The following is a 72,089-nucleotide window of genomic DNA, read 5'->3' as shown; positions in this document are numbered from 1 at the left end:
AGCCCTCTTATTCAAATAAAATCCAATTTTCCACCATTACAATTGTATAAGCTTAATTGTTGAAGGTAGCTGTAGGACAGAATCCTTATGAATCACATGTAATTAAAGTCTGTAAGAAATGATGCAGGACTAGTGAGTATTGTATTTATTGGCATGTTGCTTGACTTCTGAACTGTGCATCCTTGAGCACCCCTTCGCTTTTGCCTTTGCTATAACTTGTCTGTTAAACAAGTTTATAATCCGTAAAACTTGTTTAACAAACAAGTTTCATACTTTTTTTTTTTATGTCAATATCATATTTTTCGATGACTTATTCATGTCATAAATTGTAGTTTCATGAAAGAAGCAATACAAATTTTTTGGTTGAGCCATAGTTCAATATGATCTAATAACTAAAACAATTGGACTGTAACTCAAAATTATCATCACCTATAGATCCCAATTGAGCTGGGTATTTCCTTTATTGAATATAATTATATTCCCAATTTCATTGATGAAACTAAATTATGCTTGCTATTCTACACGAGTAGCCTGTGTTTGAGTTTACACGTCTTGTATTTATATTTTAATTACATTAATAACTAATAGTCTAATTTTGATATGACATCAAAAAAAGTAGAACAATCCGAAGCTAGTTGAGCTTTGTCTCAAGCATCAACAACTAGCAGTATGGCTCTTTCATCGCATACATTTATGAAAGGAAAGTCAGTGTAAATGGAAGCACCTTTACCTAGTCAAAGGGTTGCAATTGATGATGTGGAGGTTGATATGAAAGTTATGGAAGATTTTGATGCTTCATCTTCAGCTGAGAAAGATGAAACATATGTCTGTTCTCAAGTAACTATAGAAGCACCACTTGTTGTACTATCAATTAAAAGGAGAAAACCATCTATTATTTGAGAGTGCATTTTTGAGAAGTTGTTCGTTACTATTGGGGATGTTACATATATAGTATGCAAGTATTGCCAAAAAAAAAAAAAATTGAAATTGCAAAAGACAAGGGCAACTACCCATTGGACATGACATATGACTTAATGAGTCGATAGGAAAAAAGCAATGGGCAAGGATTTAGTCATGAGGCGACAAACTATATTAGGTTTTCAACCTTCAACTTAGGATTACTTGATGTTTTCCTACCCCAATAGTGGTTAAGACAAACATGAACTATGAGCATAACACGATAAATATGAGTTTACTTAATAACTTTATTGCAATTACAAAATGGTTATGGAATTAATTGTATTATCTAATGCAATGATTATGGTATTGTTGTTTCAAGTTTGAAAGACCTTGGCTCACTTGGTTATGATTTCTTAATTGCCATTTAATTTAGTTGAACATTCTGATTTCATTAATTTTTGTCACGTTCTTCAACCTCTTTATGAAAAGGTTGGAAGAAAGCAACTAAAAGATTATTGCATTTGAGTTTATCAAGCATAATATATGAGGTTGAAGAAGACTTTTGAGGAGATTAGAAAGATCAGTATTACTACTAATCTTTGGAAGTTAGATGTTGAAAATACTAAGTATATGATAATCATGACACATTTGATGGACCAGACGTGGTCATTACATAAACAAATTATAAATTTTGTGCATCTATCTTTGCCAATGAGAGGAATTGACATTGCAATAGTAATATTTGAGTGTTTAAAAGGTTGAAGGATTGAGAATAAGGTAAATTCAACTTTTAGAATTGCTTATGAGACTATATTTATAATTTTATTGTATGTAATATCATTAATATTTACTAATTTTGTTGGTAAGTGTAAATGAACATTTTTGACAATGTTAGCGCAAATAACAGAAGATTGAATGAAAATTTAGAAATTTAGAGACCATTAATGTGTGGTGAAAACTGCTCTATGTTAGATGCACTATCCATATTGTTAATTCGTTGGTCCAAGATGGGGTGGCTATGACAAAACCAATTATAGACAATGTTCGAGAGATTGTGAAGTTTATAAAAACTAGCAAGACAAGACAAAAAATAGAGGAAATAAATATTCAATTGTCTTAATTGATGGAACAATATATGCAAATGTTGACAATGACAATGCAATTCAGAGAAGTGTTTCCTTGCTATATATTTGTTGAGTCAAGCTATACTTATTATCCAATAGGGGAAGAGTGGGACGGGTTGTAGGTTTTTTGTGACTTTTTATGCATCTTTGATGTTATAACAAAATTAATATCTAGGTTGCAATATAAAACTTTAAATAGATATTTCATTGAAGTGTTTAGGATAAAAGACATTCTGAAAGAGCGAGAATTCGATGAAGATCTTGTTATATCAAGGATGGTGAGTGCAATGCTAGAAAATTTTAATAAGTACTAGAGGGAGGTGAATTTACTTATGACAATTGTTAGCATCACATATTCCTAATAATGAAGTTAAAATTGGTTGTGTTTATTATAATATATATGTATACAAAGAAAATGTTTCTAACTTGTTATTTATTTATTAATTTTTTGTGTGTGATTATTTTAGCATAAAGTTTCTTATAACTACTTTGACATTTCCTATTCTATATAGGGCAAAAAATACCCCTGTGGAGATAGAAAATATCAAAAGAACTTTAGAGAAGTTATACTATAAGTACGTTGTCATGATGTCATCTGAAAATCCATCTATTGCATTTGCACTGCCATAATCTCATCCAAGTACCCAATAAGCACCATCAAGTACGTAAAATCAATGTCCTTAATTTAAACTTTATAACAGATCCTTAGTTTTAATATGAAATGTGTATTCATTTGTGGCATTTGAAATTTGTAGGAAAATCATCAAGCTTTCGATCTTAACGGAGTAGACATTATGTGTCTGAATATAGTTCACTGTAATTGAGAGGTCATAAAGAAAGAACACTATCAGACAATACTATGAAGTTTAAGTTGTAAATATATTTTGAAGAATGTGGTGCTGAGAAACCTGAAACTATCAACTCAGGAGACTTTAATGTAGTTCCTTGGTGAAGGGACAACGAATACAAATATAGAGTGCTTTCTCAAGTAACGACTAATACCTTGGAATTCCTATTCAACAGTGGCTTTTGAAAGTGCATTTAGTGTCGGTAGTAGAGTGATTAACACTTACAAGTCATCCTTATCACTAGAAATAGTCAATATGATTATGTGTGGAGCTGATTGGATAAGAGTACTTTATAATATTAAAAATCAATTACATAATATTAAAAATAGTCAATTACTCACTACAATTACATAACATACTCTTTAAATTGATTTTTCACTTAATTTTTTGGTAGTGTGAGTAATATTTTTCATTTCTTTTAATATCATGAAGGTAGGAGATGAAGGTGAGGCTAGTGAGCTTATCTTATCAGATAAATAAAGATATCAAGTTAAATATATTTATTGATGAAATTGTTTCTTTTTTTCTTCAAGTATTGTTACTTTCTTGTTCCTATATTTATAATATCTAATAGTGTTTGATTATTAATTATGGTGTAACTTTGAGTGAGTAACCTTGTTCTTAATAGAATTAGTATTGGCTTTTCAATTTGGATTTTGTTATGGTTATTTGGTTTTTAATCTTCTTTTCTCTGAAAAAATAGTTTAAACTTAAGTAATATTGGTTAAATGCAAGTTATTGAGGATTAATGAAGTAATAGTGATGTTCCATGTTGAAGTAATAAAGAAGAGTGATGAAAATTTTAATTTTGATAAATTACATATATGTTAACATGTTTGAATCTTAAGATTGAGGCTCCTACCTCTTTATATAGTGTTTGGTATATGTATATCTTGTAAGGAATACTATATTTCTTTGTTTGTTGTACCTAGTAGAATTGAGGTTTTCTTTTTTCTTTTTTTTGCTTGTTCTTTATATAGTGTTATTGTTAATTTGTTATGTGCTAGTTTTTTAGTTCTTAAGATTTTTTTTTGGATAGAATTAGATTTATTCTTTATATATTTCCTAATTAGGGTTGATCTGTTGTTGTATTTACCGTAATTAGGGTTGATATATTGTTGTTGAGTTTGTTATGTGTTGGAGAAGATAGTAGTTTGTGTTTACAAGTTGGTGTCGAATTTTGTTTCTTTTGAAGATTGTTTTGTGCTAAAGAAGATAGTAATTTGTGTAAATAGTTCTGTGTTGGAGAATATAATAGTCTATGTTAACAATGTGATGTTGAATTTTTTTAGATATTGCTTTGTGTTGAAAAATAGATTAGGATGTGTTGTGGGAGGAATGAATTTCTTGGATGCCTTGTTATTATAATTTGTTGCTTGAAAAATAAACTTTGTGCTAGGAAAATAGTAATTTTATTATGGCAATGGTAGAAATATGTTGAAAAAGATAGTCTGTATTATGGGGGAATAAGTTTCTCTATTGACTTGTTGATTATTATTATTATTTTTCTTGGTTTTGTTGATTATGGTTTTGTTGTGTTGTGTTTGAGTTATTATAGTTTAATTTAGATCCAAATTATTGAAAAGAAGGTATAAGCATATAGGCTCTGAATAAACTTATTTAAGCTCGTCAAGCTCAGCTCATGATTAAACTCATTGAGCTTACCTGAGCCAAGGTCGTGAGCTGTTTGACTTATGAGCAAGCTGAGTTTGAGTATTGATTTCTTTGGCTCGTTAAGCCCAGGCTTGGGCTTGTTTCAATAGTAATAGAGTTGAGTTCGAGCTTGGTTGAGCTCGAGCTTAGCTTGACTTGGCTCAAATCTGGCCTTTCTTGACACCCTCATATTTCTTTTAAAAACCCTTGTGAAGTGAGCATGTGGCTTTATGTTAATCAATTAAAATCTACACTAATGCAATCTCTTATATGGAAAACTTAACATGTTTCCATTTATTGGCTACATGCTTCTTCATTTTCTTGGTTGCCTTGTTCAAATACAACCTTATTATATAACTTTGCTCATGTTAAGTCTTGGGAACTTTGAATTCAACAAGACGCTTACCATTGTAAGTCTTCTTAACAGTGTGTCGTACAAAATGTTAATGTCTTATAACCATCTCAAATGGACTCCAATAGTGATTTCACTTCGTTTTAAGTTGTACAAGAACTGCATAATATCTAACAATTTACTTGATGTTGTTGGTCACAAAATGTCGTAAGTATAACTCTAGAAATATGTTAACCTTCTAGATTTTTCCTGTAATTTGTGGATTAAAACAAGTGGAAAAATATAGTTTGAATCTCATGAGTTTGAACAAATTTATCAAAAACTTCCTTGTAAATTGCAAGTCTTGGTCGCTAGTGATGGATTACAATAATCCCCAGTACTTCATTATGTCTTTGAAAAAAAAAACCAAGGTGCATCTTTGACATTGTATAGCTTCAAAGCCACCATGAATGTTTCAACTTGGAATATTGGTCAGCCACTACAATGATCAAACCATGCCTTTTTTAAATTAGAAATATAATGATGAAATCCATGCTAATACTCACCCAATATCTTGGTTGTCTCCAATGACTAGCAATCCTTTTCAATGTTTGTTCTTTGCCTTATTTTATTAACACATAAGACACGTATTCATGAACTACTCCACATTGTCTTCCATTTATTGCCTCTAGTAGGTTGCCTTTAGTAAAGTTCTCATGCTTCTTTACATTAGGTGACTTTCGTAGTTTTTTTTGTGTGTGACAATTTAGTTGAGTTCTTCAAAAGAATCTCGTATCTTGGAACATAAGCTCACTGACGCTTGGTGTAGAGAAAATCATCATCAAACCAAAACTATTTTGTGTTCTCTCATTTTTTAGCTTGACAAGTTGTTTAGCTATGACACTTCATCTCGACTTTGATAGCTCAATAATCCCTTCATGTGACATGTTCTTAGCTACTAACTTAGCTTTTGCCCTCCTTAGTAGCTGAGTGAGTAGGATAGCTCTCACTGAGTAACTCTTAATGAATGGATGATTATAATTAACAAATAACTATGACATTATGACCACCCAATTAACGGAGAGTCAGTGAAAGATATAAACACGTCAACAGTATAATTATCATATAATCAAATTCTTTTTTCATTCAATATCTTATCAAGGTTGAAGCACAAAAATTGTTTCAATCTTTGAAAATTTCTCGATCTACAAATATTTGATTATTGAAACGATGACCTAAGAGAATTGGATTGGGTAAAAACTCAATTCCACTATGACTATTTATTTCATTAGTCATCACCATCCATCAAAGTGCTCATCGAGATATCTTTTCCTTTACTCGAGAGTGATAAATTCTATGTTAATTCAAACATAGCCTTAGCAAACTTTTGAACACAACCAATAATTATCACTCTAATACAGCTAGATTAAGGACAACATTAAGTAGTATCAAATTACATTGGTTTATATACAATGCAATCTAGTGATTTCAAGTTTAATGATCATATGCATCATCATCTGTTAAAGAATTTGTTGTATAGACATTATATTACCATTTAATTGAAATCCTCTAGCAAGTTAATTAAGTGAAATTGCATAAAACAAACACTCTTGTCTTGTATTAGACTGTTAATAAATAATCTTGAGATGTCAGATATGTCTCTATTTTTCAGTAGTTATATAACACTGTGACAACTTTACCGTATTATTTATGTCTATAGTCAGAATAATATTGTAAGTATGAATGTCTCTTTTCAGTGGAACTTTTACCATCAACAAACATCCTCCTATGTTTTGAATTAGTTTTTGATGGTAAATTTTACTCAAACTCTAACTTTCACAAATATACAACTTAAATTTTATTATCTCTAGTGTGAAATTGCAAAAAATGAGCTCAAATATTCAATTATTGTGTCGCCAAATTGATACATCTAATTTTGAATTCCTAAATGCATGTAAATGTAGTTCATATAATACTAAATTTTATTGAATAAGAAAAAGGCAGTTGCATATATCTATAAGCTAGCCCTCCTCTCTCCCTATATATTAATATAGTGACAAGTTGATAATTACGAACTATAATACTCATAATTAATTTAATAAAGCTCATTTTAAATTTACGAAATCTTAATCAAATATATAAACAAAGGTATCAATCTTTGAATTATCGGATCACGGACTTTAGTAATTGGATTTCAACAAAATTTGGCTTGTCGGTTGTGCTCTTGTGATCATAGATTAGTTTCATCGATCTTATCTATATGTGTAGATGATAACTTGGCAGCATTATGTCAACTTACTGATTTTTATGAATAAAAAAGGAAAATATAATTATTTTTCAAAACCATATCAACACCTTTAATTCTACTTCCCTCTATCTCCATCGTGCACTCATGTTCCTTTAAGCACGTAAGAATTGACTACATGCATGAAACAAAGATGACTACTGACTACGCCCACATGCTTTGCATCTGGGCCGTCCACGTCGCACTGAACGATTCGGAGTGTCCATTTGAGATTTTGTGCATTGACTTCTACACGTCATAGTTTTGTATTATCTGGTGATTGTCAATATAAATGACTTTAAAACCGGAGCATATCGATTAGTTGAATTAATTGAATCAAAAATTGATTTTAAATTTGATTGGATTAACGTTAAAAAAATAGTTTTTTTTTATTGATTTAATCAAACTAAGTCAAAAGTAGATTTATTTAGATAAATGGGTTAAACTAATAGAATTGAATTTAACCAAAATTTAAAGTATTTTTTTACATTTTAATTATTTTTATTAGATTAGATAAATTTTTAAAAGTTTGTAAAAAAGTAAATTAAAAAAAAATTATCTCATATCTGTTCAAAGATAATAACTTATAAAATTATATTTTTTTCTGTATCATAAGATTGAAATTTTTTTTATTTTAATTGTTTCATTAAAATCAAATGAATAATTGTTATTCCTTAAAAAAAATATGTTTTAATCTCTATAAGTATAGGTATCTTAAGTAATTTTATTTTTTATAAATTTTTAAATAAAATCTATTTATTATAATTTGATAGTAAGTAAACCGATCGATGTTCGATTGAATTAATCAAATTATAAGCCAATGAGACAACTAATTTGATCAACGCTCTAATTTTAAAAACATTGTGAGATTTATATATTCACCTGCTGTCACTTTAAGTCCTTCATTGCTCGCTAACTCAACCAATCAATACAGCTAGAGAAAATGGGAAACAAGTGCTCCTTTCTTCTCTTGCTCTTCATTCTTTTTCCACTTGCATTGGCGCAATTGAAGGTTGGTTTTTACAGCTCTACTTGTCCAAGAGCTGAATCAATCATTCGCCAAATAGTTACCAAGCGATTCAGCACAACTCCTTCAGTAACGGCTGCCCTCCTTCGCATGCATTTTCATGATTGCTTTGTTAGAGTAAGTAATTAATTTTTTTCTCAATATAGAGAATGCATGTCTTTCACATTATCTATTGAATTTACTTCATTTTTCTCCGTGTAATCGCTTAGATTAAACTCAATTGCTTTGCAAAGAAAATATAAAAACGGCCTCTATTTCTTTGCATGCATTTTTACTAACCCCTGCATAATGCATATTGGATCCTTTTTTAGGCATTTATATGAACTAATTTATCCATATATTATTCATTCTTAGGGTTGCGACGCATCAATTCTTATAGACTCAACTAATACCACGAAATCAGAAAAAGATGCAGGTGCCAACCAGACTGTTCGAGATTACGAGCTCATTGACGAGGCCAAGCTGGCCCTAGAGAAGGAATGCCCTTCGACCGTCTCTTGTGCAGATATTATAACTCTCGCCACCCGCGAAGCAGTGGCTCTCTCCAAAGGGCCCTTTTACGCAGTGCCTACTGGAAGGCGCGACGGTCTTATATAAAATCCTGATGAAGTTTTCTTACCAGGCCCAACTATAAGTGTTTCTGATGCAATCAATGTTTTTGCTGCCAAAAACTTAACTGTAAATGATATGGTAACCCTTTTGGGAGGTCACACTGTTGGTGTTACTCATTGTAGCTTCTTCGAAGATCGGCTTTCAAATTTTCAGGGAACCAATGCTCCTGATCCAACCATGGATCCTGCTTTGATGGCCCAGCTCAAGAGGATTTGCAGCGGAAATAATGACCCGACTGCATTTTTGGACCAAGGCACACCGTTTGTGTTAGATAATCAATTCTACAATCAGACCCTTTTCAAGAGAGGAGTTATGCAGATTGACCAGCGACTTGCTTCAGATAAATATACTTCTGGAATTGTTACTAGCTTTGCATCAAATAATGCTGCATTTAGGCTGAGATTTGCCAAGGCCATGATTAAAATGGGGAGCATCGAAGTTCTTGTTGGAAATGCTGGACAAATTAGGCAAAATTGTAGAGTTGTCGACCAGGGCAAACCAAGTTCGGGAAAGCAGGAACAAGGGAAACCGAAGAAACAAGTCGATCAGCCCAAACCCAAGAAACAAAAATCAAAGACGAAACAGCAGAAGTCCAAGTCTAAGAAGAATCCGAAAAATGGGGAAATTTTAAAGTGAACCAGGGGCATTTAAAATATTGAAGAAGAAGTGGCGGTATTATTTTTAATGAAAAATATTACTACGGTGTAATTGTAACATAAGCAAGAAATCAATCAAGAAGAGAACCTCCATCAGGGAGAAAAAAAAGTTCACCACTATTAATTGTTGTTAGAAAGCATAAGCGATAATGGTAACATGGAGAAAATTGCAAAATAAAATTAATCATACGTGTTATTGTTCATTGAAAGAGCTTAAGAATACAAAACAAGTCCTGATGGATGATTCTTGGATTTCTGCTATGCAAGAAGAACTTAAGCAGTTTAAGAAAAATAATGTATGAAACCTAGTACCACATTTAACTAATGAAATATTATTGGCAAGAAATGGATATCTAAGAACAAGTTTGATGAGTTCAACAATATAGTAAGTAAGAAAACCCGTTATGTTTCACAAGGGTATACTCAAACGGACAAAATCAACTTTGATGAAACTTTTGCTCCTATTGCTTGACTTTGAGTCCATACAATCGATGCTTCCACTTCCATGTTATTTGAAATTTAAACTACAACATATGGATTTAAAAAGTGCATTTTTGAATGATTTCTTATTGGAAGAAGTACATGTAAAACAACCATTTGGGATTGAGGATCTTCACCTGTCTTATCATGTTTGTAAGCTTAAAAAGGTGCTATATGATTTGGAATAAGCTCCACAAGCATGGTATAAAAGACTAACCACCTTTCTTATAGATCATCGCCACAAAATAAGTATTGTTGATAATACTTTTTTCATTAATAAAAAAATGATGTTTTGTGTACAAAAATTATGTAGATGCTTTTTTATTTTGTTCCATATAATGTGCTCAAACTCAAAAATTCATCAACTTACTGTAAAAAGAGTTTCAAATGAGTAGGGGTGTCAACAGGTCATGTTAAACTGAAATTCACATATCCTACTATGCCATGAGTTATGTCAAGTTAAGGCTCGCAAAAATGTAGCCCTGACAATGCATGGCCCATAGTATGTTATGTCATGCATTCATGGGCTTTTTGGCGGGCTAACTTGCCAAAAATACATTGTTATATTATTATTATTTACATTTTTTTTTTAATTTCCTAATTTTTTTGGCTTATGTCTGATTGACCCGTAAGCCTTCTTACAATACCCTAGCACGACTCATTATGTTTGTGAGCCTTGGTTTGACATGCAAATTTGCAAATAATTTCATCGTTGGATCATTTCAAAATTTTATGGAATGTGCTAGCCCACAGGTTGACATGACCCATTGCTACATTTACAAATGAGCACAGTAAGTGAATTAAGTATATTCTTAGGATTAAAAATCAAGCTAACTATAAAATTATATTTTTATAACACAATCCAAATATGTTAAAAAAATGTTAATGAAATTTTGGTTAGATGCCTCAAAACATGCTAAGACACCAATGAGAACCTCGCAAAACTAACAAAAAATGAAACTAGAAGAAAAGCAGATACAGAAATATATAAAAGCACAATAGGAAGCTTGTTGTATCTTACAACTAGCAAGCTTAATATATGCTATTGTGCTGGTGTGTGCATTCCAAACCAAGCTTATCCAAGGGAATGTCAATTGGCAAAAGTGCAAAGACTCATTAAATATGTGGTCGGAACATATGGGTTTGGATTGTAGTATTCTAATTAGCATTAACTCTACTCTTGTTAGTTACTGTGATGTCAATTGAGCAAGAAGCATGGAAGATAGGAAAAGCAAAATGTTATTTGATTATGGGCTTTATCAAGATTATGGAACCATACAATGTTGTACTATCAGTGCTATAAAAATATCTAAAAATCTTGTTCAATACTAAAAAACGAAGCACATTGATATTAGACATGACATCATTAGGGAATTTATTAAAGAAAAAACTATATCTTTAGATTATATCCATACAAATGCACAATTGGTTGACTTATTTAAAAGGGCTACTGATTTTGAAACCTTTGTAAGCATAAGAAAGTCAATCAGTTTGGTTCAATTAGTATAAATAAATAAAATGATTAGTAGATATATAATCCAATATAACATAGTCATATAAATGTTTGAACTATGTTTCTCCATATCTTAGTATATCTCATTGAGTCAAAGTATTATTAAGTTTTTATTTTTTGGTGATGCAAAGACAGAATGTATAAAAATCATGTTAACAATCATAGCACATCTAAGAGAATTACCTTGCTTTCAAGTGTGAAAGTTATTTTGACTAATATTTTTATTTATATAGAGGCCTCTATCTTTTGAAAGATTTACCAATAAGAGGGCTATCTTATTGCAAGTGTGAAAGCTACATATAGTTACATGAATGGAAAAAATAATGTCAAAAAATGTTAAGAGTACATGAAATCGGTTGTTAAGGAAGAGAAAGTTTGTTCAAAAGACAAGGTTTTCCCTATAAAGACACTTCATGCTGGGTTTCTGTAATTAAAATTGTATGATATGACAAGTGGAATAAATTGAAAAATAATTTTTCTAGACTACTAAACCTTATCTCTGAGATCAACGGGTTGTTATAAATATAAAAAAAAAGAGTTTCATAATGCAAACTTATGTTTGACGACTCTTTCAAACTGGAATATGCTCTAAATTAATTATGAACAGTTTCACTACTCCTTACATTATAGTAGAGCTTATACTCTTCCACATGAAGGTAGCCATAAACATATGATAATATTAAGGCTCATTTGAGGCACAGGTGATTGCTAGATCACCATGGATTGATGAATGAGGAATGGAAGTTTTTGAGAGAATTTCTTCTCTCCAAATCATAATGTTCAGATTTGATCTACTCTATGTGTAATAAATCTTTAACCTTTCACCCATAGCTATTTGTCATTATTATGTGTGACATATATGTTCCTTATATATTGATAATGAATAAATTCATGATTAATTCACAATTAATCATCTATTTATTCAAACCATGAGTAGTTTCTAGCAAAACGTCATTGCTACCCAATCGATAAAGAATCAATAAAAAACTAATGTCTAACCTTTTTAATGGTACAATTACCATGCATTCAAATTCTATTATCAACCAATCTCTTATAAGGTTGAGGTATAGTAGTGTCTACATTAATTCATCATTGACATAAATGTTTGGTTAATTAAGCAACAACCGCATTAACAATGGATTTGGCACAAACCCATTCCTATTATGGTCATATATTTTAGTTTATTGTCATAACCAAATAGCATGTTGAGATATTCTAGCCTTGCATTCAACAATGATAAATCCTTCGTTGATCTATCATAATGTCATTATACATCCCAACATATCCAATAACTACCATTCTAATAGCCCTAAAAAATGGTTATGCTGGGCAAGTGTCAAACTAGACCAATTGGTGCATAAGACATTCCAATGTTCTTAAGTATACGAATCATATGCACCACTGTCAATTAAGAAAATATGTTCCACACATAGTGGAGTTATCATCTATATGAAATTCTCTTGATAGGTCAATTTAGTAGACATACTCCTAATATATACCTATGTGTTATACTAGGTTGACATCCACAATCTCGATACGTTAGATTTATTGCTATCTTTTAGTAAAGTCATTCAACATTATGATAGTCTTATTATACTATTTGTGCCTATACACATTTTTAAATTGGCTGACATATATGCTCATAAAGTCCTCACAATCAGAGATCTTATTGATAAACATTGCCACTTGAAAGTTCAAATATGATTCGTTATGAATTTATATCATCAAGAAGATTGACTCTAAAACATCTATTCCAACACTTAACACACATGAAAGATAATGTTATAAGTGGACAAAATATTTAAAACTTTCTAAAAGCTTATACTCCTTCTCTAGTAAAAAATATTTTTAAGTAATATGAAAATTGTTTTTCATAATGACTTTGATGATATTTCATGATACATTTGTATGTATATCAATTTATACCGTTAATTTTTTTTATTCATTAGCCATTTTAGAATTCTTTTAATTTATAATGTCTTTGACTAAAAAATGCCTAAAACATAAAAAGGTATGACAATTTATGACTAAGATGTGCTTAGAGCTAAAAAAAGATATGTCATTTTGTGCTCCTATAAGAATATTAGGTGATCACTATCTTTTCTAAATAAATGTCATTATTTGTGATCATACATGCCATCATGTATGAACACAATTTAAACTAGTTTCTTCTTCTACTCAAAACTAATATTTAGATGGGTTGGGGCTTGTGTCATTTTCATTCTTTTTACCCTAAACATGTCTCTTTGTTTATGATAACTCCATTTTAAATTTTCTCATTTCAAATGGCTCCAAAAATATCTTACTTTGAAAACTCTAAAAGACAATTTCTTGAAAGGAATAAAAAATGAGTTGAATTAACCTATTACAATGGTTGTTTCCAATTATGAAAAGGAATCAAACTATGGCATTTCAACTCCATCTAAGACAACAAAATCATCAAGATTCATGTCCTTAGACTCTTGCCTAAGGACATTAGATGATGAAGCTACCAATAAGGTTTATAATTCTCAACCTAAGGAAGTGTCATTGCCTAGTAGTACTACTAATGTAAATCAATCATTGTCTTTATCTTTACCGTTACCGAGTGGGGCAAATCTTTTTTTAAAGAAGAGAAAAGTTGATGATTCTCCTATTGCTAAATCTTTTGACATACAAACTAGAGCTCAATTAGATGAGAAAATTGCTAGAATGTTTTACACTGGTGGTCTCCCTTTTAATTTTGCTAGGAATCCAAACTATATTAGTGCCTTTTCATTTGCAGCTAATCATTCATTGGGTGGTTATGTGCCTCCTGGGTACAATAAATTAAGAACTACACTACTTCAGCAAGAGAAAACAAATGTGGAAAGGTTATTGGAACCTATTAAAAGCACTTGGATGGAAAAAGGGGTTAGTATTGTTAGTGATGGATGGAGTGACCCACAAAGGAGACCTTTAATTAACTTCATGGTAGTTTGTGAATCAGGCCCGATGTTTATTAAAGCTGTTAATTGTGCAGGTGAAGTTAAAGATAAATATTTCATTGCTAATTTATTGAAGGAGATAATTGATGAGGTTGGTCATCAAAAAGTAGTTCAAGTAATAACTGATAATGCTAAAAATTGTAAAGGTGCTGGGGAAATCATTGAAGGTATGTTTCCACATATTTATTGGACTCCATGTGTTGTGCATACTTTGAATCTAGCTTTGAAAAATATATGTGCAGCTAAAAATGTGGAATCTAATCAAGAGACATATGATGAATGTCATTGGATAACTGATGTTTATGGTGATGTTATGGTAATTAAAAACTTCATAATGAACCATTCAATGCGATTGGCTATGTTTAATCGATTTAGTCCTTTGAAATTACTTTCAGTTGCGGACACTCGTTTTGCTTCTGTTGTTGTTATGCTCAAAAGGTTTAAATTAATTAAGGGTGCTCTAGAATCAATGATTGTAAGTGAACAATGGGGACAATATAGAGAAGATGATCAAGGCAAAACAAGATTTGTTCGTGATAAGGTGTTGGATGAGAATTGGTGGGCGAAGGTCAATTACATTCTTGCTTTTACTGCACCGATTTATGATATGATTCGAATGTGTGATACAAATAAGTCATGTCTTCATTTAATTTATGAGAATTGGGATTCTATGATTGAAAAAGTTAAATCAGTTATTTATGAACATGAAGGAAAGTTTTCTACCCAAGATTCTCCTTTCTATTCAGTGATCTATAGTATTCTTTATGATCGTTGGGCAAAAAGTAATACTCCACTCCATTGTCTAGCTCATTCATTGAATCCAAGGTAAATATCTAATTGAATTATATATTTCTTTCATACTTATTTGATATATTTATTTATTAAATTGGGTATTAATTTGTTAACTATTTGATATATCTATTATTTGTGAAGGTTTTATAGTGAACAGTGGCTTGAAGAAGGTGAAGGTAGAGTGCCTCCTCATATGGATGGGGAAGTATCTATTGAGAGGAACAAATGTTTTAGAAGGATCTTTTCTGAAGATGAGCGTTTTAAAGCATTGGATGAGTATGCTAACTTCTCCCTCAAAAGTGGACCGTTCGAAGATCCTGATTCAATTGGTGCTAGATTTAATACAGAACCGATGAAGTGGTGGGCATGTTTTGGTTCAAATGCTCCATTGCTTCAAAAGTTAGCATTCAGAGTACTTGGACAACCTAGTTCCTCCTCTTGTTGTGAAAGAAATTGGAGTACTTATTCCTTCATTCATTCAATTAGAAGGAATAAATTAATTCCAAAACGTGCAGAAGATTTGGTTTTTGTTCATAACAATCTTCGTTTATTGTCAAGGGTTAACTCTAAGTATTATGATGGTAAGGAGAAGATGTGGGATGTTGGTGGAGATGACTTTGGGAGTATGGAAGATGTGGGAGTTCTTCAATTAGCCAACCTGTCATTAGATGAACCAGAATTGGAGTCTGTTTTTTTCGATGAAGATGCAAATGACATAATGGATAAGGAGAATGATCAAATAGAGAAAATACAATAAATATTTTACTATTTTTAAAATTTTTTTCTTATATTTTATTTGATGACTTTGATATTGAACCTTGGAAATTATTATTTTGATGAAATAATATTGAGTTTGTAGGTTGATTTATTTACATTGTGATAAAATATATTGATTTATATACATGTATATTTTCTATTTTAAAAGATGAATATATAAGTATTGATTTAATTTATACATACATGTTTCAAGAACTTGAATTTGTAATTTATTTTTGGTACAAAATTATTTTGTTATATGTTATTTTAAATTGGTTTGAAAAAATCAATTGTTGTATTTTTTTAATTAAAATATAGGTTATTGTATTTTTTATAAAAATTTCATATTTATAAAAAAAACCCTGTATTTTTTATATTTACACGTTTCCCCACGTTTCCGTTTCCTACTTTTTTAAGAAAATACGTTTCCACGTTTCCGTTTCCACGTTTCCACGTTTCCACGTTTCCGTTTCCGTGCTACCTAGTTGAAAACTCATGAGGCAAGGCAAAACAGGACATAAGAAAAGAATGATTAGAAGGCATTTCAAAGGAAGAAAGAAACTAGAAAGGATATGTCCGCTGGTAGAGGTTGTGGAAGAGGTGGCTTTGTGGTAAAGGAATAGGTTATTTTAATAAACAAGAAAGACAATCTTTTAATACTCAAAAGGGGAACAAAAACAATGTTCAGTGTTATAATTACAGGCAATTTGGGCATGTAAAGGCAAATTGTTGGAACCAAGCCAGTTTCATGAAGGAAGAAAGTCAAGAAAGTAAGTTATTTATGACCCATATTTATGCTAATAAAGTTTCAAATGATGTTTGGTTTGCGGATAGCGGGTGCTCGGATCATACAATCAACTACAAATCATTATTTAAGGAGCTTGATGAGTCACAAAAGTTACAAGTTAGACTTGAAGATAACAAGCAAATGCAAGTTGATGGAAAAGGCATTATTGTAGTGAAGACAAGCAACGGTAAAGTAAAATTACTTTCTAATGTCTTTTTTGTTCCTAATTTCTCACAATCTATTGAGTGTAGGTCAATTAAGGGTCAGTGGTTATGCAGTCGCATTTGACAATGGAGTATGTGTGATTAAAGATAAATTTGGGAAACCTATGATGAACTTATGACATAAAACAAGATGGTTCCACTCAAAATTTCTAACATGGAAAAACAATCTCTTGTTGTTAGTTAGAAGGAAGAGTTGAAGTTATGACATTTGCTATATGGAGATCTCAATATCAAGGGCTTACAATTGTTAACTAAGATAGGTATGGTTTTTGGATTGCCTTAAATTGGATCTCTTCATTTATGTGAGGGGGGAAACAAGCAAGAAAGTCCTTTCTAAGTGGACAGTCATGGAAAGCCTCTAAATACCTTGAATTGATACATGCTGATTTTTGTGGGCTTATGAGAATTACATCACTTGGTAAGAGTAAGTATTTCTTGCTCTTCACTGATGATTACAGTCAAATGAATTTGGTTTTTTTTTCTAACCAACAAGTTAGGGATTTTTCAACATTTCAAAAAATTCAAGGCTCTTGCAGAAAAGCAAAGTGACACTTACATAAAGACTCTACACATAGATCAAGGTAAAAAGTTTTTATCTAACAAATTTAATTTGTTTTGCAAGGAAAACGACATTCATAGGGAATTGACTGCACCTTACAATTTAGAGGGTAGCTAAGCAAAAGAATCACACTATTGTGAAAATGGCTTGAAGCTTGTTGCAAGATAGAGGACTTCTGAATTTGTTTTAGACCGAAACGGTGGTAGCTTTAGTTTTCTTGCTCAATATTTCTTCTACGAAGGCTATTTTGGATTAAACACCATATAAAGCATAGAAAGGCACAAAGCCATTGGTAAGCCACTTAAGAATTTTTGATTATATTTCCTATGCTTTGTTAAATTCTGGGAACTTTGTTGCATCTTGGAGGTGATTTGCCATATCTCTACAGCATCATATAACTAGTGGGGACAAATATCACTTTAAAGAAAAGAGATCTACATGACTCAAAGCCTTCCAATGTTTATTTGTTCAAGCACATTTCTCTAACATTAGTAGCATTGTATTTGCAACACAAATGAGGCACAAAATTTTTTGAAGTTGATTGGATATTGTTTAGAAACTCAATTTCTTATTCTAGTATTTGAAAGTGTGGAGTATATGGGACTCTAGATGATCGAATTTATTTTTCACACCAGCCAAATTTCAAGCCTTTGTTATTGACACATAGTTTAATGATTGCAATGGAGATAGCTAATGCAATTGCATATCTCCGTTGAGGGTTCCCTCAACCCATTGCTTTTAGATCGATCAAATCATCGAATATTATGTTCCATTCTAGAAGGTGAAACTCACATAACAGATGAAGTGAAAGGAACATACGGATTTTTTAAACCAGAATATGTTATGACAGGTAAATTCAATGAAAAGTTGGATGCATATAGCTTTGGTGCATTGCTACTTGAGCTTTTGACTGGACAAAAATTGATTGATAATTCTTGTGATGAGACAAATTTATGCTTCATGTGAAGAAATACATTCGGCAGAATAGGTTTACTGAGAGAGCAGATCCCTTAATTGTTGGTACGGAATTGTGTCAACAAAGAGAACAATCATTGCAAGCTCTTACAGAACTTTCTTTCAATTGTCTCTCCAACTTCACTGAAGACAGACCCACAGTGATTGATGTGGCAAAACAACTCAGGAAAATATATAAATCTACTGGTTAAAGTTACGAATTTTAATTTATTTATGGAGGGTGCGGCAATGCCTTTTTGATAGTGTTGGAATTTCTTACGTGAGTACATATTGATTACACTTTTTGTTTGATTAAAATGAGACTGGCTAAATGTATTGTCTAAAATCAGTTTATTGGGTAATATTTTATCATACTGTAAATGTTCATTACCCTTTATATTAGACTTTTAAATTTAATTGATAAGTGTGGACAGTGGTTTATTAGGCTTTTTATGGCAGGTCTAATAAACTTAAAAGAAGATTGGTTCACAGATTGAGAATCAACCTGATTCGAAATTAATTCATCATCAACTATGGCGTATTAGGTTTGAGAAATTCTATAACTGTATGTACGAGAATTTATTGTGATGGGTATGGATTGGTGTAATTACTTCTACAGATAGACCTTTCATTCATATATTCTGTTCTGACATTCATATTGTTTCTATTTCAAGAGACGGGTCTCCAGTTTTTTAAAGAATAACAAGTGTTTATCTATTTGTAGAACATTATAGTCTGATTCCGTTGCTATATTGTCAAATGTTAACAAAGCAGCAGAGGCAAAGGCCACCGCACCTGGCTTATAGATTAGGCATACTTAACTCGGTAAGGATCTATTCATCATGCTACTCTTAGAACATTGAAGGAATAATATTATATTATTCTCACTAATTTATTCATTCAAAGTGATGTTTATTAACATGATAAGATAATCTAGTGGTAAATTTTATTTATAATTTAAAATTATTTAATCAAATTAATATAGATAAGTTAGTTCTATAAGTTTACAATAGTATTTTAAATTTCGGATTAGATCAACTAATGTGACTGAAAAAGAGTCACAAATTTAGTTAGAGTTACGACTAAAACCAGTTTTAACCATTAAATTGAACTGATTTAGCATTAAATTGATTGTATCATGTCCTATGGCAGAGTCGCACATGTTTGAAATTTATAAAAATTGTGTTTTCATCCATGACATCTGTATTAAACATTTCTTTTGTCAAGGATGAGGATTTCTTGGTTCATACTTTCTTTAATGTTACATTACAAGAAGAACCAAAAAATTTCATAATTTACATTATTTTTGTTGCTGCTTTTTCGCCGTAGTACTTTTCCTGCATATCCACATTTTGCCTCCTTTCTTGACTTTTTGAACTTTGGTCATTTGACAATTGTTAAATCATAGGAAACTTCCAAGGTCGGTGTTGCAAAGAATTTGTCATTTACCTTAGTTAGGGGAGATTTATAATTATGAAGTTGAAGTAGTTAATTGTATTTTGTTCGTGGAGGGCATAGAGTTCTCAAATTTGACAATTATAAACAAAGGAAGCTTCCTGGCCTTGGTGATTGAAATTTCAAACTCCCAGTGGGTCAACTTTTCTCAGTCAATAAATGAACTGCTGAATCTATACGTTGAGGAAGAAGATAGAACACATTTTATTTGTCAGGAACTAAAGCAAGCCCTGTTGGAGTTGCCCTTTGTCTTGCATGATACCTGATTATTTCATCAGTCACGCAGATGCATATCCAGCTTTTAAACCCTTTCTCCGTCTATCCCTAAGTGGATTCTTTTTATTATTATTATTTGTTCTTTGATAATTTTAATTTATGCATTTTCAAAAATAGTGACAGCTTTTTAAAGAATAATAAATTTTGGTATGATTAGAGAACGATCAAATTCTGAGTCTACCTTTTTTGCATCATATGAGGGGAGGGAAGAAATCAAGAGCCTGAGTGTTCAAGTTTGAATTTATATTCAATTTGAATGAGTTAAATTTGAATTAAAATTTTAATTTATCTTAATTTAGAGATATTATTTATTCTATCAATAATAATATACACCTTTTTAATAATATTGTACACTAATTCAAATAAATTCAAATTAGATATTATAAATACAAATTGAATTCAAGCCAACTATTGTTTGTGCTTGATTCAAATGTAAAGTGCTTATTAGATATAATTAAATCAAGATTTTACATACATAGGGGGCGTTTGGTTTGGGTAATGTTTTATTACCAAAATAGAAATATTACCTTAAAAATAGATTACTTAAAAGATTACTGGGTATAAATGATTATTATATTTGATAAAATTTGATAAGTATAAATAATTATTATGTTTGGTTAAAGGTAATAAAAGATTATTAATAAATTATTTTACTTAAATGCCTTTGAATATAATTATTTTTAAATATTTTTTATATTATTTGTCATATTAATTAAAAATAAATTTATTTTTATCTCAAAAATTAATAAATAATAATATAATTATAATAAAATCAAGATTAGCTTGGTAACTTTTAAATCCCTAAAGTGAAGTTGGTAATCAGATTATCACATATATTACCTGCTACGTTAGCAATGGTAATAGAATATTACTGACAAACTAAATAAGAGAATAAAAGATAGATTATCAAGGTAATCTTCAAAAACTGGAACCAAACGGCCCCTTAGGGTCATAATTAACTGTATTTATAGATATAGTAGTAAATTATTTAACAAGTTTTATAAAACCTATGATTCCCACCCTTTTAATAGTTAAATTAGAAATTCACGGTAAAAATGCAACTTGGTTAAGAAACTCTATGCAGGAGGTTAGTTAACATAAAACTCTTAACAATTTCACTTTTATAAAATTACCGTATCCTTAAAAGGTGCATTTGGTTTTGATAATCACAAAGATACATTACTTAAAAATTATTATATATAAATTGTTATTATATGTGATAAAAGTTGATAAATATAAAAAATTATTGTATTTAATTGAAGATACTAAAATAATACTAAATATTATTTTACTTAAATGTTATTAAGTATAATTATTCTAAAATATCATTTTTTCTACTTGTTATATTAATTGAAAATGAAAATATTATTTAAGTTCTAAAAAAATAATAAAGATAGAGATGTAACAAAATTAAAATTATTTGGTAACATTTTAATATTTAAAGTGAATGTGATAATAAGATTTTCCTTATATTACTTGTCACATTATCATTGATAATAGATTATTATTATAATCTTTTATTAATTGATAAACTAAATAAGGTAATATTAATAATATAATATATATTACCAAGGTAATACTCCAAACCAAATGTCCCCTGAAGGGGTTTGGTTGAAGAAATAAAAATATTATTTTAGTAATTTATCTCGGTGATGTTCTATTATCAGTTGTGATATAACATGTAATATAAGAGATAATCTGATTACTAATTTTATCATATATATTAAAATATTATTAAGAGTATCTTGATTTTGTTACATTTTTATCTTTACTTATTATTTTTTTAAGATAAAAATGTCTTCATTTTCAATTAATATAATAAGTAGCATGTAAAATATTTTTGAATAATTATGCACAAGAATATTTAGTAAAATAACATCTTACTATTATATGATTGCATCCAACCAAATACAATAATTATTTATACCTATCATTTTTTATAAAAAAAATAATAATACTTTATACTAACTAATTTTTAAAATAATTTACCTTTGTAATAATTTTTTTTAATAAAATATTTCATTAGCCAAATACGCCCTAAAAGTAATTGTCAACTATCTCACCGCATCTCTGCTAAATCCCACCGATCAAGATCGTCTCAAACTCAATCGCTGCAACAAACAAACTATGATCCACATAATTTTATATTAGAAGACGACTACTATTTATCGTGTACGGGTTTTCTGCAGGTCCGACCAGTTTCTACTTGGAAGTTTTTTTCATTGGGTTACTGAGACACAGACCAACGTGGTTTTATGTGAAGAATGTGAATTTGTGTTAGCTGTAATGGGGTGTTACAATGGTGTTTGAGGAAGTTTAAGTAAATGGTGCGTTTTGAGAGTGGAAAAAAATGCAACTGTTTAGTCTTGCAAAATAGCGCAGAGAACCAAATTTTGCATTAAGTTTCTTTCTTCCTTCATTCGAAGATGCTCCAAAATCTTCCATTGTCTTCCTTCCTTCTCCGACCAATGATCAAGTTGGTGTTCCCAGAGATATGTTCCGGTGCCGACGGTCAAGATTAGTCTTTTATATATGGATCCAACTATCAGATAAGTTTTCTTTTTGGTATAAAAACTTAGGTCCTTATCATTTTTCATTTGAATACAAAAAATTTCAAAGGTTATTTAGAAATTGTTCTCTCACATAAAAACTAAATAAATATTATTGATTGAATGTTGTATAATTTATATTATTATAAGATAATCTGAATATGAATATGAATCTGAATTCTAGTATAAATAAAAAGAATCTGAATTCTATAAGGATCCATAATCCTATGAAATAAACAAAAATAATAAAATAAATAAATAAACTATATATTTTGTTTAACACTTCCTCGCCATTGCAACGATAGCTCATGGGGGTGCAATTGATGACACAAGGAGGTAAAGCGCTCACAAGACAATTCCTTATTAAATATATCAACAAGTCGAGATACAGTAGGAATATGTCAGAGTCAAATAGCCCTACAAGCAATCAACTCACGAATGAAGTACAAATCAATGTTAATATGTCAAGTGCGAGCATGAAACACTGGATTGGTAGCCATGTGCAGAATGGACTGATTGTCACACAACAAAAGAGAAGACGAATACAGTAGAATACCAAGCTCACGTAAAAGATAGCAAAACCACCAAACATCATCAATCACATATGTGAGCGTATGATACTCCGACTCAGCACTAGAGCGAGACACAATAGCTTGTTTATTTATAGTCCAACAAACAAGGTTACGTCTAAGGAAAACATAACCACAAGTGACAGAGTGACATGTGAAAACATCAGTAGCCCAATCAACAATAGAATAGACAATAAGATAAAGACTAGAGTCACGATGAAAGGTGAAGTCATGAAACAGAGAGCCTTTAATATACTGAAAAATATGCTTGACTACACATATCTTTATGCATAGGTGCAAACAGTCACTTAACTATCTAATTGACAACAAAAGTGATATTAGGCCGAGTGAGAATAAGATACTATAGGCCATCAACCATGTTACAATAGAGTGTAGCGTCTAGAAATAAATCATCATCAATAGTCGGTGATGTTCTAGAATTACCAAAGGTGAAGCATAGGGATCACACGAGTCAAGTTGGAATTAACAAAGCAAATCCACTATGTAGTATCGGTGAAAAAGATGCAAAATGGTGGACTAAAGAACAACCTCTATACAAGAAGAAAAAACTAAGGGTCCCCTAGTCCTAATAAGGAAAGGCGAAACATAAGTAGAGACATAATTTGTAACAATTGATGCATTAGAACTAATAACAACTAAATCATCCACATAAATAAGTATAATCACAACTGATATAAAGGTACAATGAATAAACAGTGAGAGATCAGACCGATTGTTGACAAACCTATAATTAAGTAAAAAGGGATATAACAATGACATCATGCTCAAGGTGTCTCTCAAGGTGAACATGAGAGGCTACTCTGTAAATGCATCTTCAGTGAGATACCCCTAAAGAAATGTATTCTTAACATCAAGTTAGCGTAACGACCAGTCATACATAGTGGTGAAAGAAAGAATTATGGAAAAAATAATCGATTTGACAACAGGACTGAATGTATTAGTAAAGTCCACACCTGTCTACTGGTGAAAAGCTTTGGCAACCAAATGAGCTCTATACCTCTCAACAGATCCATCTGTACCATGTTTAACCTTGTAAACCTAGCAACAACTAACCAAATTCTATCGAGGAGACGACGATATAAGAACCCAAGTGTTGTTCCTTATAAAAGCATTATATTATTCACTTATCGCCTAACACCAATAAGGAAATGACTTAGCTTGCTTAAAGGTGGTTGGTTCATGGAATACCAAATCAGTAGGTTTAATAATAAGAGCCCAAGGAAGCACATGAGGAGAGGAAGCCATGATCTCATTGATGCTCCAAAACTTAGGTTGAATTGGTGATGTCTCAAACTGATTAGACAAGGAAATCTTTATAAAGGTTGAAGCAACTGAAGGTGAAACAAGAGAACTAGCAAAAATTTAAAGTGGTGGAAAGCTACTATCAAACTGCATAAGAATAGATGGCATTGTAAAAACACTAGAGAGAGGTGGGTCTATCACATCTAAGAGTTATACAATTGTAGACAAAATTGACAATGAGTAAAACCTTGAAGGAAGCTTCGAGAAAGGAGAACTAATATCATAGCCAAGAAAGATGGTCTCATGAAATAGTACATGACAAGAGATGTAGACATAATCAGTTGTCAAATAAAGGTAATGATACCCAAGATACGAAGCATCATACCCTAACAATAAGCATAGAGTGAACTGAAGAGTCAATTTTTGTAGAGCAATCGGGGTGAACAGAGGACAATACGCACAATCAAAGGTACGCAATGATCTATAGTCTAAAAGACACCAAAATAAAACTTCAAAGGGACTCTTATTCTTGAGCAATGGTGTAGGCAACCTTTTAATAAAAACACAACAGTAGATAAAGCCTCCAACTAATGGGTAGGGACTAAGTTAGTTGGTAATAAATGACAACATCATTTTTTCCACTATATCACAATGTTTCCTCTCAACAACACCATTAGGCAAGAGTATAAGAACAAGATAATTAATGTGTAATACCATATGACTCAACAAAGGAATGAAATAATTTGTTATCAAATTCACCACTACCATCTGAGCAAATAATTTGAATATGACAAGAAAGATAGTTCTTTATCATTAATTTAAATTTAGTAAATACAACAGTAACATCATACTTTCTAAATAAAGGAAATGCCCATGTATACTGATTAAAATCATTAACAATAGACAATTAATAATGAAAGGATGACAATGACAGGACTGGAGCAGGACCCTAAACATTAAGGTGAAGAAGCTTAAGAAGGTTGTGAGCAGTATAAGTATATTTGGTAAAAAGAGATGATGACTTTTACCAAGAGGACATACTTGATAGATAGATAAGGGATATTGTGAAGGACAAACTTAATCAAAGACGGAGACAAGAACAGTCTTGAGCACTGTAAAAGATGGATGATAAAGGTAGTAATGCTAGACATTAAACGAGACATGAATAGGCAAATAAGCAATAATGATAGAATGAGTTAATTGATATAAACTGTTACTGTTGCGATTAGAAAGAAAATTTTAACCTATCAATTTTTCCTTAAACATAAAACTAGATGAGTCAAAAAGACAAACAAAATTAGTGTCAAAGGTAAACTTATAAATGAACAACAAATTTTTACATAAAGATGGAACACATAAAACATCATATAAAATAATTAGAGAATGAGAAGATTTAGACAAACAAATAGACCCTTGATGTGATATTAGCAATGAATGACCATTACCAATAATCATAGAAAACATACCAATAGGAAGGTGAAGAGAAGATAGAATCAAAACATTAAGTGTCATATGATGTGTTGCACCAGAATCTAAGACCCAATTAGAATCAGATGCATCATACACAAACATAGTGATAAGAGAAGTAGTCATGAAATCGATTGTATAGGCAAAGTTTCTTCGTTGTGGACAAACATAAGCAAAATGCTTATGTTTATTTCAAATTTGACATGCACCTTGAGAAAGAACACTCGTCAGAGTCTGCATCAAAGGAGGTTGAGGTTGAGATTGCTAGTAAGGAGTACACTAACCACGATTAGCATGACCATAACCACGTTTTTTAGAACCATAGAAGTTAAATTTGCTAGTAGACTTTGACAGACTTGATAATTGAAAGGAGAATTAAGTAGCAACCATAGCAATAGATGGAAAAGACATACTAATAGTCTCTTCTGAAGATACTCTTCATGAAGGAGAAGATCATATAGTTCATCAAATATAGTGGAGGACTAAAAATGTAGGAAAGTGATGAAAGATTGGTACTTGAGATTTAAACCCTCAACAACGTACTCAACAAAATCAACATTTAGAATAGGAAAGTCGATGATAGTAAGAGAGTCAAAGAACGATTTGACATTAATAAGATAATTAGTCATTAACTGATTTGACACTTTCCAAAGAGTATGTAGATTGTCATGAACAAACCAAAGGTGGATCCTTAAAACCAAATTCAGACAATGAACAAGCAGGGACCATGCTTCAAAATAATAGAACAAGGTAGTAATAAAGATTAAACAATTGCGTCGATACTGTGGATTTGATCCAAGTCAAAATCAATCTATCAGTGTGTAAATAATAAGAATATGTTGGATTATAAGTGCCATTGAGGAGTGGCAGTGGTGTTCATGTGTCAACGATAATCAAATGTTACAAATCATAAATAGTAAGCATATCAAGAAACTATGACTTTCACGCATGATGTATCACGAACCATGAGGAAAGAAAAATTAGTCTTGATGTTGACTATTGTAGGTAGCAAAGACACCAGGAAAATAGATCTCAAATTAGTAAAGGTAATAGCAACTGACAGGGAAGGCAATGGGAACAAAGATGAAAATCCAATAGCAATTGTAGAATCGTGATACATGGTAGGAAAACAGGCTACTAGAGAGAAAAAATTGAAAGGTGGGCTACTAAGAGGGAAGGTGATCAAAGTTATCCTAGAGGTTGCCATGGGGAGGTCATCAATTGGTCAGAGGTACGTTGGCTCCAATGGAGACAACAAATAGCAGAAAATCACACAAAGGTAGAAGTTGAACACATGAAAGTGGTTGGAACAGATAATAGTGATGGGTGAAGAAGCTGTCATAATTTCGGTGAAGGAGAACACCAAAGGATCTACTCAATCTTGATGGAAATCATAACCAATTGATGTTAAGAGGAAAAGACTTGTTATAAGATGCCAGAAAGTGGGTGGTGAACTCATAGGAAATGGTTACTAGGTTAACGACAGCTTAACCTTTGTCAGATAGATGGCTAAAGATGAGGAAAACGATACCAAAAAAAGTAACAGCAACTGGGAAGAAGAGATTGGGTTTGCGCCAATGAGATTTCAATATCCTGGGGTGGTGATAAACAAAGTGAAAATATATAGGGTGAAAGGGAAATTTGCCAAGGAGAAACCCTAAATCCTAAAAGGAAATAGTAGGTTTTCAAACCTTGAAATAAAAGGTAATTTATGGGGAAATAGCTATTTTTTAAAGCTAAAAAAAATTTAAAAAATAGGAAGATCTAAGATTGTTCTGATACAATGAAAGAATTATGAATTGGGTTGTAAAATTGACAAAAATATTATTGATTAAATGTTATACAATTTATAGTATTACAGGACAATCTAAATATAAATCTGAATTCTAGGGTAAACAAGAATCTGAATCCTATAAAATAAGCAAAAATAAATAAATAAACTAAATATTTTATTTAACAATATAAATATTTTGTTCTTTTTCTACATGTAATGCAATTTATCTTATGTTGGTATTAGAGCCATAAATTTGGCATTAATGGCTTCACCTTTGATCTATGCAACAAACCTGGTTTCTCTAGAAAGATCTAGGGCTTCTATACTTACTTTTGATGCACAAAAAAACAATGTTCATGGCTTATTAACCTCAACTCTATAGCTAAACAATCCAAAGTTAACACAGATCAATTACCATTACTGGAGTTCTCAAACATTGTACTTTATTAGAGCATTTGATCTTAAAGATCATCTAATAGGTCTTGTGTCATGTCCCTCTCTTTTTATCTTAGTAAAAAGTGATGATAGTTTGAATATTTAAATACCTAATCCATATGGAAGTTGGAAAAGAACTAATAAATTTCGAAAGATTTGGTTGTTTGGTTTTATTTCAAAATTTATTCTCAGTCTAATAAGTAAGTGTGAAACTACTTTTGATGTTTGGTATACTTTGCAAAAACTATTTCATTGTTGAATATAAAGTAAGAATAAGGTAAGTTAGGAATACTTTACAAACATTAAAGAAAGACAGTATAAGTACTCATAAGTTTGTCAAGAAAATGCAAGAAATTGTTGATTCATTAGTGACTAATGCTCAGGCTATAACAAAAACAGAATTGGTTAATCATGTTATAGATGGCTTAGGATATGAGTTTGATCTTACCATAATTCATATTACATCTACAATAGATTTTACCACTGAATCTATTACATTGGCAAATGCAAAATTTGTATTACAAAATATGAGTAGAGGCTTTAAAAGTTCTCTAACTATTATTATGATTTTTACTGGTAGTTATATGAATTTAGTAAATAGAACTATAGGTGTTGGGGTTGATTTGACAAGAAATTATTTACTATTCCTTTAGCAAAAAAGCAATGAGTAGTACTCTAATCAATTAAAGTATACAAAAAAGGTATCTAGTAAGAGTAATTAAACAATTATTGTTTGTTAGATTGGCCTCTGCCTGGCTATGAGCAATAATATAGACTCGAGATGTAGCACCTTGAGTTGGGGCTATAATGAAATTCCTCACAAATTGTTTAGGTTGTCGATACTTGAAGCATACTTTAGTCATGCACTTCCTTTTATGTTGTTTTCCATATTTCTAATAAGTGGGTACATCAGTCTTCTTTTGTTTCTTGCCTTCATTTCATTTCTTCTTGTCTTTCTATTGGAAAGGTTATTTGCCCGTATCAAAGCTCTTGGGTTGGGGCTGACTCAACTAAACACTATTACTATTGTTAGGGTTGGTATTAGGTCTTTAATCATCCTTCTCATGAATATCTTAGATCTTAAAGCTCGATCTAGGCTCGGAAGGTGGTCTCCTATTATTACATCTCTAGTTATGGTAAGATTAAGTCTAAGGATGAATTTCTCCATTTGTCCCTGTGCAAAAACTTGTTAGACTAAAAACATATCTTGCTAGAGAGTTGAACTAAGTGGTGTAATCTATAACTTAGCTCGACCCTTGCTGAATATAAAGGAACTATTATGCTCTCATGAAAGTCACAACAATTGCCTTATACTTAGTGTCAAATATCTCTTGGAACTCTGTCCAAGTCAATCTTTTCACATCGGCCAATTTTAAGGTTATTTTATGCCATAATTTTGTATCAACTTTAAAAGGTAGGTGGTATATGAAATCGTTTTTTGCATCAGTCATGGTGATAAGGGACATGACAATCTCTATGACCTTTATCCATTCCTCAACCAGGGTAGGATCATTAGTTCCAAAAAGTTTTTATGACTACTATGGTCTTGAAAGTCTATAGATTGGGTGTAATTATGTTTGTCTTTCAACTGGTTCCTATTTTCTATGCTCAGATAGCCCTTTAGTCTTACCATGGGTCGATGGTGCCTAAATCAACTTACTTGCATCTCTCGGAGCACTTCTTGGATAATGTTTACAATGTTCCTAACACTTAATGTAGGCATGACTATCCTTGAATTTTGTACCTCAGGTAGGTTAACCTCATAAGGGTTTTGAGTAATTCTTCTTACCTTTCTCATTTCTTAATTTGTAAGACCCACAACTCAAGAATCATAAAATTAGTCTATTTTTGCAAGAATTTAAAACCTTACTTACAATGGCAAGTGGACAAGGGTTATAAGTGTGATGTGCAAGACTCATTTCTATTTCTTGTACACAAGGGTTCATAAAATCTACTACTCTGATACCAATTATAGCACCCCACCTCGAAAGTTTGATCCCTTGGGGTAAAGTGCTACTAAATATAAGTCATGCATATTAAAATTCGACAAAAGTAACTCATGCACACATAACAACATATATTGAATCAAATATTATTAATCATAACAATAATATAAGATCCAAAATAAATCACTAGTATCAAATTTAATCCTAATAATAATGTGTGTTAATTAAAAATCCATAATAATATCTCAATTCATATCATAATCATAATGTCAATAGAAGCCCTAATGATTCCATATGTTGCATATTGCTCCATCATTGACCAATTGTCTCGTCATCATCATATCTATGTCTCTTACCTATAAAATTAAAAGGAGGGGAATGGTGAAAACATTTAGTAAGTATGAGTAATCTATCATATGATCAATTAATCAAATCTATCCTTTTCCTTTTCTAACCCATGTTTTATTCTTTATTCAACTTTAAGGCTGATTGAATCTCAACCGAAGGAGGATAAACCTTAACACCCACTCTAATGACCAGTCAATAGACTTGTGATCCTAGCGTTTAAATTTATGAACCTCAATCGTTAGACTATCTATGTCGTGTTAAGTTATAAGCCAATTGATAAATATGTGGTCTTGACAATTCTCTCTCTATTTAAGGACATCAATCGACGGGCCATACCCTATCTAAGGGTGTGTTTGGGTCATGGGTACTCCTTTAAGTTATCTTATAATTATATAAGATATAGGTATTGGTTTATCTCAATTCTTTAGAGATTTTTTAATCTCTATTGATACCCAATCATTCGAAACTATCTCAATCATATATCTAATTTTCTTTATCTTTATCTGGGTTTACCCATGCACTATATGTGGCTAATTTGTATTTATATCTTTAGGGCTCTTCTCGACATATCAACAAGCCTTAGTTCTTGTTAACAATGATTTAAAATAAATTATTGTATGGTTATACATAACTAAATCATGAACATGAATGATCTTGTTTATGTACGGTCATGCATTTGTCTATGTATGGGTACTTCATCAAAACACATGTAGGCTCACATTTAAGACTTCAGAGGTGTACAGGTTACATTCTTCTATGTACGAGCGTGACTATTTGAGTGTAAACCCGTGCATCCTAAGGTTACCTTTCATCTTTTTCTTCAGAGACTTTAAGGCACTATCATAATTTCCAGCCATACATGATCATATGTATTTGTATGGTTGGGCATACATGACACTAATGGGTTGATTTTAATACCTAAACAATCGCACTTTCATTCATCAGTAATTCAATTTCTTGAGAAATGATGTACGCGCATGCATACCTTCAAATCTTACTATTTGTATGTCTATGTATAGACATGGCTTTCTCCATCACGATTGTATTTGATATTTTGGAGCTTAAAATCAGGCCATTATTGGCCCGATTTTTTCTTGTTCACCTATATTCTAGTTGTTCCTCAAGCATTCACAAGATCAAAAGAACATCAACAAGCCTTAAACATCTTACAACAATAAACTACCATTGCAAGCTCTACAACTAGCATAACTCTATCCAACGTACAACAATACAGTGACAAATTCTATATTCCGAGCCAAGATTTATATTGATTGCACTATCAATCAAAGATTATCAAAGAGCAGGACCATGATTTCCCTTATTTACCTAAACTCTAGCACCACTCTTTGTCTTTTATTAGTGCTCACCCTTGCTAGGATCCATCACTGTCAATTCTAGACATCTTACCTTGCTCTAGACTACTTGGTTCCCTAGTGTTTTCTAAGGAGAGACGAGATCATATAATATATTAACCAAAAACCTTATATCATCTAGAATTAATCCTTATATAAGACTCTTATAAAAACTTGACCTATGATTGAGCATCACAATGATGCATTGGTGTATATCCTTTATTTCTAACTAATATGCTGGTCACATGGTGCCTAATTTATAGATATACACCTTATCATGCTCGATCGTAAGTTAAACTAAAATCTCAATTTTAATCTCAAATTTATCCCTAGTCAATCCAAATTTGTAAATCAATTTAGGATAAAAAACTAAAATATCTTTAAAACATATTCGAGGGGGGTGCATTTCTCTTCAAGTAATTTTCCATCATTTTGCTTTTGGCCTCTAATGATTCTCATTTAAAAGCGAAAAGCATATAGCCAAACAATATAGTACCTTTTGAGGCCTAGCTTGCAAGCAGGGAATTTCTTTAAGTCAACTTTGAGTCAAGTCAATTCCACTCATAAGAAATTTCCTCGCAATTTCCATGCCTTGCAAATGTGGACTCCATGCATTTCCATAGGACACTCTGACTGGTTATATAAGTTAAAATCAATCGTAGCAAGTAAAAAACGAAAATATAATAATAATAATAATAATAATGAAAAATAGGTTTATGGAAAAATAATTATAAAATTTAAATATAAAAATTACAAAATTTATATCTACGAATTTAATATAATATATTATTAAAATATATTTATAAAATATAAAAATATTAAATATAATTTTAACACTTTTCACATATATTTTGATTAACAATTTAATCTAAATGTAAAGTCTCTAATTAACTATTAAATCTAATATAATATAATATATAATTAATATTTAATCACCATAAAAACTTATTAGAGGATTAGAGATATAACTGATAAAAAATTAAGTTTTTTATTTTATATAATTATAATATTATAATAATTAATTCAAAATATATATGATACTTTTATATTTTAAAAAATTCATAAAAAATGAAAAGTATAAAAAAATAAAAATACATATTTAATATGAAAAAATATAAAATACATGATTAATATATTTTAGATTTAAAAATTTAAAATAACATGTCTAAAACATAAATAATATACATTTTTACTGATTAGGATATCAGTTTCAGAGTTAATTATTTTTTCATATATAAGTGTCAATTTTGGAGGTCTATCCAATTAAGAAGAATAAAGGGTGTGTGTGATGTGTAAACCAATGGAGGAAAGGGAGGTCTGCGAAGCGGTGCGTTTTCGGAATATGGCGTGTAAAAGAAGCTTCATTGAACGGTGGAGATCTATTGCTGATGTGTTTTCTTTTGTATTAATCGGACAATCGTTATTGATTAATACATGGATTGCCAACTTGGCACTTTGAACAAAGATAAAATCTTGATTTTTGTTTCTCTTTTCAATTGTAAACGAAATATTTCAATAAAATCAGTCTCTGTTTTTCTCTCTTTCTTTGTCTCTTTGGTTGGGTTCAGGGTTTCGATTCTTGATGAATCTTGGGATCTGTTTACAAATCATTCCTCTGTTCAGTTTATCTCAACACTAGGATTAATCGGCTATTTACAGGTAGGTAAAACTTTTCCCTTGCTTGACGTAAAAATTTCCTGTAATTGCCACGTATCAACTCTTACATTGTAATTAGCTTATATCATCTTGGTTTTGATTGATTTCTAGACATGAGAGTAAGTTTTTACAGCAAAAGTTTTATTAATTCACCATTTTTATAAAGAAACAATTCTTCTCATCTGAGATATAGGGAGAACAGAAGACTTAGTTGACGACGAAGATCAGAATACCCTGATATTCAAGCAGGTACAAACCCTCTTTAATTCTTTTCGCAAATGAAAGCTTAGTAATTTTATGCATTTTTTGTCTAGATGAATTTCTTTTCAAAAGAAAGAAATCGACGCCGAAAAGAGGAATTATTTATCAGGAATGGAAAAATTTTATTGGAACGGTTCATTAAGTCTTGTAATGGTAAATGTAATCCGATCCGTAGCTTCAGTGCTGAAGAGATCAAGATAGCTACAAACAACTATGATCCACAGAATATTATAACAAAAGACGGCTACTACAACTTGTACGAAGGTTTTCTGCAGGACCGACAAGTTTCTGTTATGAAGTTTACAGATGAGGGGGGCGCAGAAGGAGGTTTTAATACCATTGTATTTGCATCACAAATGAGGCACAAAAATATTTTGAAGTTGATTGGATGTTGTTTAGAGAGTCAACTTCCCACTCTAGTTTTTGAATCTGCTCAGCGTTTGACTCTCGCTAATCGTATTTACAGTCCAGGTGAACCACATTTGTCATTAACAGAGAGGTTAAAGATTGCAATGGAGATAGCTAATGCAATTGCATATCTCCATTGTGGGTTCCCTCGACCTATTGTTTCTAGAACGATCAAATCATCAAATATTGTGTTCCATGGAGAAAATATTGCAAAATTATTTGATTTTGAATTGTCCATGTCTATACCAGAAGGTGAGACTGAAATAGAAGATTCTGTGAAAGGGACCGATGGATATGCTGCACCTGAGTATGTTGCAACAGGTATATTCAATGAAATGTCTGATGTGTATGGCTTTGGTACATTGCTACTTGAGCTTTTAACTGGAAAAAGGGCCATCAATGTTAATGGACAAGATGAATCATTGGAGCATCGTGTGGTGTCGTTGCAGGATTATGTGAAGATACACATTGCGCGGAATGATTTTACCAAAATAATAGATCCCAAAATTGTTGCCACTGTATTAACTCCTGAAATGGAAGAGCAATTGCAAGCATTTCCAGAGCTTGCCCTCAAATGTCTAAATTGGTCAGCCGGAGATAGGCCAACTATGATTGATTTAGCAAAACAACTCAGGAACATGTATAAATCTGCATGTCAAATAATGTCTTGAAACAGATGCTCGTAATTACAAAATTCTGATATTTAATGTATTTAAAATGCGTTTGTAATGGACCTATCCTTCATATTTTATGTTCTGGTATTTATATTATTCCTGTGTTCTATAGATAAAGTGCTGAACTCTGTTTCTAGATGATTACATCGCCGTGATCAGTTATTTATTCAGCATTTTCTGCTCAACTCTGTTTCTTTAAAGTACTTCTTCCTTACGTGGTATTCACATTCTAGAGAAGGCAACAAGGTAGTTGACACCTTGCCAAATTAGGGTAAGGATAGCAATTCTTTTTGTTGAGATGATTTTTTGTACATGAATTAAAAGTACTCGATATGGTGTCTTACAAAAGGGATGCCATGAAAATGACATTAAATTGTAAGATGATTGTGTTATCCATATGTACAGTGATTTAGTCTGAGATATTCTGTGAGATCTTGCATGAGTGAATATTAAAATGAAAGAATTTATAACATGGTTTGACCTATCGTTTGGGCCTCGGAGGTCTACATCTATGATTTTCTAATTTATATCTAGGAAAATGTTTCATCAGAGTTTTAGTAGAGTCTACAAGAAAATTATTCTCTTGCATCTCAATCATGTCATTTTTATTGGGGAAATTATTAAAATTAGACAAAATTAAAGGGGTCAAAGCGAAATTGCCCAAAAAATTTAGGTTTAAGCAAAAATGCCCATGTTTTGTGAAATGACGAAACTGCCCCTATATATAAAGTCAACAAATTTTCACTGTACAACAGAGAGAAAATTCCAAAGCTTCCCACTTCCCACGGCGAACGTCATTTCAGCCGATTTTCTTTTGTTCCGGCAACCGAAAATGGCAAATAAGGTTAGTATATCTCCCGTAATTTTCTTTGGATCAAGTTATTGCTGATATTATTGAGATTTGATTGAAAATTTTGGGTTTGAAATTTTAGGGTTTACGGTTTGAACAATGCTTAAAATGTTTCGATTTTTGGTTGTTTTCGTTGAATTGATTGAGGGGTTTTATGTTATACAATGTGTAGATTTGATTTATGTGAAAATCGGAGGTCGAAACGACCAAAAATTGGCCGAAAATGTTGTCGAATGGATCGGCTGTCTTGCCGTGGGAACAAAGTTTCCCACGGCAAACGATTTCTCCCACGGCAGCTGAATGGACAATGGGTTTTTGGGGGGGTGAATTGGCTTTCTTAAAACATTGGGGTGTCGGGGAAATCCATAGCCCACGTCGGGTTTTTATGAAATTTAGCATGTTGTCGTGGGAAAAGCCAAATTACGAAACTGCCCCCTTTTATAAACACAGCAAAATTTCATTTCTTCCCACTGCAAGTTGCGTTTTCACTGTGCATTTCCACGAAAATTCCAAAAGCTTTCCACCTCCCACGTCAATCCCACGGCGAAGGTCATTTCCGTCGATTTTGAAGCTTCCCGGCAACCGCAAATGGCAAAGAAGGTTAGTATACCTCCCGTAATCTTGTTTGGATCAAGTTATTGCTGAAATAATTGAGATTTGATTGAGAATTTTGGATTTGAAATTTTAGGGTTTATAGTTTGAATAATGTTTAAAATGTTTCGATTTTTAGTTGTTTTGGTTGAATTGATTGAAGAGTTTTATGTTATACAACGTCTAGCTTTGATGTATGTGAAAATCGGAGGTCGAAACGACCAAAATTTGGCCGAAAATGACTGCCAAATGAATCGGCAGTCTGCCGTGGGAACGGCGTTTCCCACGGCAAGCCGAATTTTCCCACGGCAGCGAATTTTGCATGCTTAGTTGGGGGGTAAAGTGGGTTTTTTAAAATGTTGGGGAGCCAGATGAGTTCCTTACAACACAGCGGTTTTTTGGAAATTTGTCATATAACAGTGGACCATTTTAATTAAAGAATTTTCATTAGGTTTTAAATGGAGAATTTTCTTATCTACGGTTTCTGATCGTGTAGTTTTCGAATTTTATTTCCGTTTTTTCTGTTTTAGGTTTTTCTATATGTATTTTTCAAATTTTAAATTCGAGTTTTCGAATTTTGGTGCTTTTGACACAACTTACGATGTAACGACGTAATTTCAACTTAATATTTCGATTTTTTCGTTTATAGGATATATTGATTCGTTTTTTTCAATTTTTCAAATGATTTTTCGGTTAGTGACATTAATAGGTATTTTAACTGATAGAGTTCGAATTTCAGTTCCGTTTTTTCGAATTTCACAATTTCAGGATATACCGATTCGTATTTTGAAGATTTTCGATCGATTTTTCGATTATCGTCACTTTAAGGTATTTCAACGTATAGAATTCGAATTTCAGTTCTGTTTTTTCGAATTTCACCATTTTAGGATATATGAATTCTTATTTTTACGAGTTCCGAACGAATTTTCGATTATCGTCACTTTAAGGTATTTCAACGTATAGAATTCGAATTTCACCATTTCAGGATATATCGAATCGTATTTTCAAGATCTCCGAACGATTTTTCAATTATCGTCACTTTAAGGTATTTCAGCATATAGAATTTGAATTTCAGTTCCGTTTTTTTGAATTTCACCATTTTAGGATATATCGATTCGTATTTTCATGATTTTCGAATGATTTTTCGAGTATCGTCACTCTAAGGTATTTCAACGTATAGAATTTGAATTTCAGTTCCGTTTTTTTGAATTTCACCATTTTAGGATATATCGATTCGTATTTTTATGATTTTCGAATGATTTTTCGAGTATCGTCACTTTAAGGTATTTCAACGTATAGAATTCGAATTTCAGTTCCGTTTTTTCGAATTTAACCATTTTAGGATATATCGATTCGTATTTTCAAGATCTCCGAACCATTTTTCGATTATCGTCACTTTTAGGTATTTCAACGTATAGAATTCGAATTTCAGTTCTGTTTTTTCGAATTTAACCATTTTAGGATATATCGATTCGTATTTTCAAGATCTCTGAACCATTTTTCGATTATTGTCACTTTTAGGTATTTCAGCGTATGAAATTCGATATTTCAGTTCCGTTTTTTCGAATTTAACCATTTTAAGATATATCGATTCATATTTTCAAGATTTTCGAACCATTTTTCGATTATCATCACTTTTAGGTATTTCAATGTATAGAATTCGAATTTCAGTTCTATTTTTTCGAATTTCACCATTTTAGGATATATCGATTCGTATTTTCAAGATTTCTGAATCATTTTCTGATTATCGTCACTTTAAGGTATTTCAACGTATAGAATTTGAATTTCAGTTTCGTTTTTTCGAATTTAACCATTTTAGGATATATCGATTCGTATTTTCAAGATTCCTAAACCATTTTTCGATTATCATCACTTTAAGGTATTTCAATGTATAGAATTTGAATTTCAGTTCCGTTTTTTCGAATTTAACCATTTTAGAATATATCGATTCGTATTTTCAAGATTCCCGAACCATTTTCTGATTATCGTCACTTTAAGGTATTTCAACCTATAAAATTTAAATTTTAGTTTCGTTTTTTCTATTTTTCGTCATTTCAGGATAACTTTTTCGATTGTTAACATTCTACGGAAGTTGAACGTATAGAACTCGAATTTCAGTTCTTATTTGTTAAGTTTTGTCATTTCCTTTTTGATTATTTGGTATTTCTCATCTTTTTATGTTTTTTTCACTAATACATTTGTTTACATATTTATTTTTATAAATGTCTAACAAATTTTACGTGATTGTTACAGGATATTTCTCGCAAAAGAAGACGGGTTGACAGCGAGCTGCGCATTCCCGACGAGTCCAGACACTTCTGGGCAAATGCGATATCTCGTGCACAGTGTACTGCATTATCCCAGATTTCTTCTACATTGACCCCTCATCAGCTGCGACTATTTGAGAGGACATGTTTCAGGTCATTCCTTCATTTATCCGAAACCAAATTCTGCGGGATATTGGTTCATGCATTTTTACTCCGACAGTTACATCCACCCTTTGCTAGAGACGAGTTTTGGTTTAGGATTAGCGGGGTTGATGTGAGGTTTAGCCCGTTTGAGTTTGCGTTGGTGACAGGGCTTTCGTTTAGCCATCGGATTGATGTTTCTCATATATTCCTCGCTCCTCCGGACATAGGATCAGATCTATGTACTTTCGCGGTTGTCCGAAGGTGCAGTATCACGACATCGAGCGTGTTTTCTTGTTGAGGCCATGAGGGGATGACGATATTGACGCTGTTAAGCTCGCCTTGTTGTATATTCTACACATGGTTTTGTTGGGCAATGATCGACGAAAAAAGGTGTCCACGGAGTACTTACAGTTAGTTGATTATTTGGACGGGTTTAATTCTTACCCTTGGGGCGTCGCTGTATGGCAGATGACATACGATTCTATGTCACAGGTGAGTGAGAGAGTCTGTTCCAGACGGATACAGGAAATCCGTAAATACGACCTTTACGGATTTCCTTTCACATTTCAAGTAAGTTTTATATTATTATTTATATATATTAATTGGCAAAAATATAAATTGATTTATTTACCTCGTAAATGATTATATTACAGTATTAGATATATGAGACTTTAGAGACGTTACACGATTGGATTGACCTTGTCGATCTCTATGCGTCCCCACGGATGTTGAGGTGGCGTACGCGAGACTTCCCTGTTTGGACTCATATAGGTCGTATTTTCACTGATGATCCGGTATGTACTAGTAAATTAATAAGTCGATTAATTCATTATATGTTACAATTATTTTGACTTATATATCTTCATTATTAAGAGGATGTCACATTCCCTCTTCGTCCATCAGCGATCGAGGAGGGTTTATCGTGGTACGCTGAGATTCGTGAGTACACCGGTTTACCCGATGTTGATTCCTCCTCGTCTTTTTCGGTCCTGACCGTGACTAGAGACGAGGCTCCTCCATCCTCGGGACCTTCAGATGTACCCGTAGAGACTCCATAGACACATGAGGAGCCTATTCAGCCTCCTGTTATGGAGCAGCCTATATGTTCCCCTGTTGTTCAGAGCCCACGGACGACAGACCATCCTGGATTGGAGGACCACCCTAGCGTGGAGGAGCATCCTGGAGTGGAGGACTGCACTACCCATCATACCACCGAGCAGTGTCCCTCATTCGTATCACCCAGTATTTTTACATCTGATGCTACCTTAACGCACTGGGGTGCTACGATTTTACGTGAGATATTGAGTTTTCACGACGATATCTCTTCCCAGATGACCCGATTATGTGACGATGTCTCTTCCCAGATAACTCGATTTGAGGATCGTATGACTTGTTTGAAGGACATCGTCACGCGTACATATCCAGCCTCCGTCGCTCAGGTTGTAAAACCACTTATAATTTATTACTTATATAAAATGTCTACAGTGTTATAATTCTGACAACTATTATTACATTCGCACAGGAGAGGGACAAGGATATCCCACCGACATCCCCCATTGATACCGCAATACCATCCTGTCACCCACACGAGATCCGTATGATATTTCAAATTTATATTTATTGTTAAATGTCATTATTATATTATAGTATTGTTATATATGAAATGTCACTAATTAAGTTATTATTACTAATATCTTAGGGTAGTCGCCCTGAGGACTCACCAGTTAGTCCTTCTGTTGCATCGATCGAGGGTTCTCCCCGTACACCTTCCCCGGAAGTTCAGTTTAACTTTATTTTTAAATTGTCATTGATTGATCTGTCTTTTCAATTATATTATTTATTTAATAATGTTTTGACTGTTTTTCAGGATGAGCGATTATGGTTACTTGCTGATATCCCGAGCTCGACCAAAAAAATAGTGGATATTGGTTCACAAGAGGAGGACTTCCAGGAGGACGATTTTGAGGCCATCCCTATTGAGGTATATCAATCATACTTAGTATATAAATAGTTGTATATATTGGTCATTGAGATATTCAAAATTTGTATTTTCTAGTCCGCCGAGGGAGCACGCGTGGTGGACTTGACCGTGATTCAGGATTCTCCAGCTAAACCTCCTCCCGCATACTTGGAGAAGGTAAGATAAATCGATTAATACTAATTGTTACGTAGGATGAATGATGAATTAATTATTTTTTTGGGATCATACAGATTATTCATACAGCACATGGCCGGATCATCCGGAAGGGTCCGCTGGTTCGCACCTCGTATACGAATCCACTCAAAGGGAGGGCGAAACGGCAACCTATGGCCATTCCATCCTCTGCCTCTGAGCGTGAGGAATCTTTCCTCACGTGGTACACCAGCGCTGCGGCTTCCGACTCACATGATGTCTACTTCATCGGGTCGAAGTCGAAGGACAGCTTCTGGAGGCTTGTTGTAGAGTTGCGCGAGTGGTTGACTGATGATGTGAGTTGTCTATACTATATAATTTGATAAAAAGCTAGATATATTTATTAATAACTAACACGTGAACTTGTTTATACCATTTTAGCATGTGGATTTTTTTTTGGCTTTATTACGTCGGCAGCAGGATGATCACCAGTCGACTATCTCACAGCGTTGGACGACTGCCCACACATTCTTTGGAGGCCATATTGAGATGGCCTGGAGGAGTTGGCAGACCACACCGATTGGCGAGTTCGAGTTTTCAGGGCTCTTCACGAGGATGGTCAATGCAGCGTACACCCCGGGATTGTTGCACAAACCATGGGGGATGGTCGATCAGGTATAGTTTATATATATTTCTATTACATTCAAGAACATAACGACAACGATAAGTAACTCAAATGTCTCACTGTTTATAAGTTTTCATCCCTATAAACTTCGAGAACGCACATTGGGTCACCGGAGTTATAGATTTCCGTGAGTGGTCGATTACGGTGTATGATTCAGATGTTTCATTTTCAGGGAATATAGGGACTCTGGAGCAGTGCATGTGACCGTACATGACCTTTATTCCTACGTTATTAGAGGCGACGACTTTTTGGACAGCTTCTAGGAGGACTCCACGACGTGACCCCCTCACTTTGCATCGAGCGTCAGATGTCCCTTAGCAGCGGTTGGGCTCCGGTGACTGTGGCGTGTTTATGTTGCGATTTTTTGAGTGTTTGGCGTTGTCACGGAGCTACGTTTTCCCTCGAGAGTCGTCTACCTCTATGCGTCGACGATTAGCGGCGCAGTTGTACTTTCACTGTATCGAGTAGCTCACGGATGTATATTTATCGTTCTTCCTATGTTTAGATGTATATATTTATTGTTTAGTCGTCTACATCTATGTGTATAATATACTTTTTCAGATATTATATATGGATATGTTTCGTATTTGATTTGATTTTTTAAATCATCTTGACATGAAAAAACAATAATAACATATGATTACTCAAACATGTACAAACTTGAAACAATTAGAGGAAATAAAGTAATACGAAAATAACTCATAAGAAACACTAAATTTATTACATCAAATGACAATACAATTACACGTTTGAAACAATAATAAAAATACATCGGTTACATATTAGTTTCACAATGAAGAATCATATAATAAACAAAATTGAGTATAAGTATGTCAAGATCTCGTTCCTTTGCCTTTTGTAGATTTATGCTGCGGGGCGGAGCTAGGGACCGGTGCTGGGGATTTACATTGGGTTCGTGTGTGCCCCGGTTCATGGCAACGACTGTAAATCCTCGGTGTAACAATTTCTCCTTGCGATGGACATCGATTTCTATTTGATGGACGACCTAGACAACGACTATCAAGGACGGGGGGCAATATAACTCTGTCTTTCGGTGAGTGTAACCAATCAGATTGATTTCCAAGAGGATTGATCGGTTCCTAATATATTACACAGTAAATATCGGTGCAGAAGAATGGATGAACCCATGAGTGCACATTCGTGAGTCTCATATGTCGTGCAACGACAATGACATGCTTGCACGAAATACGTGAAAGTTGAAACTTTCTACACGTGCAAGACATGTCACCAAAGTTTACAATACCCATGAATCTATCAAATCCAACAACCTGATACCGAATAGGTGTAATCGATCGAACCTCCAAACTTGTAGACTTTGAAAGACGATTGCTGATCTTCTCTTCTGCCCAAGGGGTGAGGAAGTTATGACATTCACCTGTAATTCGGAAAAAATATTAAGAACACATTTGGTAATATGATTAACAAAGTGGAAAAAAGTATATGAGTCAACTTTTAATTAATATCGATTTGATACTTACTTGCATGAGTTCTCCTCTCGTAAAACCATCGTTGCATGGTACCACGAATAAACTCCAAGAGCATGGTTATAGGTAGGCCCCGTGCATGTCTAACAAGGGCGTTGAATGACTCAGCAATATTTGTGGTCATGATGTTGTATCGATGTCCTGGAAAGTACGCTCTACTCCAACGGTGAAAGCCGACATCCCGTAGATAAGCTCCAGCTTGGGGATTCATTGAGTCAATGGATTGCATCATCAAACCAAATTCAGACTCTGTGTATGATTTTGCGGCTTTCCAATATGCACCCGCGACCTATAAGATGGTAAAAAATATGAAAACTCATTGTAAGCAAAATGTTTGAAAAGGATAAACTGTTATAAATTTAATTACTTGTTTACATTATACCTTTGAGTCCCGTTTATACTTTGCCCGCATGTTACACAGAAGGTGATGACAACAGCATCCATGGTGGACATCTGGAAATACTTCAGCCATTGTCGAGTAGATAGCATGATGTCGATCGAAGATTATTGCAAGCTCAGAGAGGTCAGGGATGCATTCTTTAATTCTCATAAAAAACCAACACCACGTGTCGTGATCTTCTTTTTTGCCGACACCGAAACCAATAGGGTATATCTGATTATTACCATCAAGAGCCACCGCAATAAATAAATGCCCCAGATATCGACCTTTAAGGAAAACAACGTCAATGCAAATAACAGGGCGAAGATATTGTCTAAACACACGAACGGAACATCCTAACGCCATGAAAAAATTTGTAAATCGATGCTTCTCATCTGTTTTAATAGCAGTAACAGTGCTCGGATTAGTACGTTGTAAATTGTAGCAATAATCTGGTAAAAGCATAAAAGATTCATCCGGTGAACCCCTTAATGAATTGATAGCCCAATTTCTTGCCCGCCAAGCTTGTGAGTAGGAAATATCAATTTTATATCGGTCGGCGATGTCTACAATTATTTCTTTAGGCCGATAAATTCGATCAATCATCACAAACTTTGATCTCATTAATTGACCTAAAGCTCGAGCCCCAACTTGTCTGTGATGTGGCATGATTTGATCAACTAAACATGTGTGGGTAGGATTCATAGAGTTGATCCCCCTCACATCACCGACAATGGACTTGGTTGCATGTATATACCACTTACAATTTTCGACCGTACACTTAATTTCCCATCGTTTCTTGTCAGACTTTTTGACATCAAATTGAAATCCTTTAAGTAAGGCGAATTGTTTCACGTCTTTCAATTGGACTTTATTATGAAAAATATCACCTATCTTGACACTATGCTCCTCTCGGATCGATCTGGAACCACCTGATGATGCTGATGGCTGTGGAGGAAAATCAAGAAGCCACCTAAATGGATCAGTGGGGACATTGTCATAAAATGGCCCAGAATAATTTCCACCACCTGAAATAGGATCTTCGAGCTGCAAACTATCCATACCCTCGGTAACTGATGTCATATACTCAGGCTCTACATCTTCTGAAGGAATGTTGGGCATATTATTTCCATCAAAGTCACCCCAATAGGAAACTATATCTTTTTCTCCTTAAGCCCATGAGTTTACAATATACAACGGGTCATTACTGAAATCAATCAACTTTTCCAAATCGTATTCTTTTTTGACCCAACTACTTTTTTTTTCATCTTCATCTTCATTCTCCTGCCCTTCAATTGGGGTACATGTAACAAATATAGGAATGCATTCCTGAAAGTACTGGGACATATCAAGAAGACCCTGGACATCTTCATCATTTTGGATCTGGATAGGACCGTCGAGCTCAATTTTTCTTGGCTTCATTGATACTTGAATGTAGTTTTTCATTGGATTAATACTGCAAGACTCCGTCAAAAGCTCAATAAATCCCTCGAATGTTATTCCATAAGGGATTTTAATCAATTGTTTGGCTCCTCCAACATATTTCATTGTGTTGTTGCGACCTTGAATCCATTCTCTCTGATAATGAACTGATGCATAACCATCCATTTTAATTATCAATCCTACAATGACCAGTTTTTGAAGATAATTATTCATTTATAATAAAAAAATCAATAATAACTATGAAAAACAGTCGTACAATTATTAATAATTAAAAAAAAACTCCTAATATTTTTCTAATAATTTTTTTACCCCCTATAATTATTTAACAATTTATATAACACTTTCGTATGTTATTTTACCCCTCAAAATGCATCTATCTGTTTGTAACGTTCCATTTAAAACGTTTTTATAATATCTATACTTTGAAATAGATATTCAAATTCTATACTTTGAAATGCTTTAAAATGTCAATAATAAAAAATTTCTTCAGAAATCTGGAAAATACTAGTGGATATATCCTAAAACGATAAAATTCGAAAAAACAGAACTGAAATTCGAATTCTAAAAGTTGAAATACCCTAAAATGGTAATAATCGAACAATTCTTCGAAAATCTGAAAAATACGAGTTGATATATCTTAAAACGGTGAAATTCAAAAAAACAGAATTGAAATTTGAATTCTAAAAGTTGAAATACCCTAGAATGACATCAATCGAAAAATACGAATCGATATATCCTAAAGGGATGAAATTCGAAAAAACGGAACTGAAATTCAGAATCTAAAAGTTGAAATACCCTAGTATGACAACAATCGAAAAATTCTTCAAAAATCTGGAAAATGTGAATTGATATATCCTAAAGGAGTGAAACTTGAAAAAACCTATAATTTCAATTATAATGTGCCTACCATGTTTAATATGAAAATGCACCCTAATTTTAATAACATTTCATTTGACCCCTCAATTATCTCTTTCTTTATTTAACACCCTTGTATGTTGTCTTGTATTAAAGAAATACCTATCTATTTTTAACATGTTATATAAATCATGTATATATTGTAAAATATCTAAAAACCCCCCATATTTACCATAAATTACATTTAACCCCCCATACTTGTCAAACATTGTTTTAACCCCCATATTATGACATAAAAACTAGACTTAACAAATAAAATTAAGTTTTAGGCTAAGATTGACATAAATACCTTTTTCTGATGAATAGTATTTTTTCAAGTCAAATTCAGAAATACAAACTCCTTCCGTCCGAACGAATCCCTACTAATTGATCTTAAATAAAAATGAAAGTGAGAGTGAGTGTTTGAGTGATATGAGAAGTGTGTGTAAATAAAGTGAGTGATGAGAGTTTATATAGATGAAGGGAAGGGTAATTTTGACATTTTAGAAAAAGTTTTGAAATAAATAAATAAATATCAAAATGCCTTTATAATGTAAAATATCCAAAAACCCTCCATATTTATCTAAAATTACATTTAACCTCATAGTGAGTGAGGAGAGTTATATAAATGAGGGGAAGGGTAATTTTGATATTTTAGAAAAAGTTTGAAATAAATAAATAAATATCAAAATGCCTTTACAATGTAAAATATCCAAAAACCCCTCATATTTATCTAAAATTATTTTAATCCCCATAATGAGTGAGGAAAGTTATATAAATATGAGATGAAGGGTAATTTTAGCATTTTAAAAAAAGTCATGGGCATTTTTGCTTATGAATAGTGAATTTGTCTATTTTTGCTTGAAAATAGTGATTTTAGGTTTTTTTGCTTAATAGGGGGGTATTTTGGCCATTTTTAATAATTTCCCTTTTTATTGATAGCTAGAAGAGATGAAGTCACATGAAAATATTGTACACATTTCTCTTACGATGATCGTCCTATAAATTTGCTACTATTTTTTTAATTGTACAAAAATAAAAATAATTATATTGATTGTATAATTCATTTACATTATTTTGATATTTGAAATAATAATAACACTATTTTTTTATTATTATTATAAAAATTTTGGTTTCCTTTTATTCTTCTTCTTCAATATTGCGAGGCTCTCTCAAGGTTATTGAATTTGGCTTGCTTCTTTTCATACTTTAGAACAATAGTTAATTAGAAGAGATGAGGTTTATTGTACGCCTGATAGTTGATATCATTAGGTTGTGTTTATATTGTATCAATTTGAGTTTTGAGTTAGAGTCCTTCAATTCTAACCTAACTTTAATTACAATTATATAAAAATATCTCAATTTTAATTTGACCTGAATTATGTTAAGGTTGATTTAGCACAACCTCAATTGACTTGAATCATTTATTGTTTTCATTTTCTATAGTGTTTTTAGTATTTCAATTTTTTTGATAAATTACCTCAATTTGCCATTTACAAAACATACCTCGTAACATTTTGTCTTATTTGTATATAGCCCAAAAAATTACATACCAAAACCCTTTATTAACCAAATCTTACTCTCATTGCCTAAAAATAAAATAGAATGTTTAAATGAAAACCAAGAAAATTGGAGTAAGTGTAATTACGTGAAGATACAATTATATGTAATATGTATATATTTACAACAAAATGGCAGACATTATTTCTCATAAGTCATCATTTTTTATTAGTTCCATGGTGGTGAAGATGGTAAACACATAAAATCTTGAAAAATATCAAATCATAGTTTAAATCAAGATTGTAGAGTTGTTCTAACTGTTGTTATTGTCTTTCATAAAAAAAACCAAGATGATTTTTTTTTTTTCTTATTAGAGCAAAAGATGTTATTGACAAATGTCTTACAAAATCAATTATCTAGTAAAAACGACATGCTAACAAGAATTGATTTTAAAGATGTGACGACACACGTGGCCAAACTCTATTAGTATATATAAAACTCACCTATGTTGCTCTTGAAGTGGTTGGAACTAATGCATAATTAATAACAAAGTTATCTAGAGATACAATCATAGACGATTTAGTACTTTTGGAGGCGCTCAAGATGACTGACTTTATGGGATGGTAGTTTTCTTGATGCTTTTAACTGCTAATACTTATCCATTAATATTCCTCCAATCTACTGATAACAAATTCTCCTGCATAACATTACTCCAAACATTTGGGTTAGTTTGTCTTAGTTTTATGTTAACCTCAACATGCCCTAATTTAGTTTTGGATTGTGTTTAGGTTGACCCGAACAAAATTTTATGTCAAAAAAATCCTAAATTCATTTTTTTTTTCTGTTGTGTCATGTTAGATTAATAAGGTGTGTAAAAAATTGTCAGCTTTAGTTTTAAGGAATCACAACCATATTTAGGGGTAAGCAAATTATCTGTTTGAAACCGAAACCAATGGGTCTCAACTTGTTAGTTTCAATTTTTACTCGGTACTGAAAAAAACAGGATAGGTTATGGATAATAAACTTAAGAAACCTATAGGTTCTGGAACCTATTCTGATTTCAGTTCCTTGACCTTGGGAACCGAAATTGACCTGGAACCTAAAATTAAAAGTTAATGTTGTTTAGAATTATGTATGTTCTTTCAATTTAGGCAGAGCTAGTTGGGTTAGAATTTTCTGGAAATGGTGCAGGAATATTAGCAACTACAAACACCAATATTAGTTTTTGTTGTTGAATAGGGTAATAAATCATTCTTCTCCATAATAGGTTAGCGACGCAAGAGGCTGGAAGCTCTAAATTTAATTTAATTTGTTGTTGAATCCTAGGGTTACTATTTATCTTATTCTTTTTCAAAAACCCTAAGAAACTATTGTAATTTCTAGTCATACATGACCGTTCTATATGGGTGGGCATACATGACATCGTAGGTTGATTTTAGGCCCTAAACAATCATATGTTCATTCATCGATGATTAAATTTCTTGAGAAGTGATGTATGAGGGGCATACGCTTACAAACGCACTGGCATACATCCTTTCAGATTTTTACTATTTGTGTCTTTGTATAGACGTGACTTTCTCATCAGGGTTGTACATGATATTCCGAAGCTCAAATTCAGGCCATTATTCGTGGAATTTTTTCTTGTTCACTTGTATTCTAGTTGTTTCTTAATCATTCACAAGATCAAAAGAACATCAATAAGCCTCAACTATTCTACAACAATAAACTATCTACGCAAGCTTCATAACTAGCATAACTTCATCCAACATACAACAATACAGTCACAAATTTTGTATTCTGACTCAGGATTTATATTCACTGTGCTATCAATCAACTATTCAAATCATATCAAAGGTTAGGATTAAGATCAACCCCACTTACCTCATCTTCGGCAAGAAAAGTTTGGCACCACTGTTTTTCTCTCAAGAATTTGATCATTGGTGCTCACCCTCATAAGGATCTGCTATTGGCAATTCTAGACTTCTCGCCTCGCTCCAAACTCCCTAATTCGCTATTGTCTTCTGAAAGAAAGGTGAGATTAAATTATTTATCAATAAAAAACCTTTTATCGTCTAGAATCAGTTCTCATATAAGACTTATAAAATTTTGATCCATGGTCGTGCATCGTAAAGATGCATTGGTGTACATCCTTTATTTTTTGCTAATGTGGCAGTGCATGAGTGTTATTCAAGTGGCGACTAACGTACGAGCATACAGCTCATCATATACTGTCGTAAGTTAGACCAAAATCTCAATTTTAATCTTGGATTTAACCCTAATTGATCTGAATTTAAAAACAGGTTTTAGAAAGAAAAAGGCTAAATTACCTTTGAAGCATACCTAAAAGTGATCCAATCCCCTTCAAGTAATTTTCTCTCATTTTGCTTTCGGCCTTGAATAATTCTCATTTAAAAAGAAAAGCATATAGCCTGTTGTAATTTCTAAAGAGAAAAGAAAACAAAGTGTTACTATTAAAGTTGAGAGCAACGTATTTGAAGTAAAGGAAAACTATATTTTTTTTACTTCAGAAATATTACAATTTAAAACTTAATTAATAACAACCTACTAAAGTCATGGTCTTAAGATTATGTCATGATCAAGAATATGAATTAATAACAATTCACTAAAGTCATGGTCTTAAGATTATGTCATGATCAAGAACATGAATTAATAATAACCCACTAAAGTCATAGTCCTAAGATTATGCCATAATCAAGAACATGAATAAAAAATAACCAACACAAAAAACATGAATAATTTGTAACATTCAACTAAGTAACATTTATGATTCCATATCAGCAGTCCTAAACATGTCTTCTAACACTCCTCCTTGCTTTAGGAGCTACAAACACCAAGTTTTGTCCTCATACATTCGAACTTGCTAACCGACAGTGGCTTGGTGAAAACAACTGCAACCTGATCTTCTGCTTTACAGTAGACAAGAACAACAACTCCATCTTTCTGTACTTCCTTTAAGAAGAATAACTTAATATTAAAGTTCTTAGTTTTCCTGTGAAACACAGGATTTTGAGAGATAGCAATAGCAGCTTGGTTGTCAACAAGAATCTCTGTGCTTTCCTCCTACTCCAAGTTAAGATCAATTAAAATTTTCCTTAGCCACAAAGTTTGATTAATAACAGTTGTTGTAGCAACAAATTTTGCTTCAGCAATGGATTAAGCTACAATTTCTTGTTTTTTCGAGCTCCATGAGAAAACACCAAAACCAAGTGTGAAACAATAGCCTGAAATGCTCTTCATATCGTCAATGGAGCTTCCCCAATAATTATCTGAGAAACCAACCAGCTTAAACTCTTTGCTCCTTGTGAATTTAATGCCAAAATCACACGTGCCTTTCACATATCTAAGCACCCTCTTTGCGGCCTTGAGATGCCATTCGCTTGCACATTGCATAAATTGAGACAAAATACTTACAACATTCAAGATGTTAGGCCAAGTTGCTGTGAGATACATTAAGCAATCAATCAGGCTTCTAAAATATGCCTGATCAATTTTCTCTGTTCCATATTCTTTACAGAACTTTTCTTTTGAGTTCATCAGAGTGCTCATTTCTTTGTATTCTTCGAGTTTAAACTTCTTCAGAATCTCTTTGGCATATTTCTTCTGACAGATGAAGACTTCATATTCATTCTGTTTTATTTCCATTCCAAGAAAGAAGGTCATTAATCTGAGATCTGTCATCTCAAAAAACTTCGTCATCTCTTGCTTAAACTTCTCCACACTACTTGTGTTGTTTCCTGTCACGAGCAAATCATCCACATATAGTGAGATGATAAGAATGTCAGCTCCATTGTGCTTGACATATAATGTTGATTCAAATAAGCTTTTAGCAAATCCCAAGTTCTGTAAATGTTTATCAATCTTGTTGTACCAAGCTCTTAGAGCTTGCTTCAATCCGTAAAGTGCCTTTTTAAGAAGATAGACCTTATCTTCTTCTCCTTTCTTTACATAGCCTTTTGGTTGCTCTACATAAATGTCCTCTTGTAAAAAACCATTCAAGAATGCCGACTTGACATCTAACTGGTATACCTTCCAATTCTTTTGCGTTGTAACGATGAGTAAAAGCCTAATGGGGTCGAGTCTAACAATTGGTGCGAAGGTATCTGAGTAGTCCACACCAAGTATTTAAGCATATCCTTTGACTACGAGTCTAGCTTTATACTTATTGATTGAGCCATCAACATTAAGCTTGGTTTTGTACACCCACTTGACTCTAATTATCTTTCTATTTTGGGGTCGATCAACCAACTCCCATGTTTTATTCTTTTCAATCATGAACAACTCCTCCTTCATTACAACAATCCAATTTTGATTCGCCTTGGCTTCTTCATAATCTATAGGTTCACACACAACAATATTGTATTTTTGATAAACATCAAAAAGTAGTCTTGTGCCTCTGATAGGACTGTCATCCACCATTTCATTCTTCCAATCTCTAATCCTTTTTTCTGTTGTGTTCAAAACAGGAAACTTAAGATTTGGCTCTTTTGAGGTTAAATCATCTTCTTTGCATCATCCCAGTTGCATTCTTTGTCTTTCATAAAGTGCACATCCCTGCTTATAATAATTTTTCCAGTTTGTGGTTGGAAAACTTTATAAGCTTTTATGACCAAGCTGTAGCCAATAAAGATGCCTGAAAGTGCTCTTTTAGCTAGTTTATCTCTTTTAATCTGTGGAACATGAGTGAAGCACAAACATCCAAATATTTTAAGAAAATTCATAGATGGTTTATAACCATACCATGCCTTAAAAGGTGTTTGGTCCTTCACTCCTCCTATAGGAAGCCTATTTTGCAAAAAAACTACAGTATTTACTACTTTAGCCTAGAATTGCTTTGATAGATTCTTTCCATATAGCATATATTGTGTCATCTCCAATATGAATCTGTTCCATCTCTCACTTACTCCATTTTGTCATGGAGTGTATGGAGCGGTTAATTGATGTTGGATGTCTGCCTCTTCACAAAAATGATTGAATGCTTCAGAGGTGTACTCATTGCCATTATCTGATCTAAGAGTTTGAATTTTACTATCGCTCTCATTCTCAACTCTAGCTTTAAAGTTTCAGAAGATTTGAGCCACGTCTGACTTATGCTTCAAAAAAAAGATCCAACACATGTGAGTGAAATCATCAATGAATGCAACATAATAAAGACTACCTTTCAGAGAAGGCGTTCTTTGTGGACCTGCAATGTCAGTATGAATTAATTGTAGCTTCTTTGATGCTCTCCATGTTGCCTTAGGAAATGGTTTCTTGCTTTGCTTTCCAAACTGACATGTTTTGCAGTTTGGAATATGATCATCAAGTTTTGGAAGATCATTTGCTATCTTCTTGGATTTCATCTGTAGTAGTCCTTGGTGATGATAGTGCCTGAGCCTCTTGTGCCATAATTCAATGATATTTTCTTTGATTGGGAAAACAGTTTGCTCCTCTTCCAATAGATTTAAAGCAAAACTTTTCCCTTTCATTTTTACTTTGAAAATATCTTGGCCGACTGCATCTTTAATCAAGTAACTTTTGTCTTCGAACAGAACTTTATAACCCTTTTCAATTAGTCGTCCAACACTTAACATGTTTTGATCAATTTCAGGGACATACAACACATCAGAAATGAACTTTGTACCTGAATAAGTTGAAATTGCAACTGTTCCTTTTCCTTTCACAGTTATGTACTTGTTATTTCCAACTCGAACCTTCAATGAGTTTGCGTTGCTTAGTTCCTTGAATAGATCCTTGTCATGTGTCATGTGGTTAGTACAACCACTGTTAATAAGCCAACTCTCACTTGATTTCGATGCAAGAGAAACATGTAACAATGAACAAGTGATCCTCTTCCTCTTGATCAGCAGTCTTTGCCTTTTCACCATGTTGTTGATTTTTGTTTTTATAGATAGTAGTTTCATGCCCCATCTGATTACATTTAGTGAACTTAGCATCAGGTCTTCTCCAGTATCTAATTAGAGGATGACCCTTTTTTCCATAATGTTGGTAAGATGGATAAGATTTCTTTTGACTTTTATTCTTTTCTTTTGCATTGGCTGATGCTTTACATGCCCCATATGATTCAAAATCCTTCTTCTTCTTCTTTTTGTTTTTGGCCATGTTTTGGTGATTGGCTGCCAAAGCTCCTTCAATTGTTGTATTCTCCCTTATTAGTTTTCTTTGTTCTTGTGCTTGCAATGCATTAAGCAATTCTGCTAAGGAAATTTTTGACAGATCCTTGGTATTCTCCAAGGTAGTGATAGTTGTTTCATATCTTTCAAGTACTGTGACAAAAGTGTTTTCTACAATTCTTGAGTCAATAAATTCAGATCCAAGAAGCCTTACTTTGTTTGCAATACTAAAAAGCCTGTCGCAGTAATCTTTAACCGTCTCGGAGTCCTTCATTCTTTGAAGTTCAAATTCTTTGATCAAGTTCAGGACTTGCATCCCTTTAATTTTTTCATCTCTTTTATATTCTTTCTTGAGATAATCCCATATCTCTTTTGCTAACTTCAAAGATATGATACGAGTGAATATGGTGGATGAGACTGTAGCAAACAAGCAGGCCTTTGCCTTTGATTTCTTTGTTTTCTTTTCATTCTGTGCTTTTATCTGTGCCATGGTGGGATTGCTCGGAAGTGCAGGAATTTCATAGTCTTCTTCTACTGCTTCCCAAAGATACAAAACTTCCAAGTACATCTCCATTCATACTGCCCAAATCTGGAAGTTGTCTTCGTCGAACATCGACAAAGCAATTGCGGAGAGACTAGCTTCTGCTTCCATGACGCGACAAATTCACACACAAATCCCTTAAGAAGATTGCTCTAATACCAAATGTTGTAATTTTTAAAGAGAAAAGAAAACAGAGTGTTGCTATTAAAATTGAGAGCAACGTATTTGAAACAAAGAAAAACTACATTTTTTTAACTTCAGAAACATTACAATTTAAAGCTTAATTAATAACAATCCACTAAAGTCATGGTCCTAAGATTATGCCATGATAAAGAACATGAATTAATAACAACCCACTAAAGTCATGGTCCTAAGATTATGCCATAATCAAAAACATGAATTAATAACAACTAACTAAAGTCATGGTCCTAAGATTACGCCATGATCAAGAACATGAATAAAAAATAACCAACACAAAAACCATGAACAATTTAAAACATTCAACTAAGCAACATTTATGATTTTATATCAGCAGTCTTAAACATGGCTTCTAACATAGCCAAACAGTACAGTTCATTTTTAGGCCTACCTTATAGAAGTACGGAATTCTTGTTAGTCAACCATGAATAAGTCAATCCCACTCAAAAGAAATTTCCTGGCAATTTCCATGCCTTGTAAATATGGACTCCATGCATTTCTAAGAAACACACTCGCTGGTTATATAAGTTAAAATCAGTTTCAGATTCAATGTTTTTTTTTATATCTAAATGTCAATTTGGGAGCTCTGTCGAATTAAAAGAATAAAGGGTGTGTCATGTGTGTGATGTGTAAACCAATGGAAGGTGTATTGAGGTGTAACAGAAACTGTTATAGAGATCTGTAAGACGGTGCGTTTTTGGAACAAGCTTCACAGTGGAGATACATTCCCTCGCTTGAAGTAAAAATTTACTGTAATTGCCACTTATCAAGTCTTATAATGTAATTAGCTTTTATTTTCTGGGTTTTGATTGATTTCTGGCCATGAGAGTAAGTTTGTATAGCAAAAGTTTGATCTATTCACCATTTTTATAAAGAAACAATTCTTCTCACCTGAAATATAGAGAGAACAGAAGACTTAGTTGACGAAGAAGATCAGAATACCCTCTAATTCAAGCGTTGCAGCCTTGTTTCTTTATCTTTTACGATACTTGAATCTTCAATCAATCAATTAAGCAGGTACAAACCCTCTTTAATTCTTTTCGCAAATGAATTAGAAGTATAATTTTAATTTATGCATTTTTGGTCTGGATGAATTTGTTTTCGAAGGAAAGAAATCGACGCCAAAATGCGGAATTATTTATCAGGAATGGAAAATTTTTATTGGAACAGTTGATTGGGTCTTGTAATGGTAAATGTAATCTGATCCGTAGCTTCAGTGCTGAAGAAATCAAGATAGCAACAAACAACTATGATCCAAGGAACATTATAAAAAGAGACAGCTACTATAAATTGTACCAAGGTTTTCTGCAGGACCGACCGGTTTCTGTTATGAAGGTTTCAAATGGTCACCGGGGGTTTGACCAACTTGGTTTTAATAGCATTGTATTTGCATCACAAATGTGACACAAAAATTTTCTGAAGTTGATTGGATGTTGTTTAGAGAGTCAACTTCCTACTCTAGTTTTTGAAGGTGCTCAACGTTTGACTCTTGCCAAGCGTCTTCATAGTCCACGTGAAACACATTTGTCATTAACACAGAGGTTGAAAATTGCAACGGAGATAGCTAATGCAATTGCGTATCTCCATTGTGGGTTCCCTCGACCTATTGTTTCTAGAACGATCAAACCATCAAATATTGTGTTCGATGGAGAAAATACTGCAAAATTATTTGATTTCGAGTTGTCCATTTCTATACCAGAAGGTGAGACTCACATAGTAGATGATGTGAAAGGAACATTTGGATATCTTGCACCTGAGTGTGCTATAACAGGTACATTCAATGAAATGTTGGATGTGTATAGCTTCGGTGCATTGCTACTTGAGCTTTTAACTGGAAAGAAAATCACTGATCGTTTTGGAGATGATGAATCTTTGGTGCATTCTGTGAAGAAATACATTCAGCAAGATAGGTTTAGCGAGATAGTAGATCCCAAAATTGTTGGCACTGCATTATCTCCCCAAACAGAAGAGAAGTTGCAAGCATGTCAAGAGCTTGTCTTTGAATGTCTCGGTCAATCAGACGAAGACAGGCCAACCATGGTTGATGTAGCAAAACAACTCAGGAACATGTATAAATCTGCATGTCAAATAATGTCTTGAAACAGATGCTTAGAATTAGAAAATTCTGATATTTTAATGTATTTAAGATAGCTTGAAATGCGTTTGTAATAGACCTGTCCTTCATATTTTACGTTCTGCTATTTATATGGTCCCTCCTTGTGTTCTATACATATACAAACATATAGCTCATCATGCTCGACCGTAAGTCAAACCAAAACCTCAATTTTAATCTCAAATTTAACCCTAATCAATCCAAATTCATAAATCAATTTAGGATAAAAAAACTAAAATAGCCTTATAACATACATGAGGGTGGTACGCTTCTCTTCGAGTAATTTTCCCTCATTTTGCTTTTGGCCTTGAATAATTCTCATTTAAAAAGAATTCTGACGCCTAGTTTGCAAGTAGGGAATTCCTTTAAGTCGACCATGAGTCGAGTCAATTCCACTAATAAGAAATTTCCTCGCAATTTCCATGCCTTATAAATATGGACTCCATGCATTTCCAAAAGGCACTGTGACCGGTTATGTAAGTTAAAATCAGCCATACTGAGTAAATACGAAAAAAAAAAATTGAATATAATATAATAATAATGGAAAATATGTTTAAAAAAAATTATAAAATTTAAATATAAAAATATAAAATATATATATAGATTTAATATAATATATCATCAATAATATATTTATAAAAATATAATAATATCAAATATATTTTTAATATTTTCACAAATGTTTTGATTAAAAATTCAAATGTAAAATATTTAATTAATTATTAAATATAATATAATATAATATATAATTAATATAAAATCATCATAAAAAATTATCGAGGATTAGAGATTTAGACAATAAAAAATTAAATTTTTTGTTTTATATAATTATAATATTATGATAATTAATTAAAAATACATATGACATTTTTGTATTTTAAAAAATTCATAAAAAAGAAAAAAAAAAAAAGCAAAAGCACATGTTTAATATGAAAAACATATAAAATACATGATTAATAAATTTTAGATTTAAAAATTTAGAATAATATATTTAAAACATAAAATAAATAAAAATAGGAATAACTTATATTTATCGTTGTCAGATTTAATTATTTTTTTAGATGGGTGTCAGTTTGGAGCTCTGTCAAATTAAGAAGAATAAAGGGTGTGTGTGATGTGTAAACCAATGGAAGGTGTACTGTGGTGTAACAGAAACTGTTAAAGGGAGGTCTGCAAAGCGGTGCGTTTTCGGAATATGGTGTAAAAGAGAAGCTTCATTGAACGGTGGAGATCTATTGTTGATGTGTTTTCTTTCGTGGTAATCGGACAACCATTGCTGATTAATACATAGATTGCCAACTTGGCAGTTTGAAGGATATTAAAATTTTTACCACTATTTTATTCCGTCTATATAAAATTATCACGTATTCTAAAGCTTTCACAAATATACCACAACAGTACTCATCTTCCCCAAAATACCCCTCTTCAATCTTTCATGCAGATATTTTCTCTCTCCTTCTCTGTAACTTTTTTCTCTCTTCTTTCTCTTCTTCCTCTTCTTTCAAATGATAAAAGAATCATATAGAAAATATAATAAGTGTTTTAAAAACAAAAAAAGAAAGGAAAAGAACTAAAAAAAGAAACAGATTTCAGATTACGAATTCTTTACTGAAAAAAAAAGTTAAAAAGATTGACAGAATAAAAATGTGGGTGTTGACGCTAACTCTTTTTATTATATTATATTGATATTTAATTAAAAGAAACTGGAAAAAAAAACTTACTGATGGACTCATGAAACCTTATTTTGTGGATTTCAGATTTCAAAATAAGATTGATATTTAATTTAAAAAAAAACTAAAAAAAAAAACATTTTTTGGGCGTTGGCGTTACGCCAACCCAATATTAATATAAAAAACTGGCGTGACCCATTATAATATAAAAAAACTGGCAGGCAAAGGGCGCCAACCCTTTGCAATATAATATAATAATATTATATTATAATATAATATAATATTATATTTATAATTATAATAATATAATATAATATAATATAATATATAATATATTAATATTATATAATATTTTATATTATAATATGTTAAATATAATATAATATAATATATTATATTAATATTATTTATTATATATAATATAATTATATTTTAATTATAATATAATATATATTATATTATATAATATATTATATTATAATAAAATATAATATAATTTAATATATATAATATATAAACTGATAATATATATATTGCCAAAGGTTGGCGGCATCGCCAACCCTTGGCGACGCCAAGGGTTGGCGACCCCGCCAACCTTTGACAATTATATATTATATATTATATATATAATATATAATATTATATATAATATTAAATATACAAATATACATAATATTAATATATATATATATATATTAATATATTATATATTATATTATTAATATATTTAATAATATATATAATACATTTTTTATATATTATATAATATAAAATATTATTATTTTATTTTATATATTATAATATAATTATAATATATAATATTAATATATTATATAATAATATTAATATAATAATATAATCTAACAATATATATACATATAAGGTTGGCGTAATAATTCCCAGAATTTTTCAGAAAAATATTATATAATATAATATATGTATATATTATTTGCCATTATATATAATATATAATATATTTTATTTTATTTCATAAAAGGGTACGTATTTCAATGCTAGAATATATTAATATATATAATATTATATATATATTATATTAATATATATAATATTATATAATTATTAATACTAGAATATCTTTAATATTATAATAATATATTTTAATATTAATATACTATTATAATAAAATAATAATTATAATAATATAAATAATATATTATTATAATATTCTAATTAAAATATAATATAATATATCATATATTAATATAAATATATAATATAATTATATATATATAAAATTAAAAAATTATATATATATAAATCATGTTTTGCTTTATAAAGGGTGGGCTCACCCTACATTAATGCTGCAGGCCAATTTCCCCTTCCCGCCAACCCAGACTCCTTTTACATATATTTTATAAAATATAAAATTATATTATAATATAATATTATATATTATATATATAATATATATAACCAGGGGTTGGCGACATCGCCAACCCTTGGCGACGCCAACCCCTGGTAATAATTATATATAATATATTTTATATATATTATATTATATATATAATATTATATTATAATATAATATTATATTATATGTAATATTATATTTTAATATAATATTATTATTATATATATAATATATATTACAGGGGTTGGCGGCATCGCCAACCCCTGTAATAATTATATATATTATATATAATATATTTTATATTATATATGTAATATTATATTATAAAATATTATAATTTAATTATATAAATTATAATATATTATATTAATATAATAATATTATTTAATATTACATACATATATTAAGGGTTGACGTTACACAGTAACTTTCATGTCAACCTTTTTTTTTTTTTTAAAGTTAAATACCCAGTTTTTTTTGTTTCACTTAAATCCTTAAATATCAATTTTTTTTCTTTTTCCAGTTAAATACTGTTACATGATCATCTTACATGGTCATTTCTTTGATGGTCATTTTTTATCTTGTAGGTTGCTCTTTTTTTTCCCCTTTTTTTTTTTTAAATCCTTATTTTGAAGAATTCTTAATTTGAAGAATTTGGTTGTTTCCTTCCTGTTTTTGTTTTTGAAGATGAGGGAGAAGAGAGAGTGATTTCTTTATAACTTTGGAAGAAGAGGAAGAAGAGAAAAAAAAGTTGCAGAGAAGAGGAGAGAGAATTTATGCATGAAAGATTGAAGAGGGGTATTTTGGGGAAGGTAAGTACTGTTGTGGTATATTTGTGAAAGTTTTAAGATAGGTGACAATTTTGTATACACGGAATGAAAAAGTGCTAAAAATTTCAATTTCCCAATATAAAATCTTGACTTTTATTTCTCTTTTGAATTGTAAACGAAATATTTCAATAAAATCAGTCTCTGTATTTTTCTCTTCTTTGTCTCTTTGGTTGGGTTCAGGGTTTCGGTTCTTGATGAATCTTGGGATCTGTTTACAAATCATTCCTCTGTTCAGTTCATCTCAATACTACGATTAATCGGCTATTAACAGGTACATAAAACTTTTCCCTTGCTTGATGTAAAAATTTACTGTAATTGCCACGTATCAACTCTTACAATGTAATTAGCTTATATCATCATGGTTTTGATTGATTTCTAGACATGAGCGTAAGTTTTTGAAGCAAAAGTTTTATCAATTCACCATTTTTCATAAAGAAACAATTCTTCTCATCTGAAATATAGGGAGAACAGAAGACTTAGTTGACGAAGAAGATCAGAATACCCTCATATTCGAGCAGGTACAAACCCTGTTTAATTCTTTTCGCAAATGAAAGCCTAGTAATTTTTGGTCTAGATGAATTTGTTTTCAAAAGAAAGAAATCGACGCCGAAATGAGGAATTATTTATCTGGAACGGAAAAATTTTATTGGAACAGTTGATTAAGTCTTGTAACGGTAAATGTAATCCCATCCGTAGCTTCAGTGCTGAAGAGATCAAGATAGCAACAAACAACTATGATCCACAGAATATTATAACAAAGGACGGCTATAAATTGTACGAAGGTCATCTGCAGGGCCGACAAGTTTCTGTTATGAAGTTTTCATATGAGGGGTACGCAGAAGAAGGTTTTAATACCATTGTATTTTCATCACAAATGAGGCACAAAAATATTTTGAAGTTGATTGGATGTTGTTTAGAGAGTCAAGTTCCCACTCCAGTTTTTGAATCTGCTCGGCGTTTGACTCTTGCTAATCGTATTTATGGTCCAGGTGAACGACATTTGTCATTAACAGAGAGGTTAAAGATTGCAATGGAGATAGCTAATGCAATTGCATATCTCCATTGTGGGTTCCCTCGACCCATTGTTTCTAGAACGATCCGATCATCAAATATTGTGTTCGATGGAGAAAATACTGCAAAATTATTTGATTTTGAATTGTCCATGTCTATACCAGAAGGTGAGACTCACATAGAAGATGCTGTGAGAGGAGCATGGGGATGTGTTGCTCCTGATTATTTTAGGACAAGTAAATTCAATGAAATGTCGGATGTGTATAGCTTCAGTTCTTTGCTACTTGAGCTTTTAACTGGAAAATATATCGGCGATAGTATTGGAGATTATGAGTCATGGGAGGATTATGTGAAGAAACACATTGAGCAGAATAGTTTTACCGAAATAGTAGATCCCAAAATTGTTGGCACTGGATTATCTCCTGAAAAGGAAGAGCAATTGCTAGTGTTTCAAGAGCTTGCCTTTAAATGTCGACGTCACTCAGCCGAAGATAGGCCAACTATGGTTGACGTAGCAAAACAACTCAGGAACATGTATAAATCTGCATGTCAAATAATGTCTTGAAACAGATGCTCATAATTACAAAATTCTGATATTTTTATGTATTTAAGAAGGCTTGAAATGCGTTTGTAATAGCCCTATACTTCATATTTTACGTTCTGGTATTTATATTATTCCTGTGGTATATACATAAAGTGTCGGAATTTTATTTTAAAAAAAAAAAAAAACAGTTGCCTTTATAATTGGCGGTAATATTCTGATTCTATTACTGTGTTATCAAATGTCAACAGAGCAGAGCAGGCTTGCAGGCTACCACATTCGGCTTGTTAATTGAGCTCACTTAACTCTGTTTCTAGATAATTACATTGGCATAATCAGTTATTTGTTCACCATTTTCTGCTTAACTCTGTTTCTGCTAAGTACTTCCTTTTGTGGTATTCACATCCTAGAGAAGGCAACAAGGTAGTTGACTTCTTGGCAAATTCGGGTAACGATAGCAATTCTTTTTGTTGATACGATTTTTTGTATCATAACTTTGTTATCCACCATATAAAATGATTACGTAGTGAGATCTTGCATGAGTGAATAATAAAATCAAAGAATTTATAACATGGCTTGACTAATTGTTTGGAGATCTATATATACGATTATGTAATTTATATTTGGTTAGAGTTTTAGTAGAGACTGCAGAGAAGAAGTTCTCTCATGTCTCCGACCTGTCCTCTATATTTATAGCTAGAAGTGATGAAGTCACAAGGAAATATTGTACATATTCCTCGTACAATTATAGTTCTAAAAATTTGCTATTATTTTAATTATACAAATATAAAAATAATTACAGTAATTGTATGATCCCTACACAATATTTTGATATTTGAATTATTATTATTATAATAAAAGTTTTGGTTTCCTTTATTCTTCTTCATCAATATTTCAAGACTCTCTCAAGGTTATTGATTCCATAGCTTGCTTCTTTTCATATTTTAGAACAATAGTTAGTTAGAAGAGATGAGGTTTCTCGTAGACATGATAGTTCGTGCCATCAGGTTATAGTTGTATCGTGTTAGTTTAAGTTTAAAGTTAAAAACTCTCAATTATAACCAGTAAGAGAAAATGAGGAAACAATTATGATTTTATTCCTATTTTGTATAAGTGTACAATTGTATATATATACACAATAGAAACCTAAAATAGTTGAAACTATAACAAACTCTAACTAATAGTAATTGAAACAATAACAAACTCTAACTAATAACAAACTCTAACTAATAATTATCTCCTAATACCCCCCCCCCCCCCCCCCCCAACAAGTTAATGGTTGCATCGGACACAACCGAAGCTTGGAAGCAAACACAGAGAATGTCGACTTTGGCAGCGGTTTTGTTAAGATGTCTGTTAGCTGATCTGCAGAGGACATAATCCCAACTGAAATTGACTTGGAGGTAATTAAATCTCGAACAAAATGAAAATCAATCTCCACATGTCTTGTCCAGACACAAAACACTAGATTTGTAGAGAGAAATACTACCCCTACATTATCACACCATATGTGCAGAGGGCGCCTCAGATAGACGCTTAGCTCTTCGAGGAGGAGGACTAACCATTTGATCTCCACATAAACATTAGCAACTACTTTGAATTCTGATTCCGTTGATGAACGAGCAACAGTCTGTTGCTTTGCAGACTTCCAAGACAGTAAATTCTTACCTAAGTAGATAAGGAAACCACCAGTAGACCAACAGTCATCCGAACATCTAGCCCAATCTGCATCACTAAAGGTAGTCAGCTAAGTTAATGCATCTCTGGAAATTAAGGAACAAACAGACATGGTACCTTTCAAATACCGAAGTAACCATTTTAGTGCTTGGAGATGGTCAGTAGTAGGCGTATGGAGAAACTGACAAAGTTTGTTGACAGAAAATGAGATGTCAAGTCTGGTGAGCAGTAGATATTGAAGACGACCACACACTTGCCTGTACTTTGAAGCATTAGCCAATGAGAGAGGAGACCTTTAAGACTGTGTTAACCATGTGGTAGCTGTTATTGGTGTGGAACATGGTCGACAGTCTTCCATCCCTATCTTAGACAAGATATTTGAAATATATCCTTGTTGAGAAAGTAGTAGGCCCTGTGTATGTGAGTAGACTTCAACACCAAGAAAATGATGTAAATCCCCTAAGTCTTGTAACAAAAATTCATCAGACAATTTAGAAATAACAGAATTAATAAACGTAGTATGGCTGCTAGTAATAATGATATCATCAACATAGACTAGAAGAAAACAGTGCAAGTTAAGCTAGCTATAAATAAATAAGGATGGATCAGCAGTTGAGGACTTAAATCCCAGATTATAGATGAACAAGCTAAATCATTGATACTAGGCTCGGGGTGCCTGTTTTAGCCCATACAAAGACTTCTTCAATTTACAGACATAGTCAGGATGTAGTGGATCAACAAATCCATGTGGTTGAACCATGAAAATGTCTTCTGCCAGATGTCTATTCAAAAAAGCATTACTAACATCAAATTGTCTGATGTTCCAACCCCTTGAAATGGCCACAGAAAGAACTGACCGAATTGTAACTGGTTTCACAACCGAACTAAATGTCTCTATAAAGTCAAGCCCATACTCTTGAGTATACCTACGAGTAACCAATCGTGTTTTGTATCGGTCCACTATACCATCAGGCTTTCTTTTAATTTTGTAAATCCATTTGTAGCCAACAATGTTGGTGTTTGGTGGTCGTGGTAATAACTATCATGTTTCATTCCATTGAAGTGCATCAAATTCTTGTTGCATGGCTTCTCTCCATTCAGGGAATTTATTAGCTTTAGAAAAGGAGGTGGGTTCGGTCTGGAGTGCTGAGGTAGTAAGATTGACATGTTTGGCCAGGGTTTTGGGTCTTAGGGTCATTGGATAGGTGCAGTTTGGTAGTGGTGGTGAAGGTGATGATTAGGTGAAAGGTTGGGTAGGTTGGACAGAGGAACGGCCAACGAAATCCAAATCAACAACAAGTTGTATTCCATTGGGATTGAAAACCAAAGGATGGCTAGGATTAGGATAGGGTGGTTGAGATAAAGATTGATTGGAAGGAGAATTTGGAGTAAGGGAAGAAGGGATAGGGTCGGGTTGTGCAAGATTAGATAAGGAAAAAGGTAAATTGGAAGTGATTGTGATAAGATCAGAGTGAAGAGGAATTTAAAGATAGGGTACATTTGGATTAAGATCTATAGATGTAAATAAATCAGAATTTGAAAGAGAAAACTTACCATAATTATCTTTTGGCAACCGGATATTATAAGTTGGAATTTGATGAGAGATGTGTAGCCAAGAAGAGGTGGAGTTGGCATGCTTGTCTTATAAACCGACTGACCTAGACACTGAATTAAAGGGAAAAACAGACTCATCAAATTCAACATGCCGAGCAAAATAAATTTTTCCAGTATCTTTATCTAAACACCTATAACCAAGATGATGAGAAAAGTAACCCATGAAAACATACTGTTTAGACCGAAAAGAAAATTTGTGAGTATTGTAAGGACGTAGAAATGGATAAACAACATAACCAAATATTTTTAGAAAAAGATAATCAGGCGGTTTCTTAAATAAAAGCTGGAATGGAATTTTATTGGAAAGAGACTTAGACGACATTCGATTAATTAGAAAAAGTGTTGTTTCGAAGGCAAATTGCCAGAATTTAAAGGGAGCTCCACAATGACCAAGCAAGGCTAATCCAATGTCAACAATATTTCTGATTTTTCTCTCCGTAATGCCATTTTGCTCATGAGTATGAGGGCAAGAGATTCTATGATGAATTCCTTGTTCCTTTAAAAATTTATGCAAGGATCTATATTCTCCCCTTCAGTCAGATTGAAACATTTTAATAGATGAATTAAATTGTTTTTCTGCATAGACTTTAAAGTACTTGAAAATAGATAAAACATCACTTTTATTAGCAATGAAAAATAACCAGGTAAACAGAGAGTAATCATCAATAAAGATAACAAAGTACTTGTGACCAGAACTAGAACAAATTGGAGTAGGGCCCCAGACATCAGAGTAAACCAATTTTAAAGGTTGGGAACTACAATGATGAGTAATAGACAAAGGAATCCTATGCAACGTTCCTAAACAACAAGATAAACACTTAGACACTGACACCTTTGAAGATGAACAAGGTAACTGAAACCGTTGAACAAGTTGACGAACAGTACGGAAATTAGGATGACCAAGTTGAGCATGCCAGTTTTCTAGGGTAACCAAATATGCCACAACCTCCAAATGTTGTTGTCCTTGAAGTTGGCTACACAACTTGTAAAGGCCTAACTCACTTTTATCGTGCAAGAGAATCTTCTTGGTAGTCTGATCCTTCACAAGACAAAAATCGGGATGAAATTCAAAAAAACAATTATTATCACGATAAAACTTTTGGACAGAGAGTAATGGCTTGGTAATATTAGGAACATGGAGGACATTGTGCAAGTATAAAGGTTGAGAAGAGAATGAAGCTATGCAACTTGAACCAACATGAGAGATAGGCAGTTTCATACCATTACCAATGATGACACCATCCTTACCCTTATAGTCATATGAAATTGTTAGTGAAGACAAGTCTGACGTCACATGAAAATTAGCACCAGTGTCAGGAAACCAAGAAACAAGAGAAACCGCAGATGAGGAAGAACCCGCCTCTGAGGTCAACAATAAAAGAGAAAGATGAGCCTGCGGTTTCGATCTTTGGAAATGTTGATGACCAAATCGTAGGACAAAGTTCTCATCAAAACGTCTCCTACAATCAAAGGCTTTATGATTAGACAAACCACAAATTTGATAGGCATCAATTGAGGATCGGTCTAGGCCAAGTTGGAATCCAGTCAAAAAACCACGTATGTCGCGCTGGCCACGGTCATCACCACGAGAACTAGAGAGAAACTGAGTCGAAGAGGAGTTCGAACACTAAACAAGATTAATAGTTGGCAGTGTGGATTATTGAGCCTTGAGAAGCAATTCATGGGCGACCAGTTGTCCATGTAATTCATTAAATGTAACTGGTGTTGGGCGTTGTTGGAAACCACCAATGATGCCATTATAGTTAGATCCTAATTTGCGAAACACAATTACATTGAATTCTGAATCTGAAATTGGTTGACCAGCAAGAGAGAGAAAGTCGGCTAGAGCTTTTGCTTGATATAGGTATTTTGAAACAGATTTGTCATCTTTAGACAAGTTGTGTAATTCAATGTGTAATTGCGTGTGTTGAGCATTACTAACCGCACCATATGCAACAGCAAGAGCTTTCCAAACTTGTGAGGAGGATGTAAGACTAGTAAGCTGTGGGTAAATTTCTTCTGTGATAGATGAAAGAAGCCAAGAAAACAAAATCTGGTCCTTGGTGAACCATATTGTATAGGCCGGATTTGGTTCTAATTGATTGGTAGTGGGATTAAGAATTTCTATTGGTGGAGAACGTTCAGAACCATTAAGGATACCATGAAGACCATAGAAATTTAACAAGGGAGTAAATTGCAACTTCCATGAAACATAATTTTTTGAGGTAAGTTTAATGGAAAAGGTTTGATTGATTTGAGATATTGGAGAAAAAGATGGTAGATTAGTGTTTGGAATAGAAGCAGTGGAGGTAGAAGAAGAAACGATTGTAGAGGTTGATGAGGAAGATGAATTGCTCATTTTGATTTGACTCTGATACCAAGTCAGAGAATATGAGGAAACAATTATGATTTTATTCCTATCTTGTATAAGTGTACAATTGTATATATATACACAATAGAAACCTAAAATAGTTGAAATAATAACAAACTCTAACTAATAGTTATCTCCTAATATAACCTGACTTTAATTAGAACTATGTTAAAATGTCTCAACCCTAAGCTGACTTAAATTATGGTGGGGTTGATTAGACATAACTCCAATTGATTTGAATTGTTTATTATTTTCATTCTCTTTAGTACTTTTTGCGTTTCAATTTCTTATGTAAATTACCTCGATCTACTATTTACAAAACATAAAATGTAACACATTGTCTTGTTTGCATATGATCCAACATATTACATACTAAAACCTTTTACTAACCAAATCTTATTCTCACTATCTAATAATAAAATCAATAAAACTATATGCACAATTTTGTACACAAATAATGATGTGTCACCATGTTATTAGGTATTTTTAATTTTCAACTATTTAATCATATAATGACACGTCATTATTTGTGTATATAGTTATATATAAAAACTGTACACATAATATTATTCTAATAAAATATAATTTTTAAATGAAAACTAAGAAAAATTGTAGTAAAGACAACTATATAGAGATATAATTATATGTAATATATATGTATTTACAACAAAATGGCTAGCATTATTCCTCCTCAGTTATCATTTTTTATTAGTTCTATATGTTGGGAAGAAAGCAATTAAACTAGGAATACCAATATCAAACTCTCTCTTACTTGATTGAACTATATGACAACAAACAATTAACTAAAATATGATTTTATCACACCAAACAATTAAAAACAAATATAGTAGAAAATAACATCATAATTTAATACGGAAACCTCTTCAATATGAAAAGTAAAGCCACAAAATCTTGCCTAAATAAACTAATCTATTATATAAAAAAATAGTATACTATTTTTAGCCTATGAATGAGTAGACAACTCTCCAAAACAACAAAATAAAAAAATAACACAACTGTAGAAAAATAATGAATATCACAGCAAACTCGAAAACCTATATCTCACATTACAGAGATAAAAAACAAATATCCACCATCCAAAATATGACACTAAATGTGTCTAAAATATTATCAAAATTTGAGAGCAATCCAATAGTAGACGAAAGAGAAAGAGATGTTTTTCTAAGAGCCATCTAAACAAAATTGTACAACACAACCAGTTACGTTTCAGCATAGATAATTACTTACTTAAAAATCAAACGATGATCTTCATTGTTTAGAATGAAGAATGATGAATCTTTTACTAGCAGTCCAAAACTCTAAAACTCAGAGCTATCCATCAGTGAAATTGAGAGAACAAAGAAATCTCCCACAAACGTGCACTAAAAACCTAAGACGACATTTTTGTCTCTTCTTCGCTCTTCTCTTTATTCTGACTTTAGTATGTTATTTATAAGTATATGTCAAACTCTTATTTTAACTTAATTTAGGAATATAGTATGTTGGATCATTTTATTAAATAAATTTGAGTTTCTTCACATAGGAAAAGACCCAAAAGCCTAACACTATGGTGGTAAGATGGTCAACACATAAAATCTTGGGAAAATATGAAGTTATAGTTTAGGTCAAGATTGTGGAGTTGTTATAATAGTTGCTTTTGTTTTTCCTTAAAAAAGCAACATGAGTTGTTAATTCAATTAGAGCAGAAGATGTTATTCACAAGTGTCTTGCATAATCAATTATCTGGTAAAAACAACACGCTGACAGGAATTGATTTTAAAAATGCAAAGACACAAATTTTATTAGTTTCCAACTTTAGGCGAGAATTGGGTTTCAAATCAATAAATTTCAGTTGTTACATTTTGGCGTTTTACATACAAACATGTGACAGAAACTATCAGAATATATAAAACACTTATATTTCTCTTGAAGTGATTGGAACTAACGAATAATTATAGACGGCCGAGCACTTTTGGAGTTGCTCAAGATAATTGACTCCATCAATTGCTTATGCGAAGATGATTGGCTAATACTTGTCCATTAATATTCCTCCAATCTACTGCTAACAAATTCCCCAAATATTTGGGTTAGTTTGAGTTAGCTTTGTGTCAATCTGAATATAACCAAATTTAGTTTAAAATTGTGTTTAGATTGTCTTGAACAAAATTTCATGTCCAAAAAATCCTAACTCAGATTTATTCTTTTTTTTGTTGTGTCATGCTGGATCAATAGGTTATATCGAAAATTATTAACTCTAGTTTTTAGGCATCATGACCACATTGGCCTATTTGAGCCATAAGACAACAAATGATAGCAGTTCTCTAAGGGTGAAGGGTCGACTAATTTGTCCCAAATAAATTTTCTTCTTCAATTATTGAATTAGGCCAAAGGACTATTTCAACCCCAAGTTTTAGTGCATTCTTAAAGTCACACTCACGAGGTTTGAAAAACCGAAAGTCTCACTTATAAATTAACTTCTGTTTAAAAAAGTAAGGGTAAAATCGTCATTTCATTAATTATATTAAAATAATATAAAATTTATTAAATTTTTTTTTCACAATTTTAAAAACTAACAACTTTACCTATGTCTAAAGTTTTCTAACTTTTAAAAGTAACAACTTCGCCAATATTAGAAGATATATTCCAATAAGTTAAATGGGCAATCCAGGCATGGTAACAAATGAGATCGTTCCATCATTTGTTCATTGGTCATTCCAAAAGCTCTTTGATAGTTCCAATCCAGAACGGGCAAATCCACAGAACGGAACAGTCATTCCATCATGACTATAAATCTGTGCAATTCGCAAATATCATTTAGACGAAGAGAGAGGCTTTATTGACTGGCTTGGGTTTTACAATTTCTGCACTTGATATTCAAAAGAGTAATTGATCTCTCATATTCTCTTTGTAATTAAACTTAAGTATGGTGAAATTTTCCATCCTCTACCTGTAGTTATTCCCGGTTTGGGTTTCCACATAAATTTTGTGTTATTTTTCTCTTTGCACTCTGTAAAGTGATTATTATATGGATACTGCACAGAAGCCAGTGTCAAATGAAGATATTATAAGTCTTATTTTGGGAATTTCATAAGTTAATTATACAATGGCGCTTATAATTTTAATTATGATTAAAATTGCTATATCTTACAATTTTCAGGTCAAACATTTTGTGAAATCATCTGAATGAGACAGCTCAAGGCAAAATAGCGGAGCCTACAGCCAAAGGTAAATTACAACAAAAATTAGTACAGAGTTTAGAAGATGATATACTGAAGGTTTGGATCATAAACATCTAAGAACCATGAAATTCTTAAAGTACTCCCAAACTCTGTTGCAAGGGTTTTATCAATTTGTCAAGTAATGGTGTGCATGTTCAGATCATGGTATCATTTTAAGCGTTGTATTTGGGTTCCTTAGAGGGGCTGGCATTGGAGTATAGAGTTAATAGCATATAAGTATTTGGGTTACTTTGCTGGAATTTCCAAATTTTAGGAAACTGGGCAGTTGAAGTAGAAGATTGATGTCCTTAAGGCAGAGCTAGAGAAAACAAAAGCAGTTAAAGCCAGGCTCTACGAAAAAATTTATGTCCAGGATTACAATCCTGAGAAGGTATTCTAGAGAGTCAAGGAAGGGTAGTATTTGTAACATAATATCCATTTAGCTTCTTCAGGACTTAAGCTGATAGCATCTGTTTTTGCTCCCTTGCAGCCTGAAGAAGATCTTGAAAGTGTTTTGAAATCAGAGATCGAATCCAAGTGCAAGAAGATCAATGAGGATGATCATATTTATTCTTTTGCAGCATTCTCAAAGGGTTGTTTAACCATCGCTTGTTACATTAAATTATGACCTCTATAAAGGAACATCCTTTACCATGTTATATAAATGGTGCCTGACTAAAATTTGGAATGAATCTGAAAATATGTGTATAAAAGCAGAGAAATTTATTTGATGTGTATAATGCATGATTAATATTTTATTTTGTTAATGGAATTAAGGTTAGTTTAACACCATTTTCAAAATGTTTTTTCTTTCCAAATCTTATAATAGACCAAAAAAAAAAAAAAACCAATTTCTTTTGCACTATATTTGAGTAACACAACTTATTTAAATTACTATAGAAATCAATTTAATGATCGAATACAATCTCGAGCTTGATATCCATAAGCTCATCAATCTAGTGGCGAAACTAAGATTTTTGTCAAAGAGAAGACTTTGCGACTTTACTATTGTTTACCAAATCATTACCAAACTCAATTTTACTTATATTAAATATAGATCCACTTGTATTTAGTTTCAAACATACAACACAAAATATATGAATTTTTAAATGGATCTCAGATATGATAGAGAAACACTTCGAAAATAACAAATAAAATATTTAATCAATTGTATATCTTTCTAATTTTTTTTCATTATCTATTGCTAAAAAATTTTGGAGTACTAATCATTCAAATTTAGCAAGAGTTTGACCAAAAAAAAAACCCCTTAATAATCATGATAAATGCTAATTTAAAAAAAAAAAAAAGTAACACAAATCATTAACAAACATAGATTTTACATTGTGAAAAGTATAAAAATTTTGATTTCTCATGATATAATCCCATAGATAAAATTTATTTTCTTTTATTTAAAAGTAAGTTACTAGACAAAAAATATAGAGATTTTAACAATCGAAATATCGACCACAAGAAGTACACATACATATCAAAATGAACCAAAAGAGCAAAAGACTAGTCTCAAGAAAGATTAC

At 32.1% G+C, this 72,089-nt stretch overlaps 7 protein-coding genes across 20 annotated transcripts; 6 read left to right on the top strand and 1 right to left on the bottom strand.

The window, feature by feature from the left end:
• Positions 1-8,030: 8,030 nt before the first annotated feature.
• LOC123207412 (peroxidase 57-like) lies at positions 8,031-9,578 on the top strand. The gene is given in 2 exon segments (XM_044624812.1): positions 8,031-8,284; positions 8,522-9,578. Coding segments are annotated over 2 exon segments (1,095 nt in total). The 5' UTR covers positions 8,031-8,083; the 3' UTR covers positions 9,416-9,578.
• A 4,541-nt stretch (positions 9,579-14,119) lies between these two features.
• On the top strand, positions 14,120-15,943 carry LOC123208540. Its single transcript, XM_044626072.1, has 4 exons — positions 14,120-14,429; positions 14,541-14,561; positions 14,637-15,012; positions 15,328-15,943. The coding sequence occupies exons 1-4, from the start codon at positions 14,120-14,122 to the stop codon at positions 15,941-15,943; spliced, it is 1,323 nt and encodes a 440-aa protein (XP_044482007.1).
• Positions 15,944-33,384: 17,441 nt separating this feature from the next.
• LOC123209036 (non-functional pseudokinase ZRK2-like) lies at positions 33,385-34,995 on the top strand. 5 transcript variants are annotated; one of them, XM_044626740.1, is made up of 3 exons: positions 33,385-33,559; positions 33,750-33,805; positions 33,847-34,995. In XM_044626740.1, the coding sequence occupies exon 3, from the start codon at positions 33,871-33,873 to the stop codon at positions 34,894-34,896; it is 1,026 nt and encodes a 341-aa protein (XP_044482675.1). In that variant the 5' UTR covers positions 33,385-33,559; positions 33,750-33,805; positions 33,847-33,870; the 3' UTR covers positions 34,897-34,995. The 5 variants fall into 5 exon arrangements, with proteins under 5 accessions (XP_044482675.1, XP_044482678.1, XP_044482674.1 ...); XM_044626743.1 differs by having other exon boundaries at positions 33,744-33,805; XM_044626739.1 differs by having other exon boundaries at positions 33,386-33,559; positions 33,871-34,995.
• Positions 33,820-61,772, top strand: LOC123209039 (non-functional pseudokinase ZED1-like). Of its 10 annotated transcripts, none has more exons than XM_044626754.1 (4): positions 60,223-60,396; positions 60,588-60,643; positions 60,822-60,956; positions 61,115-61,772. In XM_044626754.1, exons 3-4 carry the CDS (start codon positions 60,950-60,952, stop codon positions 61,699-61,701), a joined length of 594 nt encoding a protein of 197 aa, XP_044482689.1. In that variant the 5' UTR covers positions 60,223-60,396; positions 60,588-60,643; positions 60,822-60,949; the 3' UTR covers positions 61,702-61,772. The 10 variants fall into 10 exon arrangements, with proteins under 10 accessions (XP_044482685.1, XP_044482689.1, XP_044482688.1 ...); XM_044626753.1 differs by having other exon boundaries at positions 60,781-60,956; XM_044626756.1 differs by lacking the exon at positions 60,822-60,956.
• Positions 39,680-40,532, top strand: LOC123209040. The gene is made up of 3 exons (XM_044626757.1): positions 39,680-40,190; positions 40,274-40,346; positions 40,451-40,532. The coding sequence occupies exons 1-3, from the start codon at positions 39,840-39,842 to the stop codon at positions 40,453-40,455; spliced, it is 429 nt and encodes a 142-aa protein (XP_044482692.1). The 5' UTR covers positions 39,680-39,839; the 3' UTR covers positions 40,456-40,532.
• LOC123208538 lies at positions 53,070-53,975 on the bottom strand. Its single transcript, XM_044626071.1, has one exon. The coding sequence runs from the start codon at positions 53,973-53,975 to the stop codon at positions 53,070-53,072; it is 906 nt and encodes a 301-aa protein (XP_044482006.1).
• LOC123209038 (serine/threonine-protein kinase ZRK1-like) lies at positions 54,734-56,297 on the top strand. Its single transcript, XM_044626745.1, is given in 1 exon segment — positions 54,734-56,297. A coding segment is annotated over 1 exon segment (1,011 nt). The 5' UTR covers positions 54,734-55,229; the 3' UTR covers positions 56,241-56,297.
• Positions 61,773-72,089: the final 10,317 nt, after the last annotated feature.

This window comes from Mangifera indica, chromosome 2 (genome assembly GCF_011075055.1).
Source record: "Mangifera indica cultivar Alphonso chromosome 2, CATAS_Mindica_2.1, whole genome shotgun sequence".
Taxonomy (NCBI): domain Eukaryota; kingdom Viridiplantae; phylum Streptophyta; class Magnoliopsida; order Sapindales; family Anacardiaceae; genus Mangifera; species Mangifera indica.
The sequence above is the reverse complement of the archived record's forward strand: the minus strand, read 5'-3'. Positions and strand labels throughout refer to the sequence as shown.

Excerpts from the sequence above, each read along its gene's own strand:
- LOC123209040 (XM_044626757.1), top strand. The coding sequence starts at position 39,840 with ATGGAGCAGCCTATATGTTCCCCTGTTGTTCAGAGCCCACGGACGACA. Across the intron at positions 40,191-40,273 it reads ATCCAGCCTCCGTCGCTCAG|GAGAGGGACAAGGATATCCC; the intron begins GTTGTAAAACCA and ends ACATTCGCACAG.
- LOC123209036 (XM_044626740.1), top strand. The coding sequence starts at position 33,871 with ATGAATTTCTTTTCAAAAGAAAGAAATCGACGCCGAAAAGAGGAATTA.
- LOC123208538 (XM_044626071.1), bottom strand. The coding sequence starts at position 53,975 with ATGGAGATGTACTTGGAAGTTTTGTATCTTTGGGAAGCAGTAGAAGAA.
- LOC123209039 (XM_044626750.1), top strand. The coding sequence starts at position 60,700 with ATGAATTTGTTTTCAAAAGAAAGAAATCGACGCCGAAATGAGGAATTA.
- LOC123208540 (XM_044626072.1), top strand. The coding sequence starts at position 14,120 with ATGTTTTACACTGGTGGTCTCCCTTTTAATTTTGCTAGGAATCCAAAC. Across the intron at positions 14,562-14,636 it reads TGCTGGGGAAATCATTGAAG|CTAAAAATGTGGAATCTAAT; the intron begins GTATGTTTCCAC and ends ATATATGTGCAG. Across the intron at positions 15,013-15,327 it reads ATTTATGATATGATTCGAAT|GTTTTATAGTGAACAGTGGC; the intron begins GTGTGATACAAA and ends TTATTTGTGAAG.